The sequence below is a fragment of the Megascapheus bottae genome, chromosome 25 (assembly GCF_031878675.1).
Source record: "Megascapheus bottae isolate mThoBot1 chromosome 25, mThoBot2.hap1, whole genome shotgun sequence".
Classification (NCBI taxonomy): domain Eukaryota; kingdom Metazoa; phylum Chordata; class Mammalia; order Rodentia; family Geomyidae; genus Megascapheus; species Megascapheus bottae.
Window position 1 is genome coordinate 9215302 of NC_143533.1, and position 67285 is coordinate 9282586.

At 49.1% G+C, this 67285-nt stretch overlaps 2 protein-coding genes across 4 annotated transcripts; one reads left to right on the top strand and one right to left on the bottom strand.

Annotated features, from left to right (window-relative positions):
• Window positions 1-552: 552 nt before the first annotated feature.
• Window positions 553-31629, bottom strand: Plekho2 (pleckstrin homology domain containing O2). Its single transcript, XM_090358194.1, has 6 exons — window positions 31526-31629; window positions 23865-24014; window positions 13864-13980; window positions 5982-6086; window positions 4981-5079; window positions 553-3641 (listed from the first exon to the last, which is right to left on the bottom strand). Exons 1-6 carry the CDS (start codon window positions 31535-31537, stop codon window positions 2625-2627), a joined length of 1500 nt encoding a protein of 499 aa, XP_090214320.1. The 5' UTR covers window positions 31538-31629; the 3' UTR covers window positions 553-2624.
• A 9661-nt stretch (window positions 31630-41290) lies between these two features.
• On the top strand, window positions 41291-51283 carry Pif1 (PIF1 5'-to-3' DNA helicase). 3 transcript variants are annotated; one of them, XM_090357742.1, is made up of 13 exons: window positions 41291-41848; window positions 44191-44323; window positions 44418-44543; window positions 44667-44820; window positions 44920-45034; window positions 45141-45247; window positions 47007-47146; window positions 47420-47526; window positions 48699-48786; window positions 48913-49058; window positions 50417-50611; window positions 50667-50675; window positions 51227-51283. In XM_090357742.1, exons 1-13 carry the CDS (start codon window positions 41291-41293, stop codon window positions 51281-51283), a joined length of 1935 nt encoding a protein of 644 aa, XP_090213868.1. The 3 variants fall into 3 exon arrangements, with proteins under 3 accessions (XP_090213868.1, XP_090213866.1, XP_090213869.1); XM_090357740.1 differs by lacking the exon at window positions 50667-50675; XM_090357743.1 differs by lacking the exon at window positions 50667-50675 and having other exon boundaries at window positions 41291-41830.
• Window positions 51284-67285: the final 16002 nt, after the last annotated feature.

Below are 67285 nucleotides of genomic sequence, written 5' to 3' on the forward strand. Positions count from 1 at the left end.
GACACCAAAAGCCAAAACAAAAAGGCATACAGTGGAAATGTTTCAAACTAAAGACGGAGAAAGAGATATCCAGCCAGATGCTGGTGGTTCATACCTGTAATCCTAGCTACTTAGGGGGCTGAGACCTGAGGATCACAGTTCAAAGCTGCCTGTACAGAAAAGTCTGCAAGACTCTTCTCTCTAATTAGTCACCAGAAAACCGTAAGTGGTGCTGTGGCTCAAAGTGGTAGGGTGCTGGCCTTGAGTAAAACACATCAGGGATAGAACCCAGTCCCTAAGTTTAAGTCCTACAACCAACCAAGGGGGAGAGAGAGAGAGGACAGAGACAGAGACAGAGAGAATCTAATAAGATCTAATATTTGATCTAACCAGGGAGAAAATCCAAACCGTGATTCAGCATATTAACTGACCAAGTGACAGAACAGTTGCAATATTGTTAAGTGTACTGATTATATATATCCTTTCAGAAAATACATACTGCTCCCTGTCTCTCTGTTCCCTTAAGTCTTGGAGCTGGCTCCCATACCAACAAACAGGCTTGGGGCAGAGAAGTTGTGTAAAAAGAGATTTATTGCCGAACTTCAAGAAAGATGCTTTTATAAGCAGAAGACACTGAAGGCAAAAGGCTTCCCTGTGGGCCCCTCACCTCTTCCTCTCCACCCCGAAAGCTGGCTACCTCCCTGAGGACTCAGGCAGCCAAAGCAAGGGAACCAGTGACTTGGCCACTGAGGTGGCTCAGAGGTACGCGCCTAGCCAGCTGCTTGATGGAGGAGGAAACTGGGGCTTTGATTCCTGGAGGCAGGTGACTTGGCTAATGCTGAGAGCTCTGGCTTGCTGGAAGAAGAAAGCTGTTCCCTGGGGAAGGTGGTGATGGGGAAGGGATCATGTGACTGGATGCCTGAGAACACAGGAAAGGCAGACTGTGGCATGGGGGGGAGGGGCTTAAGGAGTGTGGTTTGTGGTAGAATGATGGGGTCTCATGAGCCATGGCTATGTGGCTCCCCCCCCACACTGCTTGGTATGAGCCATGGTGTGTATCTGCCCTATGGATCCCTTTTGGTACAGGTTTCTAACTGCACTAGAAGGCCTCAGGGGGCACAGCTGGTGGCTGGTGGAGGCTAAGTGGACAGAAAGGCCAGGGCCTGCTGCACCAATCCTCCCTTCTCAACCCAGGCCCCACCCTCAATCCAGCTGCTGGGGCAGGGTGGGGGACAAGGTTGAGGGAGTTCCCAGAGCTAGGGGCCAGTGGGGAGGACCTTGGGAGGGAACCAGGAATGAGAAAAGAGAGAAGAAAATATTTTCTCTCCTTGGGAGTTAAGGAGAGGCAGGCCACCAGAGGCCTAGGGGAATGGGAACAGTCGTAGATTCCAGCAAGCACAGAAATGGCAGGAATTGGGGCCCAGAGTTGGGCCTAGTGGTAGAGTGCTTGCCTAGCATGCACAAAGACCCGGGTTCAATTCCTCGGTACCACATACATAGAAAAAGCTGGATGTGGTGCTGTGGCTCAAGTGGCAGAGTGCTAGCCTTGAGAAAAGCCCAAGGACAGTGCTCAGGCTCTGAGTTCAAGCCCCACGACTAGCAAAAAAAAAAAGAAAAAAGAAAAAAGAAATGGCAGGAACTCTGGATTTGTTTGGGTTGAACCACAAAGACCCAGATAAATCTCATTTGAGAGGTACAAAAGTCTGGGGACAGGTGGGCTCTGAAGGTTGATTTCTGATCACTATGGATAGGGTTTTTCGGATTTTTTTTTTCCTTCTTAATGCTGGTACTGGGGTTTTTAAATTCAGGCCCTAAGTGCAGTCCTTAAGCTTGGTTGCTCCTTTTTTGTCCCTTAGCTTTTTTTTTTTTTTTTTTTTGCTCAGGGTTGGTACTCCACCACTTGAACCACAGCTCTGCCAGTTTTTCATTTGCTAACTTCAGGCCTCTGCAGGAATCTGCAAGGTTAGACACAGGCTGGTCCAGCAGCAGAGACCAGGAGACCTTTAGAGTTCCTCTTCCCTAGAATGCTCCAGATCTGAGCTTCCAATCACAGCTCACCAAAGCTGAGGGGACAGCAGAAAAGGAAACAGGCCCAGAGTAGGCCACACAGCCAAGGGCTTAAGACTCCAGCTGGACCTTCGGTTTCACCCAGCTGGACAGATGACCCTACAGCCTAGAGCAAAGGCCAATGAAGGGGGAGGTGGGGCTGGCTGCTGCCTGAGAACATCTGGAGATGGGGAAGGTGGGGCAGGGCGGGGGGGGGGGGGGCGCTGCTCAGCTCTGCTCTATTCAGAAGTCAGGAATGTAAACTACTAGGGGTGGGGACCAGAGAAACCCCAGAAACCCCAAGCACTGCGCCAAAGCCCTGGGCTGTCTGGAACAAGCACACAGCACACAAAGCCTGAGTGTGTCTAAGCCAGAGGTCTGCAAGCCTCCAGCCAGACCAGGGAGCCACAGTGGCACTGGGTGGCACACCTGGCACCACTGGTCAAGACAGGGTCAGAAGGATGCCAGGACTCTCTTCAAGTCCTATTAAATCCGGTTGTGCCCAGGGGTCCTTTTACAGCCTGGACTTGGAGCAGGGCTCCTCAGCAGGGCTGAGCTGTGACAGATACGATGGCCACGGCATGCTCTGTGTGACAGGCCTAGGGTGCGCTTCTCCTATACAGGGTCACCAGCTCCTTCCGCTTCTCCTGTAGCCCAGGGGCTTCCTGGTTCAGCTCTCCCAAATCCTTCATTTCCTGCAGGACCTGGGTGGCCTGTCTCAGCTGCTCCACGGCCTGGCTGAGCAGTGTCTCGGCACTCACAGGGGGTGGCTCGCTGCTGAGCATTTTGTTCAACAGTTTCTCTGTGTGTTCGGAGGCCACCTTCACCTCCAGCTGGGCCCGATACAGCTGTTCCCTGGGTTGCCTTGAACGCTGGGGGCCTTCTCCGAGCAAGTTTCCGAGGGAGGAGGAGCGAGGATGAAATGGAGGCGTCAAGTCCCAGGGGGGCAGGGCTGAGGACGGTAAGGCATTCTCTGGGGAGGTCCCTTGGGTGCCTTTAGCCTGGGATGGCCTGGTTGGCTCTGCACTGTCATCCATGCCATTCACGGAGACCTGCTCGGGCCCTGAGGCAGAGTTCTCAGGGCCGCCAGGACTGAGGGCTGAACCAGAAACCCCCGCCCCACTCAAGCACACCTTCATTTTCTCTGATAAGATTTTGGGTGGGGGGGCGGGGGGCTTCGTACCTTCCCGGGGGGTAGCCTCTAAAGTGTCAGAAGAGGGCACCCGAGACAGTTCTGAGCGCTTAGGAGCAGGGGACTCCTCAAGGCTGGAGTTGTCCCAGCTCACCATTAGTTTGTCCGGCAAGATGGTGCTGCTGGGCAACTTAAACCCACTGTCCTCCCCTGCTGCCGCCTCTGAATCCTCTTGGCTCTCAGAGTGGGCCTCGGAGCTGGCTGAGATGGGGGTCGGGGTTCTCTCCTTCACAGGAGTCTCTGCCCCATCACTAAGGTTGGTCCTCTCCAGTGCTGGGGAAGGCTTGGTAGGCGGCATGGGAGGCCGAGGGGTCTCTCGGGGTGGGGCTGGGCTGACATCATGGCCTGGGGAAGACACGGGTGGCCCACTGTCCGGAACATCCAGGTCCAGGCGCAAAATCCCATCAGAAGCTGCTTTGGCCACCTGGTGGGGGGAGTGGAAGGGCGGGGCGATGGTATCCAGGTGTCAACCTCTCACTCCCTTTTACAAGCATCCCATGATCTGGCCCACACCAGCTCTGCATCCCTGGAGACTAACAGGAAGTGCACGTTCCAGAGGCATCCTCCAGTACATGTGTGCATGCATGCGTGCATGCATATTTTTGTGCACACATGTGTGTGTGCACGTGCAAATGCATGCACCTGTACACTGTTTCATCTCTGAGTTCTTGCAGGGTCCCCTCTCTAAGCCTTGTCCTCTCGCCACCCCTCCAAACAGTCCTGTGCTCTCTGGGAACTCATTGCTTCTCTGCAGCTCCTCTCCTTGAAGCTGCCTCACCTAAGATCTTGGAGCCTTTCTATCCATGGGTCTTCCTTCCCGGGGTACCCACAGCTATGTCTCCCCATTGTAAATGTCACCTCCTACCTTGTCCTTGTTACTTGTGGCTGTCAGGACCCACATCCTGGGGAAGCCCTGGCCCCTCCTGCACCTTCCTTCTTGGCTGCCCAACTCCAGCCATGAATAGCACATTTGCCTTTGAAACCCTCCCCCATCAGCTCCACTGCTCTGAAAGAGGCTCCTCCTTCCCCCTCCTCATTATGTGAGCCCAAGGCATTCCTCCAGTCCTATGACACCTGACACCTCTGGCCACCACCCTGACCTGTCCATTCCTGCCGTTCAAGCACAAGCCAGGGTGGGTCCTGCTTCTGCGTTCTCTTCCATGAGTGGGTCCCTCTTCACCTCATTCTGCAGCCAACAGGGCCTCCTCTCCAACTCCTTCCCAGAGTCCCCTTTTCCTTCTCTTCCCTCCACCCAACCTAACCTACCCAGAGCTTCCAAATAACCCCTGAGGGGGGGGGGAATGCCTCTAGTTCTCCTCAATTTCCTTTCCCAGTCTGAGCTCCAAGCCAATGGATCCCCACTCAGTACGCCCTGAAGCACCCCTGCGCCTTGCCTGCCAGCCCTCACTCCAGTCTGTCCTCACTCTGTCCTTCAAGGGTCAGCTAAAATGCTGGTGACTCCTCCTCCAGCCCTGTTGCGCTACAAAACTAGACACTAGCCTGAGCAGTCGGTGGACTGCTTCTTGCTGAGCTCTAAGGTCAAGGACTAGCCTCTTGAGCCTCAGTTTCCCTCAAGCTACCTCTGGCTGAGGGACACATTATACTCCCGCACAGGTGGGTCCACTGTCCTTCCCCTCCATAAGCCCAACTCCAGGTGACCTCAGGAAACAGGTTGCCATAAGCCTGCTTGCTGCTTTAAGGAGCTGGATGAAGCCCTAGGCTCACATGACTTCCCAGCAGCCAAGCTAAGGGCAAGACCTTACCTCCTTCAAGTGAATTCTCGTTGGTGGCCTGCGTTTCTGACCCCCTCGAACCCGATCCCTTGTCACATGCTCCAGGGCACAGCTCTTGTCCACCTTTACCTGGGAGAGAGAAGGAAATAGGTAAGCCCCACCCAGCCAGGCCTTGGAGAGAGTGGAGAGTAGCTATTTTCCCAACTCACTGGCAAGGGCTAGTATCCTGGTACCTCACCCTTGCTTGACAGGGCCAATACTGGAGCCTTCTGTGAGGCCATTCCTCTGCTTCTGGACTCCTGATACCTCGCCATGGCTATGTTGCCTCTGGCGCTCCTATGTCTGAATCTGTCTTACTCTCTGCAGCTGCCCTGTTCATTTCAGTTTTGCTGCCTGATGTGGGCTCTCGGAACTTTCCCCCCAAACATCTAAGCAGCGGCTGAGAACCTGGCCTTGTGTTGGTAGAGTGCTTGCCTAGCATGCACAAAGCCCTGAGTTTGATTCTTCAGTACCACACACACAGAAAAAGCTGGAAGTGGTGCTGTGGCTCAAGTGGTAGAGTGCTAGCCTTGAGAAAGCTCAAGGACAGTGCCCAGGCACTGATCTAAACTGCTTTGGGAAGTAGGTCCAGGAGCAATTAGAAATCCCCGAGTAAGATTCGCATAGGAAGCCAGGCACTAGTGGATCCTGCTTGTAATTCTAGCTACTCAGGAGGCTAAGGGCTGAGGATTGTGGTTCGAAGCCGGTTCAAGCAGGAAAGTATTATTCCCAATTAATTACCCCCAAAAGTGGGAAGTGGAGCTTTGGCTCAAGTGGTAGGGCTCTAGATTCCTAACTAACTAGGATTACAGGCGCGGGCCACCAGCATCCAGATCCACCACCCACTTTGAGGGGCTATGAGTGAGGATTAACTGAAGTATGGCCCAGGGTATAAAGCCGAGACATAATTAAAGAGTGGTCTGGGCAGACCCTCTCCCATACCGTGCATGATGGGCCAGTGACTCGGAAACCATCACAGGACACTGTCCTACCTCATCAAAGGCTTTGTTCTTGCCCCGATTAATTCCTTCATTGAGGGCTTTGATCCAGGATTCCTTCTCTTCCCCACTGGGTGCCTGGAATTTGATGTCACTGACCTGTGAGATAGACAGGTAGGGTAGATGGCAGGTATTTTATAGGGTTCACATTTGAGATCTTTTGTTTTAGCTGGCTTTGAACCCCAATCTTTAGATCTCAGCCTCCTGAGTCGTTAGGATTACATGCACGCCCAGCTTGTTAGAAGCTCCTTATCTCCAGTTTCCAAAGTTGAACCAAAATGACCTCACAAAAAAAAGATTTGGTACCAAGTCTTGGGGGCAATGTGGAGAGACTCACAGAGGGGATCTCTCCCAGACTACTGCTTCCCGAGTCTTGGACAGTAGACTGTGGAAAGAGTTCCAACCTGGTCCTGGCTTGCCAGGAATAACCCAGACCAGCTGCCTGAACTCTGGCTTCAGTTTCCTCTGTGAGTAGGAACAGTTCTAGTCCACACTATCAGAGGTGATAGGTGTTCTAGAACAAGGACCAGCCTTAGCACAACACTGGGCCCCGAACCCAGTCCTGGCCTCAAGTGGAAATTATACCCCAACTCCTGCAACTCTGGATTCTTCTTTCTGGCCTTGAATCACAGGCAGAAAAGAAAAGGGCATCAAGAAATCAGTTCCAATCCCTCATCACATAGATGAAGAGACAGGCCAATTGATGCATTTACACATGGCCTCAAGTAGATCTCTTTTGACTTCCTAATTCCTGAATCCCAGAAGCTGAGAAAGCCAAGAGCATGGGGTCCTGAGTTCAAGCCCAGGACCGGCAAAAAAAAAAAAAGAGGAAGTGAATGGAATTTCTTATGATTCTGACTCCTGAATTCCACACTCAGGCAGAAATTCTGAGCGCCTATGTCAGGATCGGAAGGCAGCATGGAGCCCTGCTTCTGTGAGGCACAATGGCAGGAGAGATGAACAGGACTGATACATCTTGGGTAGCTACAGGTCCTCTGAGGTGGACAGGTCACCAGGAACAGCTAATCTTGGGCCTCAGTTTCTTCATCCATAAGAGAATGGGCCTACAGTTGTCTCAGGGAGCAGTAAAAAAAAAAAATGATGTAAGGCTGGACACTGGTGGCTCACTACTGTCAGCTACTTAGGAGGCTGAGATCTGAGGATCATGGTTCAAAGCCAGCCCAGGCAGGGAAACCTGTGAGACTCATTTCCAATTAACCACCAGAAAACTGGAAGTAGAGCTCAAAGTAATATAATACTAGCCTTGAGCAAAAAACCAGCTCAGGAACAGCACCTACATCCTGAGTTCAAACCCTATAACCGACAAAAACAAAAGGTCTCATGTAAGGCTCTGGAGTCAAAAAAGTAATTGAATAAGAAGACCTATCTAGCTAGCTAGATAGGTGGCTCTTGCCTGTAATCCTAGCTATTCAAGAAGCTGAGATCTGAGGATCATGGTTCAAAGCCAGCCCAGGCACTAAAGTCCATGAGATTCTTATCTCCAATTAACCACTAGAAAACCAGAAGTGGGGCTGAGGCTCGTGGGGTAGGGCAGTAGCCTTGAGCTGAAGAGCTCAGGGACAGTGCCCAGGCCTAGGGGTAGGGTGGTAGCCTTGAGATGAAGAGCTCAGGGACAGCGCCCAAGCCCCATGACCCCCCCAAAAAAAAGAATGCAAGGTCCTGAGTTCAAGCTCCAGTACTAGCAATCATACACACACACACATATGGGCACGCGCAAAACAATACATGCATGTGCACATAAGATATATTTAACACATATACCTATGTATACCACAGGACTATTCACAGAAACTACAATGTATAGACAGCTGATGAATCTCATGGATAAGCAAAATGTAGTACATACTTTTGGAATTGCTGTCAAATAAATGAACACTAGCTACTAGAACTTGGAAATCTCCTATTTAGGAGGCTGAGATTTGAAGGTTACAGTTCAAAGCCAGCCTGGGCACAAAATGACCTGAGACTTTTACCTCCAATTAATCTCCAGAAAATGGGAAGTGGGATCTGGCTCAAGGGTAGGGCGATAGCCTTGAGCTGAAGAGCTCAGGGACAGTGCCCAGGCCCAGTTCAAGCTCCATGACCCACCCACTAAAAAAAAAAAAAAAAAAAAAAAAAAAAGGAAGGCCAGGAGTTTGGTCGACGGGTAGAAGAGAAGTGCTTACCTAGCATGCACGAAGACCGGGTTTCAATTCCTCTGTACAACATACATAGAAAAGCTGGAAGTGGTGCTGTGGCTCAAGTGGTAGAGCACTAGCCTTGAGGAAAGCCCCAGGGCTGGCCAAAAAAAAAAGGAAAGACAAAAAGAAAATAGAAGGGTAAGGCAGACCTAAGTATCTAGGTTTATACTTGCAACACAGAAGGGTGGCTGCCAGAGGCTGGGAGAAGAGGGAATGCAGAAGTATTTAATGAATACAGCTTGGGAGGGGAGGTGATTTTTTTTTTTTTTACACTGGTCCAGGAGCTTGAACTCAGATCTTGGTGCTGTCCCAGAACTTTTTTGCTCAAGGCTAGAACTCTACCACTTGAGTCTGAGGGGAGTGAATGCTGATAACAGCAATTAATGCTGTTGTCTTCCTTCTGGACAAACAGTTCCAGTTTCCTTATCTGTAAAATGGGATAGAGATGCTGCAGAGGCAGACATGGTTAAAGCCAGGATTTGACACATAGTAGGCCCAGGTTAATTAGTTACTGAATGAATGAACCAATAAATGAATGAACCGGCCCAGTGTTCTTTCCTTGGCCCTTTTCTGGGCAGCTGCCTACTCCTTGACCTCAAGGCGCCCTAGTTCTTTGTTGGCGGTGCCCATCCCCCACCCTGGTGTTAGATAGCGCCGCCTCCCCTCCCCCCAACTCTCCTAGTTATGTAATACCGCAGTGTGCCTGGCCTGGCCGCTCGGCATCCCCATTATATAACTTCCTCCTGGCAGCATAGCGACCTCCTCCTTGTACAGGGCTCCCTGGGTCCCCCCTGCACACCAGGCTGAGCCAAATAAATGCTCATTTACATGAGCGGGGTAAATTCGATCCTGGCAGTAGATTTGCAGTGAAGTCAGAAACCCCAGGACACCTTGGCAACTGCCTCTCCACTCAGCCATCAGGGCTGCTGAGACTCAGGGAGGGACCACACTGCATCCCAAGGGGGGGCCTCCCCCCTCCCCGCCCCGGGAAGCTGTAAAGGCCATTCAGCTTCATAATGAGAAAGCTAGCCCCAATGACTCCAATCGCTGCTCCTTTCCAGGAGCTCTGAGCAAGGGATGAGGCTGGAAGGGGCATGACCCTGCAGCATCCCAGAGAACAGAAGGGCCTATGTGCAAGTCAGAAGTCTAGAGCAAAAGAGGGTCAGGGAAGAGTTATATGCATTGGTACTGCTCGGGGTATTGGTGGCTCAAACTTTATTCTTTTTATTTTTTTGCCAGGCCTGGGCTTAAGCTCAGGGCCTGAGCACCGTCCTTGGATTTTTCTCAAGGCTAGAGCTCTACCACTTGAGCCTCAGCACCACTTCTGGCTTTTTCTAAGTATGTGGTACCAAGGAATCGAACCCGGGTCTTCGTGCATGCTACCTCTAGGCCAAGCTCCCAGCCCTCAAGCTTTATTCTTAACTGCTCAAGAGGCTGACATCTGAGGATCCTGGTGTGAAGCCAAGCCAAGGGTTAGGATGTCTTCAATTAGCCACCAAAAGTCCAGAAGTGTTGCAGGGTGCCAAGGACTCACACCTCTAATCCTCACCGAGATCTGGGGATTGCAGTTCAAAGCCAGCTGGGGCAAGAAAGCTATGGAAACTTTTATCTCTAATTAACTGGCCAAAAAAGAAAAAAAAAAATCAAAAAGCTGAAGGTAGAGCTCTGGCTCAGGTGGTAGAGTGCTATAGTGCCTGGAGCAATAAAACTCAGGGCAGGTCCAACTCCTGCTCTGGCCTTGGCCCACTGGTGAAGCCTACCACCTACAGCTGCTGCGTGGTCTCGGGAAAGTACTGGCTACTAGAGAAGGAAATATCCTCAGGGCAGATCTACCATGAGGCCAAAGGGCTCCCAAAGTGAGAGAACACTAGTTACAGCTGTACCCTGAAGCGTTCTGTAATCCTGACTGAATGAGCCAGGCATTCCACAAGCATGACTGGAATAGGGACAATTGAAATAAACACCCAAAAGAGGCTATGTCTTGAAGGACTAAGGCTACACAGGTCCCTGCCACATGCCTGTCCAAGAAGCTCCAAGAACGGAGGCTTGTCTAGAAACTTACGTGCTAATAAGACTGGCCACAGAATAGGCCCTCAGGCCTGGGAAAGGGGGAAGGGCAGAAGGGCAGAGAGGAAAAGGGGGGAGGGGGAAGAGAGGAGGCAGGAAAGAGGAAAGGGCCTTGCTGGCCAACACCAGCAGGACAGCAAGGCCAGGAGTGGCCACCCTGCTTCCTGGCAGCGGCCTGCCTGTGACCTCATGGGCAGGGGCGTGGGGATGGAGAGGCAGAGGGAGAGGGACATGCAAGACACTGGAGTCTTTGTTTATTTGATTAGAGAGGAAAAAGGCGGCCTCAGGACCAGACAGCCAGGGTCACATGACCTCCCGGCCTGTTGGAGGCTGCACTGAAAGATGGGGAACACCCAGGGTGATGAGAAAGGCAGCCAAGAGGACACAGAGGATATGATGCTCTCGGGGGCCAGTCTACCATCTGGCCGCTGGGAAAGCCCTCAAACTGTGAGCTGGGGTGGTGAAGATCATGAGTCCTTTCCCTTTGAGCTATCATCGCTGCCTTCATAGCTCTATCTCTGTTCCCAGAGTCACCAGAGCCAATCTGAACTCTGGCAGGGCAAGGAGATGGAAGAAAGGGTGTGGCTGAAGAAGCTGAGAACTCAGCTATATAAACAGGCCTCTCTGAAGGTAATACCCTACCCAGAGCTGAGCCTGACCCAGGCAGCTGACAGCAACATTCAGGGGTTGGGAAAGTGGATGGGCCACAGACCAGCAGTGGTAGAGGACACAAGCAAGTCCCCCCCGCCCCCTACCCCAGCAGAACCACGCTTAAGAGACAGTCATGGGCCCACGCAGGATGCATGCACTTTGCCTCTCTCACACATACTCAACATCCACTCAGAGATCACTGGGTCTCCAGGATAGAGACCACAGGCCTGAAAGACCAAACTGTGACTTGCCCATAAACTCTCAGAACAGTATAAACCTTTGCAAGGTGGCCAGTGGTTCATACCTGTAATTCTAGCTGCTCGGGAGGCTGAGATCTGAGATTCTCAGTTTGAATCCAGACCCAACAGGAAGACTGGTTGAGACTTTTATCTCCAATTAACTAGCAAAAAGCTGAAAGTTGGAGTTGTGACTCAAGTGGTAGAGCACCAACCTTGAGTGAAAAAGTTAAGTGATAGCATCCAGGCCTTGAGTATAAGCCATAGTACCAGCATACAAACAACAAAGACCATGCCCTTCCATTGGGCATGGGTATACCCACCTAATACTCAGTATTAGAAATCCACAGCCTTCTTAACTGGGCGTAGTAGCTCACACTTGTAATCCCAGCTATTCAGGATGTGAGGATCAAGGTTCAAAGCCAGCCCGGGCACTAAAGATCCAGAGACTCTTATCTCCAATTAACCTCTAGAAAATGGGAAGTGGGGCTATGTTTCCAGGGGTAGGGGGGTAGCCTTTAGCTGAAGAGCTCAGGGACAGCGCCCAGGCCAAGGGGTAGGGCAGTAGCCTTGAGCTGAGGAGCTCAGGGACAGTGCCCAGGCCCAGAGTTCAAGCCCCCCATGACCTACCAAAAGAAATTTTTTTTTGTAAAGAAATCCATAGCCTTGGGGCCGGGAATTTGGCCTAGTGGTAGAGTGCTTGCCTAGCACGCACGAAGACTTGGGTATGATTCCTCAGTACCACATACATAGAAAAAGCTAGAAAAGGTGCTGTGGCTCTACCCTTGAGAAAGCCCAAGGTCAGTGTTCAGGCCCTGAGTTCAAACACTGGGACTGGAAAAAGAAAAAAAAGAAATCCACAGCCTTGGGGCTGGCAGCACAGCTTAGTGGTAGAGTGCTTGCCTAGCATGCAAGAAGCCCTGGGTTCAGTTCCTCATACGCAGAAGAAGGCTGTGACTCAGGTGACAGAGCACTAGCCTTGAGCAGAAAAGGTCTGAGGACAGTGCCCTGGCCCTGAGTTCAAGCCCCAGGACTGGCAGAAAAAAAAAATAAAAAAAGAAATCCATAGCCTCCTTTCCTTGCTCTGACCTCTACAGAGCAGGACAGATTGCTAAAGCATATATGCTCCTTCAGGGTCCAGGACCACAGAGCCCACAAAAGCTTGAGTCTTTCTCTTTAAAACTAGGAGAGAGAGCCGGGTGTGGTGGCGCATTCCTGTAATCCTAGCTACTCAGGAGGCTGAGATCTGAGAACTGCAGTTCAAAGCCAGCCTGGGCACTACAAAGCCATGAGACTTTTATCTCCAATTAATCACTAGAAAATGGGAAGTGGGGGGCCGGGAGTTTGGCCTAGTGGTAGAGTGCTTGCCTAGCATGCATGAAGACCAGAGTTCGATTCCTCAGTACCACATACATAGAAAAAAGCCGGAAGTGGTGCTGAGGCTCAAGTGGTAGAGCTCTGGCCTTGAGAAAGTCCAAGGACAGTGCTCAGACCCTGAGCTCAAGCCCAGGACTGGCCCCCCAACAAAAAAAAAAAGAAAAGAAAAGAAAAAAGAAAATGGGAAGCAGGGCAGTGGCTCAATGGTAGGGTTGTAGCCTTGAGCTGAAGAGCTCAGGGACAGTGCCCAGGCCCAGAGTTCAAGCCCCATGACCCCATCCCCCACCTCTCACCCCCCCACGCTCCAAAAAAACCAAACAAAAACTAGGAGTGAGAGGCTGGGAATGCAGCTTAGTGGTAGACTGCCTGCCTCGCATGCAAGAAGTTCTGGGTTCCATTCCTCAGTACCACATACGTGGAAAAAGCCTAAGTGGCACTGTGGCTCAAGTGGTAGGGTGCTAGCCTTGAGCAAAAGAAGCTCAGGGACAGTGCCCAGGCCCTGAGTTCTAGCAATAAATAAGTAAATAAATAAAACTAGGGAAGAAATAAAATGGCTCTAGCAGGCCCAGCCCAGACATGCTCCCCACCTCCTTATTCTTTGTGACTCAACCCTACTCTACAAGGCTCCCGCTGATGGGCAGAGTTTGGGGTGAGGTGTGAAGGGAACTGGCAGGAGGTGCTGGATAGCTCGGCTAGCCTCAGATCTGATCCCCTCCTCCTGACATCTGTGAAATTACACCCTGTGGCAACATCTGCCGGACTCCTGCCAGGGAAAAGTTGTTCAAATAGCAAACTTTATCTGTGCTCTGGAAGATCCCAGGGAAAGAATCTCCCGGGTTAGTGATCTTCCCCAGCTATAGCCAAGAAAGGAAAAGGAAAGGAGCAGAAAGCTGAGCTGCATCCTCCTAGCCCTGGAATCTAGAGGACTCTAGAGGAGGGAGATAAAGAAGAGGCCACACCCTTGCCTCAGCCCAGACACAGTTCTGCAGGCCTAGCAGGACAGAGGCTTCATGGAAAGCTCTCTTAGCTCAGCCAAGGACTTCATGTGTTCAGGATACAAAAGAGGGCCAAGGATCCACCTCCAACAGCTACTGGCAACTACAGCCTGAGTCCTGAGGGAAGGAAAGAAGAGATCTCGGCAGACCCCGAGGGTATCATCCATCAGCTAGCCACTAGATGAACAGAGAGCTCCAATCTGCAGCAGATCCTGAGTTTGAGTCTCAGTCCACTCGCCAGAAAATCTGCAGACTGCTTTGAGGGGTCCAGTCTTGCCTTCATCCCCAGTGGGATCTCAGACAGATCTTGGCCTCGAGGGAGGCAGTCAGCAGCAAGCATTTTTCTTACCTTGTTCCCTGGGGATCGCAGGAGGATAAAGCGATGCTTCCGCTTCAGGAGGGCACGGAGGTCCTGGCATTTCTCATAGCTGCCCAGTTCCACAGTCTCCACACACTTCTGCTCATCCTGGGGAGAGAAACAAAGGATATGAGCTGGAAAGAGCTAGAACCACCCAGATACTCAACCACACATGCCACACTCCAGACCCAGATCCACCTCAGAGAAGACATCACGTCACCAAATTATGGTATTCAGACCCTGGCGTGCACGTACTGTTTAAGGGGTGTCCACAAAGCTCACCATCCCCAAAAGAAATGGGACACACAGCCTGGGTGTAGGCATGTGCCTAGGGGTGCATCCACTGTGCCTGCAGCCAGAGGTACAAACAGAGAGACTTTAGAAGAAAAGGTAGCCTGGAAGAGGGATGTAGGATATCACAAAATGAGAAGGGAAGAGACTGAAAGAACATAGGGATTCTCAGCAGTGGTGGCTCACACCTCTAATCCCAGCTACTTGGGAGACTGAGCTCTGGGGATTAATGTTCCAAGCGGGGCAGAAAAATCCACACTTTATCTTCAATTAATCATCAAAAGGCCAGAAGTGGGGAGCTGTGGCTCAAGTGCTAACTTTGAGCAAAAACGCTCAGGGATAATGCTCAGGCCCCGAGTTCAAGACCTAGGACAGGAAAGAAAAGAGGGCTGGTAGTGGTAGAATGCTTGCCTAGCACACATGAAGCCTTGGGTTCAATTCCTCTATATATCACATATACAGAAAAAGCTGAAAGTGGCACTGTGGCTCAAGTGGTAGAGTGCTAGCCTTGAGCAAAAGAAACTCAGGGACAGTGCCCAAGCTCTGAGTTCAAGCCCCAGAACTGGCACAAAAGGGGGAAGAGAGAGAAAGAAGGAAAGAAAGGAAGAAAGGGGAAAAGAGAAAGAGAAAAGGACTCTGATACCTAGTGAGCATTTGAGCATTCTAGGTTCTTCTGAACCCTGCAGGAACTCAAAGCCCAGAGTCTTATATCTGCCTCATTAGACAGAGAGAATGAGGCTAGAGGAGAGGTGTCTTTCCCTAGGGGCAAGATGCAAGCCACAGTCCTGAGCCAGGCCAGGATCTCTACTGCATACCACACTCCATCCAACCCAAGCTGTATGTTGCTCTATGCCTGCACGTCTCCCAGTGTGGCACCAGGGCCACACTGAGAACCACCTGAGTATCAGCACCACCTGAGAATTTGCTAGAAACGGAAACTCTTGGACTGAAGCCCTGTTGACTCTTAGACCTACAGGCCTAGGTCTGGCAATGTGTTTTGTGGGTGATTTGTCTGTGTGATGGTCTTGGGGCTTGAACTCAGGGCCTAAGGAGCTTTCCATGAGCTATTTGCTCAAGGCTAGTGTTTTACCACTTGAGCCACACCTCCACTTCTAACTCGTTGGTGGTTAACTGGAGAAAACTCTCATGGACTGTCCTGCCTGGGCTGGCTTTGAACTACAATTTAGATCTCAGCCTATTGGGTAGCTAGGATTGTAGGCATAAGCCACCTGGGCCCAGTCTCAATGTGAGTGTTAACTAAGCGGTCCAGTGACCCTGCAGTGCATGAAAGGTTGCGGATCTTCACCCAGACCAGTGAATGATGCCAATATCTCTGTCTTTTGGTAATACTGGGATTTGGACTTAAGACCTCATGCTTGCTAGGCAGGTGCTTTTACCACCTGAGCCATGCCCCCAACCCTATTTGTTTCAGTTGTGTCCCTGATAGTGTTTTGTGGTCTGGGCCACAGCCAGCCTTTGATTGTAATCCTTCCACCTATGGCCTCTTGTAATTGGGACTGCAGGCATGAACCACTGTACCCAGTCTCAATTTCTTTAATTTACTTATGTTTACCGGTCATGGGGCTTGAACTCAGGGCCTGGGCGCTGCCTTTGAACTTTTTCTGCTCAAGACTAGGGCTCTACCACTTTGAGCCACAACACTGCTTCCGGTTTTCTAGGGGTTAATTAGAGGTAAGAGTGTTGTGGACTTTTCTGTCACAGCTGGCATGGACCCACAATCCTCAGCTCTCAGCCTCCAGAGTAGCTAGGATTACAGCCATACACCACCAAAGCTCAGCTCAATTTCGTTTTTGTTTTTGAGACAGGATCTCACTATGTAGCTAGGCTGACCTGGAACTTCAGACCATCCTGCTTCAGCTTCCCCAAGTGCTGGGGTTACAGGTTCGGACCTCCTGTTCGAAACTCCTAGTTTCCTTGGTCTTGGTCACTGCTATCCTCCTCTTTATCTGCCTCTTCTTTCCCTATCTCCTGTCCACAAAGGATTTTATTAACCTTTGTTTGAAACTTTATTCTCTGGGCTGGGGATGTAGCCTAGTGGTAGAGTGCTTGCTTAGTATGCAGGAAGCCCTGGGTTCGATTCCTCAGTACCACACACACAGAAAAAGCCAGAAGTGGCGCTGTGGATCAAGTAGCAGAGTGCTAGCCTTGAGCAAAGTGTCCAGGACAGTGCCTAGGCCCTGAGTTCAAGCCCCAGGACTGGCAAAAAAGAAAAAGAAAGAAACTTTATTCTCTGGCTTCTTCAGCTTAATTAGCTACACAGAATGAATCCCGCTTAAAGAAAAAAATTGAAAAAAAGCTGCAATATCCAAGGAGCGGGGGTGCGAAATTTTAGAGTTAGATTTTACGAAATCCAGGTGCCAGTGGTTCATGCCTGTAATCCTAGCTATTCAGGAGGCTGGGATCTGAGAATCCAGGTTTGAAGCCAGCTGCAGGATTTAGAAGTCTGAGACTCTTATCTCCAATTAAATCACAGGAAACGCAGGAGATGGCACTGTGGCTCAGCTAGTAGCATGTTAGCCTTGAGAAAAACAAACAAACAAAAAACCAAAAAAACCCTTCCAGGACAGGGCTGGGAGTTCGGCCTAGTGGTGGAGTGCTTGCTTAGCATTCAGGAAGACATCAGTTAGATTCTTCGGTACCACATACATAGAAAAAAGCCAGAAGTGGTTCTGTGGCTCAGGTGATAGAGCTCTATCCTTGAGAAAGTCCAGGACAGTACTTAGGCCGTGAATTCAAGCCAGGACTGGGGGGGAAAAAACAAACAAACAAACAAAAAAACCCTCCAGGACAGTGCCTAGGCCAAATTCAAACCTCAGGATAGGCAAAAAATAAAAATTAAACAACCAAGTTTTCTTTTCTTTTTTTTTTTTTGCCAGTCCTGGGCTTGAGCTCAGGGCCTGAGCACTGTCCTTGGACTTTCCTCAAGGCTAGAGATCTACCACTTGAGCCTCAGCACCACTTCCGGCTTTTTTCTATGTATGTGGTACTGAGGAATTGAACCCAGGTCTTCATGCATGCTAGGCAAGCACTTTAACCACTAGGCCAAACTCCCAGCCCCACAACCAAGTTTTCAATAGCAGGCTCCATATCACACACTGTTACTGTAACTTCTTCAAGGTTTATTGTCTTCAGGAGCTGATTCAGTTCAGTTTGCTTCACTCTTAGAAGCCTCCAGAGTCCCCACCACTGTCCCCTCCAGCTCCGTGTTTTGTGTTTCCATGCAGATTGTGTGGTCAGGCTTAGGCCAGGCTCCTGCAGCTCCACAGACTGCATGCACTGAGCTGGTTTTCAATGCGTACAAGTGTTTGGCCAGCTGCATTCTGTCAGCATGGATTGTAATAGTCTAAGTGTTGCCAGAGCGCTTATCTTTACTGTTCTTAAGGTGGACCACACTGTTTCTTGGTTTGTAAACACGTTTATTTTTTTCCAAACCACAGATACTGTTTACATTCTTCATCTCTTTTTTGGGGGGGGTAGAAGGGGTACCAGTACTGGGGTTCGATTTCAGGGCCTCCAGCTCTTGGCTTATTAGCTTTTTCACTCAAGGCTAATGTTCTACCACTTGAGTCTCCTGAATTCTCTATCTGGGCTGACCTTACCTGTGATCTTCAGATCTCAGCCTCCTGAGCAGCTAGGATTACAGCTGTGAGCCACCAGTACTGGGCAGCTGTTATTGCTTTTCTTTCTTTCTTTTTTTTTAACCATCTGCTATGGCTGTTGTATGAACCACTTTCAGTCTGCAAACAGTTCCTGTCTCCATCGGTGCACACTCGTTGCCTGCAGTTTCTGAGGTTTTCCTGGCTCTTTCATCTGAGGCTCCATCCTCAAGGGGAGGGAAGGGACTATGTCCTGTGGCCCCCAGGGCCACCACTCCTGGCTGGACCTCACTCCCTGTGGCAGTCCTTCTCACCATGTTCTGATCCTCATCCTTCCCTGGGTTGCTCCTTTTTTGGGGGGTGGGGTGGGGTACCATGATGCTCTTTTTTTTTTTTTTTGCCAGTCCTGGGGCTTGAACTTAGAGCCTGGGCACTGTCCACGGGCTTTTCCTCAAGCTAGTGCTCTACCACTTAAGCCACAGCACCACCTCCAGCTTTTTCTGTGTATGTGGTGCCAAGGAATCAAACCTGGGGCCTCACGCATGCTAGGTAAGCACTCTACCACATTCCCAACTCAGTACTTTTTAAAGCACACGATTCTGCAATAAAAGTGGCAATTCTCTCTATCCTATTCTTTGTGTGTCTGTCTCTTGTACAAAACAGTCATTAGAGGGACACATAGCCCAGGTGTAGGAGCGCATGCCTATAAGCGCTGCTATGAAGGACACAGAGATCAGAAGGCCAGCCAGTTTGAGGAAAGGGTTATAGTGAGGGCCTCATTTCAAAAAATAGACAATGTGATGGTATATGTCTCAAATAGGATTATGATCCAAGGCTGAGTGTGGGGGGGGAAACAAGATCTAAAATTGGTCTGGAGGCATGGTTCAAGTGGTAGAGTGCCAGTCTCACAAACTCAAGACCATCCATACCAGAGAGAGAAGACAAGACAGGCAAGACCAGTTTGCTGGACTGTGTATCTAGTCCACCAGAGGCAGACCCCAGGAAGCCTCTTCCTCAAGGGTATCCCACAGAGCAACATGCCAGTGAGATATGCTCACCTGCCCCACATTCACAGGGGACCCAGCAGGACGACCACTGGTTCCAGTGGGGACAGAGTCAGTCCAGCTTCCCACCAATGCCACCCTGCATCTGCTTTCCCCACCCGAAACGCTGAATCATCTCAGCCCTTCTGCAGCTCAGAAAAACGGATAAAGCAGCAGGCAGGCAGGCAGGCAGGCACTGGGCGGGGCAGCATCTTCTGACATCAACCTCTCTGACAGCAAAGGAACAGCCAAGAGCCATCAACACTTGCCTACTTCCTTACATCAGAAAGAGGAATTGAGCTTATAAGCATTTCTCAATTCCTCCTCCAGGGCCAAACTCCCTCACTCTGGAAACTACATTTCAGTTCATTTTAAATACGTGTGTGTGTGTGTGTGTGTGTGTGTGTGTGTGTGTGTGTGTGTGTGTGTGTGTGTGTGTGCGCACATGCCAAGGCCTGGGCACTGTCCCTGAGCTTTTGTGTTCAAAGCTAGCACTCTATCAGTTAAGACACAGCTCTACTTCTGACTTGGTGGTAGTTAACTGGAGGTGAGTCTCTTGGGGTTGGGTGCTGGTGGCTCACACCTATAAACTTAGCTACTCAGGAGGCTGAGATCTGAGGATTGAGGTTCAAAGTCAGCCTGGGGAAGTTCATAAAACTCCTGCCTCCAATTAACCTCCACAAAACCAGAAATGGAGCCGTGGCTCAAAGTGGTAATACTACCCTCGAGCAAAAACACTCAGAGACAGCACCCAGGCCAAGTTCAAGCCTCACAATGCCCCCCCACCCCCCAAAAAATATATATATATCCATCCTTGGGTTTATTAGCCTGAGCTAGCTTTGAACATGATTCTTAGATCTCAGCCACCCAAGTCACTAGAATTACAGGCAGGAGCCACTGGTGCACAACTACACTGATTTTTTTTTTTTTTTTTTGCCAGTTCCAGAGCTTGAACTAAGAACCTGGGCACTGTCCTTGGGCTTTCTCAAGACTAATGCTCTACCACTTGAGCCATAACACCACTTCCAGCTTTTTCTGTGTATGTCATACTGGTGAATCAAACCTAGGACTTGGTACTCTATCACTAGACTAAAGTCCCAGCCCTAATTTTTTCCCCCGCCAGTCCTGGGCCTTGAATTCAGGGCCTGAGCACTATCCTTGGGCTTTCTCAAGGCTAGAGCTCTACCACTTGAGCCACAGACCACGTGCAACTTTTTCCTATGTACACAGTACCAAGAAATCGAACCTAGGTCTTCATGCATGCTAGGCAAGCACTCTACCACTAGGCCAAACTCCTAGCCCCCTGATTCTTTTTTTTTTTTTTTTTAATGCATCATTGGGCTTTTTGTGTTTAGCCATGTGAAATCCTACTTCCCAGCTGTGACCAGATGTGGAGTCATAGTCCAGGACAATTCTGGCAGTGCCTGTGGGCAGACAGCTGAGAACCTGTCACTCAACTCTCATAGCAGCTGGCACTGGAAGAAGCTGTGACAACCCCCTTTATTTATAAAAATATCCCTCTGCTGCCACATTCCCAGCCATGACACCTCCTAATTTGGTGAGAGCCCCAGTACAGAACATCTGGGGGGCTGTCTGCATGTCCTCCTCTCACTGCTTCTCTGACACCAGGAACTGGGGATGTAGTCAGGGCATGCAAGCTGCTTCTCAAAGCCAGCTCTCTGAAACACTTAGATCAAGGTCACTCAGTTTTTCTTGGCCTAGGACACTTAGGAATTTGCCAAGCTACCCTGAAGGAGGCTGAGAGAGGGTAGTAACAGAGAGAGGCTGGCCCCTCTGCCCACCCTCACATAGTTCAGCTGCCAGAGCCTGAGACATACTGAAAAAGCTGCCTCAGAAGGTGGTATTCTGTGTGTGTGTGTGTGTGTGTGTGTGTGTGTGTGTGTGTGTGTGTGTGTGCGTGTGTGTGTACAAGCAAGCATCCCCCCCATACTGCAGAGCCTCACACTTTTGCTTGACATTTTTCTCTTGAATCTGATGTTTTACCACTTGATTCACAGCTTCATTTTCTGACTTTTGCCAGTTAAAAGGAAAAAGTCTCAAAGACTTTTCTACCTGGGCTGGCTTTGAACTGAGGTCCTCCTCAGATCTGAGCCTCCTTAGTAGCTAGGATTACAGGCGTGAGACAATAGTACCAATTGAAGGTGGCTTTATAATAAGCCATTACTAACAGGGAACAACACCGTAACCCCTTAACTTCTCCAGTCTTCAACTAGAACTTTACTGACTTGCATTTATCATACAGACTTTTCTTTCTTTCTTTCTCAATCCTGGGTCTTCAACTCTGGGCCTGGGCACTGCCCCTGAGATTCTTTTGCTCAAGGTTAGCAACTCTACCACTTGAGTCGCAATGCTACTTCTGGCATTTTCTGTTTATTTGGAACTGAGGAATTGAATCTGGGACTTCATACATGTTAGGCAAGCACTCTACCACTAGGCCACATTCCCAGTCCTCTGAGTTTCTTTTTGCTCATGTCTAGTGCTCTACCATTTTGAGCCACAGCATCACTTCTGGTTTTCTGGTGGTTAATTGGAGGTAAGAGTCTCATGAACTTTCCTTCTTGGGCTGGCTATGAACTGAGATCCTCAGATCTCAGCCTCCTGAGTAGCTAGAATTACAGGTAGGAGACACTGGTATTTCAGCCTTATTTTTTCTTTTCTTTTTTTTTTGGGGGGGGGGCAGTCCAGGGGCTTGAACTCAGGGCCTGGGCATTGTCCTTGCACACTTTTTGCTCAAGGCAGCACTCTGCCACTTGAGCCACAACACCACTTCCGGCTTTTTCTGTGTATTTGGTAGCAAAGAAACTCTAGGTGAGCACTCTACCACTAGGCCACACTCCTAGCCCCTATTTCAGCGTTCTTGGTCATCCAGATTTTACACCTCCTCAATCTAGGAGGGACATCAGGTTCTGACCCTGTTCTAGAGGCATAAGAATAACAAAAGTTGGGGCTGGGAATGTGGCTTAGTGGTCGAGTGCTTGCCTAGCATGTATAAAGTCCTGGGTTTGATTCCCCAGCACCACATAAACAGATAAAAAGCCCAAAATGGCATTGTGGCTCACGTGGCAGAATGCTAGCCTGGAGTGAAAGAAGCTCAGGGGCAGTGCCCAGGCCCTGAGTTCAAGCGCCAGGACTGGCAAAAAAGAGTGGGGGTGAAGAATAGTACAAGTCACTGGTAGTCTGGTGTTACAGGTGAGAAGAGAGGAATGGGCATGGTCGTGCACACTTATAATCCCGCCAACTAGAAGCCTAAGAGCAGGAAGACTACAAGTTTCCAGGCCAAGCTAGCTGGGTTACAATGCAAGGCACTACCTATCTCAAACAACAACATAAAAGAGCTCCAAGTGCATATGAGGGTTAATTCTTATTTTTACTACCATTATTGCATGGAGCAGACTTCAGTTCTCTGGAACATTCCTTATACAGAATCTTGCCCAGGGACAGGAAGTTCTAGTATCCAGGTGTACGGCTGGGAAGACATGTGCCAGACACACACAGAGTTCAAAGGGACCGGCAGATGCAGAGGTATCATCCCAAACCACAAGCACAGATCTAAAGGAGATCAAGCACTTGCCCAAAAAGGCACATCAAAAGCAGAACAGCAGTTTGGCCTAGTGGCAGAGTACTTGCCTAGCATGCATGAAGACCAGAATTGATTCCTGGGTACCACATTCACGGAAAAAGAAACGGTGCTGTGGCTCAAGTGGTAGAGCTCTAGCCTTGAGAAAGCCAAGACCCTGAGTTCAAACCTTGGGGCTGGTTAAAAAAAAAAAAAGGGGGGGGGGACAGAACAGAAGTTGGGTGTGGTGGCTCATGCCTGTAATCCTAGCTACTCAAGAGGCTGAGTTCAAAGCCAGCTAGGCACTAAAGACCAAGAGACTCATCTCCAATTAACCACTAGAAAACCAGAAATGGCCCGGTGGCTCCAGGTAGCTTTGAGCTGAAGTGCTCAAGGACAGCGCCCAGGCCCAGAGTTCAAGTTCCACGACCGACAAAAAAGGAAAAAAAAAAAAAAAAAGCAGAACAGAGGCCTGAGAATGTGGCTTAGTGGTAGAGTGCTTGCCTAGCATGCATAAAGCCCTGGGTTCGATTCCTCAGTACCACAGAAATAGAATAAACCAGAGTGGCACTGTGGCTCAAGAGGTAGCCTTGAACAAAAAGAAGCTCAGGGACAGTACCCTGAATTCAAGTCCCAAGTCTCAGAACAAAAACAAAAACAAAAGAATAAGCATGACAGACCTGGGTATCTGGAACTCATGCCAAGAAATCCCAGCTACTTAAGAGGTTTAAATCTAGAGATCATAGCTCAAAGCCAGCCTGGGCAGGAAGTCTTGAGACTTTTATCACCAAATAATCACCATAAAGCCAAATATGGAAGTGTGGTTCAAGTAGTAGAACACCAGGCTTGAGTAAACAAAACAAAACAAAAAAACCTAAGGGATGGCGCCCAGGCCTTGAGTTCAAGCCCTAGTACCCATATAAAAAAAAAATTAAAAATTAAAAAAAAAGGCTGGATGCTGGTGGATCATGCCTATAATCGTAACTACTCAGGACACGGAGATCATGGGTCAAAACCAGGCTAGGCAGGAAAAGTACATGAGACTCTTAATCCAATTAACTCTCCTAACACGAGAAATAGAGCTGTGACTGAAAGTGGTAGAGCACTAGCCTTGAGCAAAAGAACTCTGGGACATGGGCCGGGAGTTTGGCCTAGTGGTTAAAGTGCTTGCCCAGCATGCATGAAGACCCGGGTTCGATTCCTCGGTACCACATACATAGAAAAAAGCCAGAAGTGGTGCTGAGGCTCAAGTGGTAGAGCTCTAGCCTTGAGAAAGTCCAAGGACAGTGCTCAGGCCCTGAGCTCAAGCCCAGGACTGGCAAAAAAAAAAAAAGAACTCTGGGACAGTGACCAGACTCTGAATTCTAGTCCACCACCAACCAAAAATAAGAGCAAAAGAGAGCAGCTGCCATCACTTTTTCCCAATCCCAGAACTCTCACGGTCAGCTCGAAGCAGGTCCCCACCTCATTCTCGTAGACCAGCAGCTGGGCCTGGCACAGGAGCAGGTAACGATCTTTCCAGAGACCCAGAAGGCCCCCACTGCTCTTCTTGATCCAACCAGCCTTGTCCGCAGTCCGTGCTCCATGAAGCTTCTCACCCCTGTCCTTCACACCCTGTAAGACAGCATCAGGACAATGCCATGAGCCACGTGGGCCACAGACCACACAAAGGGTGTGAACCCATGCTGGGACCTACGTGATGTCCCCACTCCTCACAAGACAGATATTCCTAATCCAGTGTCACAAACACAGTAATAATAGCAGCAGCCACTGTACACAGTCTCACTCAACTCTTACAATTGCCCTCTAAGGTGGAAGTTCAAGATGACTTTCCAGAATCACATGGCTAGAAGGAAGCACAGAGACAAAATTCAAAGCAGGTCTCTGTGACTCATTTCTTCTCATGTTCTTTAAGCCAGTCAACAAACATATTCAGTACTTATAACATCACCAGAGAATGAAAGTAACAGTTTTGGCCAAGTACCAGTAACTCATGCCTATAATCCTAGTTATTTAAGGGGCTGAGAATTGAGGATCACAATCAGAAGCCAGTTTGACAGACAAGTTCGAGAGACTCTTAATCTCTAACCAGCAAAAATTCAGATCTAGAGGAATAGCTCAGATGGTAAAGCCCCAGTTATGGGCAAAAAAGCACAGAGTGATAGTAAGATTCTTTGGATTCAAGCCCCAGTACAAGCAAAACAAAAGAAAAAGAAAAGAAAGAAAAGAAAAAAAACTGTCATAGGGGCTGGGAATGTGGCTTAGTGGTAGAGTGCTTGCCTAGCACTCATGAAGCCCTGCGTTCAATTCCTAGGTACCACATACACAGAAAAGGCTAGAAGTAGCACAGTGGCTCAAGTAGTAGTGTGCTAGACTTGAGCAAAAGAAACTCAGGGACAGTGCCCAGGCCCAGACTGGCAAAAAGGAAAAAAAAAAAAGTCAGAGCTCACAGTAGGAGGAAGAAGGAATTGAATAAATACCACTCAGATACACATTAATCAATGTAAAATTCTACAAAGGACAAACAGGGGCCAATAAGAAGATAAAGTAGCCAGGTCTAGATTGGGGTAGTATAAAAAGGCTTCCGACTGGGAGTTTGGCCTAGTGGTAGAGTGCTTGCCTAGCAGGCATGAAGACCTGGGTTCGATTCCTCAGTGTCACATATATAGAAAAAAGCCAGAAGTGGTGCTGCAGCTCAAGTGCTAGAGTTCTAGCCTTGAGAAAAAAAAACCCAAGGACAGTGCTCAGGCCCCAAGCCCAAGCCTAGGACTGGCAAAAAAAAAAAAAGCTTCCATGGCCGGGAGTTTGGCCTAGTGGTTAAAGTGCTTGCCTCGAACGCATGAAGACCCGGGTTTGATTCCTGGGTACCACATACATAGAAAAAAGCCGGAAGTGGTGCTGAGGCTCAAGTGGTAGAGCTCTAGCCTTGAGAAAGTCCAAGGACAGTGCTCAGGCCCTGAGCTCAAGCCCAGGACTGGCAAAAAAAAAAAAAAAAAAGCTTCCAGGAAGAGAGAAGATGATCAGGTGTCAATAGTTTATGTCTGTAATATTAGCTACTGAGGAAACTGAGGACTGTGGTTCAAAACCAGAGCTAGCCAAGCCCTGGAGGCTCACTTGTAATCCTAGATACTCTGGAAGTTGAGATCTGAGGATATAGGTTCAATGCCAGCTCAGGCAGGAAAGTCTGTGAGCCAGAAGTAAAGTTGGAACTCAAGCCCAGTACTGGTGTGAGTGCATGCGCACGCGCGCGCACACACACACACACACACACACACACACACACACACACACGCACACACACACGCACACACGCACGCACGCGCACACACACACAGAGCCACCTGGAGCAGAAAAGATGTCAGGACTCCATTTCCAAAACTAGTAAAAAACTGAGCTGGAGGCATGAATCAAGTGGGGTAGAATACCAACTGAGCAAGCAAAGCTCTGAGCTCAAACTCCAGCACACACACAAAAAAAGGATTGCAAGGATGGGAAGGAGTAAGACAATTGACCCTCTGCCTCTCCACTCCTGCACTTCTAATGAACTCACTCTGCAGCTCAGGCATCTTGCCCCAAAGCAGAAGGCTCCTCTGTCTGCATCCCTACCCCAGGCCAGGACCCCAGGCAGCCTTCTGATCTGAAAGTGCAGGCTGGATGCTGATGGTTCATGCCTGTAATCCTGGCTACTCAGGAGGCTGAGACCTGAGGACAGTGGTTCAAAGACAGCCCAGGCAGGAAATTCTGTGAGACTTTTATCTCCAAATGATCATCAGAAAACTGGAAAGGGCACTGTGGCTTAATGTGGTAGAGTGCTAACCTTGAGCAAAAAAAAAAGCTCAAGGACAGCATCCAGGCCCTGAGTTCAAGCCCATAACCACCACCACCACCAACAACAACAACAAAAAAAAAAACTAATCTGAGAGAGCTACAGAAGTCTTCCTTCAATCACTGTGGGTACAGTAGTTAAAAGTCAAGCCTGGATAGACAAGGGAGCCACAATGCCTCCTCAGGGCATCTTGTGTCCTGTCTGCTTGGATGGCTGGGTGCAGAATACATGCCTACCACATGGGGTCAGATTCACCTCTGGGCTCCCAAGCACTCGAGTCCTTTCTTGGGGACCTAAGAAATATCTGTGAAATGGAAATAAAAACCCACCCAGTTTGGCACACCATTTTTGCTTCACTGGCTGAATCACACAGCAGTGAGTGTGAAGGAAGAGTGGCAGGGAAAGGAAAGTGGGAGGTCAAGAGCAGAAATGGAGAAAACTCTAGAAGGGAACCAGCACTCACTAATTTTGACTATGCTATAATTTACATAAAACTCAAAAAGGGGGCCCCAGTGAGAAGAGGCACGCCTCTCCCCAGGGATGTCTTGTGGCCACAGCTGTCTTTTGGAAGGGCAAGCCCAGACACAAGTAAGTGTGGTGAGCTGTCAGGAGGCGGGCAAGGCCTAGCTTTACCTGCTGTCATGACCCAAGGTGGGGGGAGGGAGTCTGGGGAGCCCCAGACAGCTTCTCCCTGGCCCCTCGCTACTTCCTGACCTGTGGGTTCTGGGGGTGTGCAGAACTGTGGGCAAACCTCTTGGTCTCAATTTGTTTAGCCTCATCCATCTTTGACATGGAGATGTTAACAGAAAAAGTAGAAAACTTTATATCCATGGGGGCAGGGATTTTCAGTTTGTTTACTACTATCCCCAGGGACCCAAGGTGCCTGGTACCCAGTAAATACTCAGAAAAGGTTTGTGGCTGAATGGAGATAAGAAATATAAAATAGTTCCAAGGATGTCATAAGCCTAGTAGGTTGGCAGCTGTCATTTCTGTTACTGCCAGCTCTCTGGCTCTCAGGGACTCTTTTGTGTGTCTGGGTCCCGATTGGGAACAATGATTTTCTAATCTACAGTGCTAGCCCCAAATCTCTACCAATTCCAGGAATACAGGGAGCCTCTTTGGGGAAATGGGATGGTCTTGATACTCTTCCCGGAAGCAAAAATGAGGAAGTAGAGGGTTGGCCAGTTATGAGCCATCCTGCCTAGGGGAACAGGGAACTTAAGGGCCCCTTGACAGAGAGGTGGGGGGAAGACTCTCTGAGAACCCCTCCCGTGTCACTGTTAGTACCAGGTACTTAGCTCCCATGAGCTAAAGGACCCTGGAAGGCTGTCATAGGACCCAGGGTGAGAAGGGAAAACAGGGAAACAGGAACTCCCTACACCTACATGTCTCACACTCAGCACTCCTACCAGCTTACCCCACTACCTGACACAGGAAATTTCCTCCTAGCTGGAATCTCTGGGGGACAAGGTTGGAATCTGGTGTCACGATCACTGTTAGCTCTGACCAGAGCTCAGTGAACAGTATGACTGCATTAGAGAAATAAACTCCAGGCCTAGAAGGCTGGGTGAGAGCTGGGCATGGTGGCTCAAGAGGCTGAGATCTGAGGATCAAGGTTCAAAGCCAGCCGGGACACAAAAGGACCTGAGACTCTTGTCTCCAATAAACCAGTAGAAAACGGAAGTGGGGATTGGCTCAAGGGAAGGGACGTAGCCTTGAGCTGAAGAGCTCAGGGACAGGGCCCAGGCCGAGTTCAAGCCCCATGACCCACAAAAAAAAAAAAAAAAAAAAAAAAAGGTTGGTGGGACTGAGGCAAATTAGTGGGCTACAGATGAGTGTGAATCAACACCCAGCCATCCTATGGGAGGCCTGGCTGGATACCAGGGTCCTACTTGCCTCAGCCCTCCATTAGGCCATCTCCTTGCCCCTCAGACCTCTTCCCAGCAGGGGGCCTGGCTCTGCCTCAGTGAGTTTTAACAAGGCACCCCTCCCCTTGGCAAGGCTCACAGGGAATGTTTTGTCCTGCTCAGCCAAGTTTCTAGGCCTCTTCTCCTCTTATTGAGCAGCTGACCACTGTTTCTGTTTTGCCCTCCCCCACCCATCCATCCTCACCAGGCTCTCTCCTGACCACTGTGAGCAGCCACTGAGACAACCGTGGCCATAAGCCTGGCTTCCTATGCCTGACACAGGAGGCTCTGTGGGAAAAAACAAACAAACAAAAAACAGGAGCTGGTGGCTTATGCCTATAATCTTAGTTTCTCAGGAGGTAAGATCTGAGGATCAGGGTTCAAAGCCAGACAGGGCAGAAAAGTCTATGAGATTCTTTTCTTCAATGAGCCAACAAAAGTCAGAAGTAAAGGCATGGCTCAAAGGATAGAGCGCCAGCTCTGAACAAAAAAGCTAAGCAATTGTGTGGGGCTCTGAGTTCGAGCTCCAGTACTGGTAGCAAAATGTTCTTTTTTTTAAACTTACTTCATTTATCTTTATTTTACTTACTTATTTCTTGGTTTGTTTGTTTTGTGGGTCATAGCGCTTGAACTCTGGGCCTAGGTGCTGTCCCTGAGCTCTTCAGCTCAAGTCTACGGCCCTACCCCTTGAGCCATAGCACCACTTCCAGTTTTCTGATGGTTAAATGGAGGTAAGAGTCTCTCGGACTTTTGTGCCCAGGCTGGCTTTGAACCTTGATCCTCAGATCTCAGTCTCCTGAGTAGTTAGGATTACAGACATGAGCCACCAGCGCCAGGCCCAAGTTGCTCTTATCTTTGTACTCTGAAGATAGATGGAGGGGCCCCGAGTTTGGCCTAGTGGTAGAGTGCTTGCCTAGCATGCAGGAAGATCCGGGATTCCTTGGTACCACATACATAGAAAAAAAAAAATAGAAGTATGCTGTGGCTCAAGTGGCAGAGCTCTAGAAAACCCAAGGACAGTGCTCAGACCCTGAGCCCAAACCCAGAACTAGCAGCAGCAGCAGCAGCAGCAGCAGCAGCAGCAGCAGCAGCAGCAGCAGCAGAAGAAGAAGAAGAAGAAGAAGAAGAAGAAGAAGAAGAAGAAGAAGAAGGGGAGGAAGAGGAGGAGGAGGAGGAGGAAGAGGAGGAGGAGGAGGAGGAGGAAGAAGGAAGGAAGGAGACGACAATGACAGATGGAAAGCCATAACAAACCCAGAACAGAGAAGCAAAGACCAGTAGAAGAAACTACTGGCATGTTATAATAGAGACCTCAGGCGGCTCCAGCCAAACTTTGCCCTTAGATTAGTAAAGTAGCCCAAACTCCAGAGAGAAGCCACCATGTCAGAGCCCTGGGATCAGAGACTGTGGTGGAGCAGGCAAAGAGAAGAAGCACAGGCCCACCCTCAGGGAAGCCACTAACATGGGGAGTGGGTGGACGTCTCCGGCTTGTAGTGTAGGGAAGTCATTTGAGAAGGTTGAGGGTGGGCAGAGCTCCAAAGAAAGTAAGAGAAGGAATTATTCCACTCTTAATCCCTTCACCACAGAGAGGATGACCTGTGAGGACACTAGATTAATTAACTCAATGTCACAAAATCAGTATTGGGACAGGGCAGGGGGGGAAAAGTAAAGAGGGCAGGACTTCAGATGGCCCAGGAATTCACAGAGTTCTCGACATCTGGGAATCAGAAAGTCTCGCTATTAGAGATTAAGGACTAGAGCCAGCACAGGGCTGAGCCCAGGAGGCCGCAGGGAAACTCCCTTTAATTGGGGGTCAAAGCAGATCAGGAGATGGAGTATTTCTCATCCACATCCTCAGGGAATAGGGAAGGGGCCTGAGCCAGAGAACCAAGTCCTGGAAGCAAGCACCCAAGCAGCCCCACCCGTGACAGCAAGAAGGAAACCACAGCAAATCTTAGTGGCTATCTCGCCTCCTATCTAGACCCACTGAGAAGGGACCACATCATGCCGTCAGGCCTGGGGGAGGTGGCTAGGCCCTGTATTTTATAGAAGAGGAAACGCTGGCTAAGAGGGGAAGTGACTTATCTATCATCCCACAGAACTGCAGGGCTGGGTCTAGAGGGAGCCAGCCGCCTACCTGCTCCTGACCAGTGGCCCCAGGAAGTAGGGAGATGGATACTGACAGGGACTCAGGCAGCCTGGACCACTCAGGGGTCTCCAGAAGGCCAGGGTTTCCTTGTCACCTATCCAGGCAAAAAAAAAAGACTGTTCCTTTCTTTGGGGTTAGAAGGGCAATAGATGGGAAAACTTCAAGGGATAAGAAACAGCATCACCAGTACGTTATACCTGTAACCTAGCTACTCAGGAAGCTGAAATCTGAAGATTACAGTTCGAAGCTAGCCAGGACAGGAAAGTCCCTGAGTTTTCTATCTTTACCAAAAAAAAAAAAAAAAAGCCCGAAGTACAGCTGTGGCTCAAGTGGTACAGCGCCTGCAAGCCTTGAGTGAAAAAAAAACAAAACAAAACAACTAAGAGACAGGACCCAAGCGAGTTCAAGCCCAGTTCTGGTGCACACAAAAAAGAGAAAGAAAAAATAAAAGAAAAATCATATTCACATTCATGCGAAGGACAGTCATTAAATGCTTGCTAGGAAAGATAGGGCTGCTGGGAGAACAGTTTGCATGCAAAGGGCAGAGATCACAGGGTACCTGATAGCACCCCAGACCAAGTGTGTCCGGAGAAGGTAAGAGTGAGGCTCAAGAGGCATCTCTCCACCAGTCCTATAAGTTCCTCAGACACTTAGGTATTCCCAGGGATGTTGGAGGTGCGGGGGGGAATGCAGAGACCTGACTATTCAGCTAGGATTGGGGCCAGGGAAGATGTTAAGAGGGGAAAAAGAGGACGGGAGTTAAAAGTAATTTCCTCAGTCTCCCTGCCACCAGGCTCTGTGAGTGTCAAGATTCCTTGAGCTAACGATCCTGGAAGCTACAAGGACCTCTTTCCCCTAAGCACATCCATACACAGACCTGGCCAGAGCAGGGATGGAACCCAAGGAGCGACCCAGGCCCCTCCCAGCAAGTCGGAGCCTCAGTCTCCCCATCAATCCAATGGGAACAATAACAGCCACGATTTCCACACAGAGAGGAAAAGTCAGAAACATGATGAAAGAGGATGCGGTCTGCCAAGTGCCGGACGCGGTTCTCTTCCCCCGCCTCTACCCTAGGCTTTCTCAGAGGAGGAGGGGGGGCGGCTAGGGGGCAGGAGGACGGGGTTCCAGGCCGGTGGACGAAGGCCTGCGTCCGAGACCCCCAACCCCGTGAGAGACTCGGTGACCCCTGCCTGGCCGACCCCACCTCTCCTCACTCCGGTTTGGCCCGGCTGACTCCGACCCTCACCTCCTCCTCCATGGCGAGTCGGTGAGGTCCGGCTCGAGGTTCCGCCGCTCACTCCCGGAGCCGCGAGGGACCCGCCAGCTCCATCAGCGCGCGCGGCCGGGCGGCGGCTCTCTACATTCTGTCCCGCCCGCCGCCCCGGGCTCAAGAAACTTCGGGGGGCGGGACCGGGGGCGGGGAGAGGCTTCCGGGGCCGGGAGGCGGGGCTAAAAGGCCTGAGAGAGGGATGGCGAGGGGGCGTGGTCTAGGGTGGGGCTGGAACGCCCTAACTAGGGGAGGAGTGGGCGTGGTCCGTGGTAGGGGGCGTGGTCTATCGGGGCGGGGCGGGGAGCCCAGGCGCTGAACTGAGGGGCCCTGGCGGCGACGGAACGAGAGAGGAACTGGGCGGGGCGCGCGGTGGAGAGAGGTTTCCCGGGACCCGCGCTCGGGAGAGTGACTAAGGAGTGGGTAGCGACCTCAAGCGGGGGTTGAGGCCGGGGAAGGGAAAGGGGGCTTCCGGCCCAGAGACCAAGGCGAGGGCAGCAGGGAAAGGCCGGAGGGCGGGGCTGGGAGGGGCGGGGGGCGGGCCCTGCCAGAGCTGGAGGCGAGGGCGGCTGCTTCCTTTGAGGTCTGGGGGGGGGGGGGGGGACACACTGTGGCTGGGCTTTGCTGGAATGGCCTCAGCTCCCCGGGGCGGCCGGGGACCAATGCACAAAGACGCTCCTCCTCTTTCCTCCTCCCCGATGCCTCCTGGGGTTAGGAGTCTGTATGTTCCTGGACCCTCCAGGAGGAGCTGGGCCTGGATCTCTCCCCTATGGATCGTATAACAGAAAGACTTGGGGCTGGGGGTCTGGACTCCAGGGTCCTGGGTAGGAGGATCCATCTTTCCCTGACTTTCAGCGATCGCCACCCTCCTCCCCCCCCACACACCAACAATCCTTTCCTGACTCCGTTAGCATGGCTGCGCCCCTCTCTGACTCCCTAACGCTTACTCCATCCAGTGGTGATTTTGCAGCCCTGAAATTACCAGAGAGTGGAGTATTAAAGACTAGAGAGACAAGGAGGTATCATCGAAGCCTCCGTCAGCAGCCATCTCCCCCAGCGTTACTGGGCAGCCTGGCCCCATGCAGAATTAAGCCCATACAAGATCAATGGTGACCTCCTTTGGCTGTAGCTGCTATAGCAGCAGCTATGTTAGTGGACATAGCTCCTCTTTCACTACCTTCTACTAGTCCTTGGGCTTGCAGCATATTTCCAGCCAAGGGGCAAGATGTTGGGCACACTTGGTCTCATGCCTGGGTCTGGTTCCTTTACCTAAAGGGGGAGAGAGGGAGGGAGGGAGGAAGGGAGGGAGGGGGGGGAGAGAGAGAGAGAGCGCGCCTGAGAAAGAGGGGATATATGGTAACCTCTTATAACAGCCACATGTGTTTATTCTCTCAATCCTTAGAGCTGTCTAATGTTTCACGCCTTGCCTGAAGACTTGGATCTTGAATCTGAAAATTGAGGCCCTACCTGCAGGAAACCAGAGACCCTGGGGAAATTTATTGTTACACAGAACCAGCCCTGTTGGGGGAGGGGAGTGAGCAGTGAGGTCAGATGTGCATGTGTGTGTGTGTGTGTGTGTGTGCACGCCTGAGTGTATGTGCTGGTACAAGGGTTTGAACTCAGAGCCCGGGTATTGTCCTCTAGCTTTTTCACTAAAGGCTACAACTTGAGCTTTTTGGTGATTAATTGGAAATAAGAATCTCATGGACAACCAGGCATAGTGGCTTATGCATGTAATCCTAGCTAGTCAGAAAGCTAAGATCTGAGGATCTCAGTTCAAAGCCAGCACGAGCACTAAAGATGGTGAGACTTCTCTCCAATTAACCTCTAGAAAACCAGAAGTGGCACTGTGGCTCGAGGGGTAGAGAGGTAGCCTTGAGTTGAAGAGTTAAGGGACAGCGCCCAGGCCGAGTTCAAGACCATCTAGAGAGAGAAATGCTGAGAATAGTGTAGATGAAGGAGTACACACAGTGAGTTGTTGAAACTTTTCCCTTGAAGAAGGACCTACTTGTATTCTAGCAGTGTTAGCTAGATAGGTGCTGGATCAGAGGAAATTCAGAAGGACTCAAAAAAAGGAGAACTTATGGGATTTCCTGCCTTCTTATGGAACTATAGGCAGGTTTTGCCTGGTCATATGATGGTGGGTGAGGGGAAAGTTTTTAAGATGCCACCAGGGAAGTGCAAGGCAGAGGAACACTAAGAATCTCATGTAAGGAATTTGAGAAGCTTGAAGCAGGGTATGCCAAGTTTCATTTGCATTTTACAAGATCATTTGCATAGCTGCTGTGTGCTGAGTGACTGGAATAGCCTGGGTAAGAGAGACAGAGAAGTCCTTTGGGTAAGATACAGGTGGAAGTGATGGATCCTGAAACAAGTAGAGCTTTGAGGATGGTAGGGACACATTTCAAGAGACAGGAAACAGAGGGACCAAGTCTTGGAGGGAGTGGTTTCATTATGCATAGATTCATCTAATTAGAGAGGCTACTGTGTGTCAGAGATAAAGGCATAATATGACAAGCATTCTAGTCTTCCTGATGCAGAGAGGGATGATAGGGCAAATAAACAAATGAACATGATAATGACTGTTCCAAGTTCTATAAAGGAAATAAATTAGGTAAGAACAGTTATAGAGGAATCCATTACAGGTATATGGGGGGATTTCTTTCCTTTCTTTCTACCTTCCTTCCCTTTTGTTGATGGGGTTTCATTATGTAGTTCAGGCTAGCATCAAACCTGATATACAGCCCAGGCTTACCAAAAACTGTATTAGTCTCCTGAGTCCTGAGCTGACAGGTATATAGCACAAAGCCTGAATATGAAGCCTTTTCTGAGGAGTGAGTATTTTGACTAAGAACTGAAAGATGAGCAAAAAGCAGCCATGCAAAGAGGATGAGTGGAAGGAAGAGGGTATTTCATGCAAAGGAAAAAAGCAAGTTAGTGACTTGGGAGAGGGCGTTAGCATTGTTTATCTTTGCATGTGTATGTGTACATGTCAGCGAGTACTGGGGCTTGAATTCAGGGCCTCTTGCTTGTTTCTTTTGTTTGTTTTGGCTTGAAGGCTGGTGCTGTACCACTTGAGCTACATTTCCATCTTCTTTTTGTTAGTTGGAAAGAAAGAATCTCTCAATTTTGTCTGTCCACATTGGCTTCCAGTTGCGATGATCAGATCTCAACATCCTGAGTAGCTAGGGTTATAGGTATGAGGTACTGGCAATCAGCTGCTTCACTTTTAATGTTTATTATTATTTCTTTTGCCAGTTCTGGGATTTGAACTCAGGGCCTGTGCACTGTCCTTGGGTTTTCCTCAAAGCTAGCACTCTACTACTTGAGCCACAGTACCACTTCTGAATTTTTCTATGTAGGTGGTACTGAGGAATTGAACCCGGGTCTTCTTCATGCATGCTAGCTAGGCAAACACTCTACCACTAGGTCAAACTCCCGGCCTTCGGCTGCCTAACTTTTTACAAGCACGGATCCAGAGGGAACTTTTCCACTCCTATCTAAGAGTGGAAGAGGCAGAGGACAAGGAGGAGGGAGGATAAGGACAGAAGAGTAAGACCTACCAAGGAAAGAGGCCAGGTGAGGTAACAGGGCCTGTGATATGTTCTGGAGGCCATAGGAGTGGGAATCATTCGTTTTCCATTTCCCTTCCTCCACAAGACTTCTTGAAGCCACAAAAGCTGGGAAGCAAAAGCTTGCAGGGAAAACACCCTAGGTGGAGGGGCGGGGCCCCAGGCTCCTGGGCGTGTGTCACGTGACACGGACCTGCATGGCTGTCCTTTGTGGTGGTTACAACTGAGCCAAGGATTGTTACCCTGGAGCTGGCAGGTGAGACCTGGAGGGGGGGAGGAGGAGGAGGAGGAGGAGGAGGAAATTTTGATAATGAAGAAATCCATTTCCCCTGAAAGCTGACTTCCAAATCAGGCTCTGGGTTAGACGAGGAAATGAACCGGGGAGCAGTGTTGTGCCGTCCTAAGAATTGACCCAGCAGCGGCAGCAGAGAGCAAAGAACTGACCCGAGGTGCACAACAGCGGAAAAACCGAAGAGGAAGTACTGCGCTAGATGGAGAAGACCCTGGCCACGCCTCCCTCCCCGCGAGCCAATCAGAACTCAAAGAACAGGAGGGCGGGAGAGGGGGCGGGGCCCCAGCCTGCTGAATCGGCGGGGCGGTGTCTCCCTCAGCGCAGGGCTTCAGCGGGCTCTCTCCCCAGCTAGGAGTCCTGGTAGTTTGCTGCTGCCCCCACAAAAGCCTGGGTGAGCAACCGCTATGGCAAAAGGTCCTAGCAGGTTCTGTAATGCTGAATATTACACTTAGGCTATGATCCAGAATTTCGAATCCATGGATTTATTCACAAGAAATGAGCCAGGCATTAGAATCCTAACTCACTGAACAGAAGAGATGAAATCTGAGGATCAGGGTTTGATGCCAGCCCCGGCAGGAAAGTCAGATTCTTCAATTCACCACCAAAAAAAAAAAAAAAGCTGGAAATGGAGCAGTAGCTCACGTGGTAGAGCATTGAAAAAACAAAACAAAACAAAACAAATCTCAAGGAAAGCACTTAGGCCCAGAGTTCAAGCCACAGGATCTGTACAAAAACGAAAGAAGTGTACACCTCAATGCACAGCAAATCCACTCAGCAGCAGGCAAACGATTAACAACAGTATTCAATAGAAAAGAACCAATTCTCCAATTGTTGTTACAAGCAGAAACATATAAATCTCAAAATCGTTATGCTGAATGAATAATGTATATCTGTAATTAGAAGTACGAAAACAAGCTAATCTATGGGAATGCAAAAACAAAACTGGGCTGGGTGCTGGGGGTTCATGCCTGTACTCCTAGCTATTCAGGCTGAGTAGCTGAGATCTGGGGATCACAGTTACAAACCAGCTTTGGCAGGAAAAACTATAAGACTTATCTTCAGGAGTGTGGCCTAGTGGTAGAGTGCTTGCCTAGCATGCACGAAGCCCTGGGTTTGACTCTTTGGTACCACACACACACAAAAATCTGAAAATGGTGCTGTGTCTCAAAGGTAGAGTGCTAGCCTAAAGAAAGCTCAAAGATGGCTGGGAGTTTGGCCTAGTGGTGGAGTGCTTGCCTAGCATTTACAAAAACCCAGGTTCAATTCCTTGGTACCACATACATAGAAAAAGCCCGAAGTGGTGCTGGGGCTCAAGTGGCAAAGCTCTAACCTTGAGAAAACCCAAGGACAGTGCTCAGGCCCTGAGCTCAAACCCAGGACTGGCAAGAAAGCAAGCAATCAAGCTCAAGGACAGTGCCCAGGCCTTGAGTTGAAGCCCTAGGACTGAGCCAAAAAAAAAAGGGGGGGGAACTCTTTTTTTCTCTCCTCAAATCGTTTTTAATGCGTTTTTCCACAGCCATATAAATTTAAAATATGTAACAACAATAATACAACTATAGAATCTAGGTTCTCTTTTAAAGCAGCAGCATATAAAACATAGAAAAGCTAAAACCTCAGCACAAGCTTCTAAAAAACAAGGACTGAGAGGTTTTTGATGAAGACATGAAATGTACAAAATACAGTACACAAAATACTAGGGGGGGGAGGTGAGACTCTCATCTTCAATTAACCACCTAAAAGCCAGAAGTGGCACTGTGGCTCAAGTGACAGAGCACTAGCCTTGAGCAAAAAAAAAAGTGTCCAAGTACAGGACCCAGGCCCTGAGTTCTAGCCCCAGGACTGAAAAAAAAAATCAACGATAATGCCCAGGCCTCCCCAAAAAGCTAGAAATAAAAATGTGTGGCTTGGCCGGGAGTTTGGCCTAGTGGTTAAAGTGCTTGCCTAGCATGCATGAAGACCCGGGTTCGATTCCTCGGTACCACATACATAGAAAAAAGCCGGAAGTGGTGCTGAGGCTCAAGTGGTAGAGCTCTAGCCTTGAGAAAGTCCAAGGACAGTGCTCAGGCCCTGAGCTCAAGCCCAGGACTGGCAAAAAAAAAAAAAAAATGTGTGGCTCAAGTGGTAGAGTAGCAGCTAAACTTGAGCAAAAAAAGCTAAGGGAGAGCCGGGAGTTTGATCTAGTGGTAGAGTGCTTGTCTAGCATGCACGAAGGCCTGGGTTCCATTCCTCAGTACCACATACATAGAAATAAGAAAGGCTAGAAGTGATGCTGGGCTCAAGTGGTAGACCTCTAGCCTTGAGAAAAGTCCAAGGACAGTGATCAGGCGCTGAGTTCAAGCCCCATGACTGGCAAAAAAAAAAAAAAAAAAAAAAAAAGCTAAGGGACAGAACCCAGTCCTTGAGTTAAAGTTCCAATGCTAGCACACACACAAATACAATAAATAAATAAACAAACAAACAAACAAATAAATATGAAGTTCAATTTCAGTGCTCAGTGTAGGTATATATGCTAGCAGCTATTACTTTGGCTAGCACAGGCACTATTCAATTGCAGAAAGCTATGAAAAATTACCAACAACCGGGGCCAGGAGTTTGGCCTAGTGGTTAAAGTGCTTGCCTAGCATGCATGAAGACCCGGGTTCGATTCCTCGGCACCACATACATAGAAAAAAGCCAGAAGTGGTGCTGAGGCTCAAGTGGTAGAGCTCTAGCCTTGAGAAAGTCCAAGGACAGTGCTCAGGCCCTGAGCTCAAGCCCAGGACTGGCAAAAAAAAAGAAAAAAAGAAAAATTACCAACAACCTAGAAAACGTCATCCCTGTCCTAGTAAACTCACCCTAAATCCTCAGAGAACCTCTCTTCTGGTTTGTTTGTTTGTTTTTCGGTCATAGGCACTGTCCTTGGGCTTTCTCAAGGCTAGCACTCTACCACTTGAGCCACAGCATCACTTCTGGCTTTTCTGTGCATGTGGTACTGAGGAATCAAACCCAGGATTTCATGCATGCTAGGCAAGCATTCTGCTACTAGGCTACCCTCCTGGCACCCCCCATAAGACTTTTATCTCTAGTAAAAGTGGCACCGTGGCTCAAGTGGTAGGGCACTAGCTTTGAGCACGAAGAAGCTCAGGGACAACACCTGGACCCTGGGTTCAAACCCCAAGACTGACAAGAAGATGAAGAGGAGCAAGAGGATGAAGAAGGAGGAGGAAGAGGAGGAGGAGGAGGAGGAGGAGGAGGAGGAGGAGGAGGAGGAGGAGGAGGCAGCAGCAGTGGCAGCAGTGGCTAAGGCAGACAGGTTGCTTGAGGTTAGGAGGTTGAGCTTAACCTGGGCAACATAGACTCTAACCAAAATAATAATAATAATAATAATAATAATAATAATAATAAAGCCAGGGGCCAGTGATCATATCTAAAATCCTACTACTCAGGAAACTGAGATCTGAGAATCATGGCTCTAAGTCAGCCTAGACAGAAAAATCTGTGAGGCTCTTATCTCCAATTTACTATAAGAAAAAGTCAGAAGTGGACCTTTGACTCAAGTGATAGATCACTAGCACACACACACACACACACACACACACACACACCTTAAACAGTAGTGACTCACATCTGTAATCCTAACTACTCAGGAGGCTGAGATCTGATGATTATGGTTTGAAGTCAGCCTGTGGTTCAAACCTAGCCTGGGTAGGAAAGTCCATGAGATTCTAATCTCCAATTGACCACCAAAAAGCCAGAAGTTAGAGCTGTCCCTCAAGTGTTAGGGCACCAAAATCTTAAATTGAAAAAGCTAAGGAGGGCCGGGAGTTTGGCCTAGTGGTTAAAGTGCTTGCCTAGCATGCACGAAGACCCGGGTTTGATTCCTTGGTACCACAAATATAGAAAAAAGCTGGAAGTGGTGCTGAGGCTCAAGTGGTAGAGCTCTAGCCTTGAGAAAGTCCAAGGACAGTGCTCAGGCCCTGAGCCCAAGCCCAGGACTGGCAAAAAAAAAAAAAAAGAAAAAGCTAAGGAACAGTGCCAGGCCCTGAGATCAAGCCTCCTACAGGCACACAGGCACTCAGGCACTCAGGCACTCAGGCACACACACACACACACACACACACACACACACACACACACACAATGAAAACAGAAATCTTTATTGAGATATAATTCACATGTGAATTACTGTATTCAACATATAAAGATTCAGTGGAAGCTTGGAATGTGGCTTAGTGGGACAGTGCTTGCCTAACATTTAGGAAGCCCTGGGTTTGACTCCTCAGTACCACATGGACAGAAAGCTGAAAATGGCACTGTGGCTCAAGTGGTACAGTCCTAGCTGGCCTTGAACAAAAGAAGCTCAGGGACAGTGTCAAGGTCCATTGTTCAAGCCCCAGGACTGGCCCCCAAAAATGTTTTAAATTAAAAACAAAGAATAATAAATGAAATCTGAGAGACTAGTTGCAAACGAGAGTGATCAGAAGCTCACAGGTGGGAAAGACAAAAATTATAAAATGATCTTTGGAAGGTCAGCGAATGATGGAAAGAGTCCAGGCCCGGGAGGACAGATAGCAGACTGGACAGGTTCTTAGGGTGTCCTACCTACTAGGTTAACAATGACACAATGAGGAGAAACAGCAGGAGAGACCAGAGGCAGACCTATCCCTTAGACTCAGCAGGTTCCAGAAAGAGCGTGTTCTCTCTCTTTCAGTGCTGCGATGGGTGACTTTACACCTGGCGCTGCCCACCCGCAGCCCGTTTACTTGTCTACGGGAAATCGCAGGCTGAACCCTCTCAATAAAATCCCCCCCTCTCCGGGGCGGTGCCTAGAGGACCAGCCAGGCTGCAGGAGTATGGCAACAAACGCTAGACCCGCCCCTTGGCCACGCCCCCAGCCTCTGATTGGCTGGAGGATTTAAAGAGCCGGCCGGTGATAGGGTCATTTGCTTCTCCCAGAATTTGAAAGTTTCTCGGTTTGCAGCTTCAGCGTGTGCCAGCTCCGGTGAATTCACTAGGTCAGAAAGCCAGCCATAGTGAGTTTTATGCCCATCCTGTAGGTGGGAAGCAGAGAATCTGATTCTTCTGAGGGGTCCCCGCCAGGAGAGCAGGATAGAGGAGTGAATCGGACCAAGGTAACACGGCGGATTCCAGGGCCCTGGGATTTCCCAGTGAATTCCCTTCTCCCCCACTTCGGAGGTGGGACGACGCATCGGGGGGTCGGGGACTTGGGAGTCACAGTGACCTTGATACCCTTACTGGTCCTGTGGCTTATGAAAGTCATAATGAGTTTGCCTATCTCAGCCTGTTGTTTCCACTGCTGGAACAGCGAGACCTGACTGGCTCTACAAACCTGTGAATGTCCCTGGACGACAGAACACACATCACCCCTAGGACTCCCCGTTTGCTTCCTGGTGAGTGGACCCCGACGATTCCCATGCGGGCCTTGCAATCTCTTCAAACACGTTTCTCTGCGGGGCAAACCTCCTCCTCAGCCCTTTTTATCCGTCCAAGGTAACCCCAGTCATGACAGCGTTTGACCACGCCCATCTACCCCGCTCCAGGGCTTGAACTCGTGGCCTACGCTCTGTCTCTTTGCCTTTTCTCTCCAGGCTGGCACTCCGCCACTTGAACCACAGCTCCACTTCCGGCTTTTTTGTTTTGTTAGCTAATTGGAGCTAAGAGTCTCAGGGACTTTTGATGGTGGCAGGGAACCACAAACTGGATGGCCAGATAGATCGCAGCCCCCTGAGTTTTCTGTTAGTTCAAAAAGGGGCGGGGGGAGGGAATTTTCACTGTCACCGTGGCCTCTTGGTGACAGCCTGAGTCGTGACCGTCATCCCATCCTTGATTACGCTCCCCTGCCCCCCACATCCCCCTAGTTTCTCTGCAGAGGCGGCCGCGATGGGGTCTAGCACGGAGACGGCTGACTGTGAGGACGCGGAGCTGCAGTGTCGGGTGGCGGTGGAGGAGTTGAGCCCGGGAGGGCAGCCGCGGAAGCGCCAGGCCCTTCGCACCGCGGAGCTGAGCCTGGGTCGGAACGAGCGCCGGGAGCTGATGCTGAGGCTGCGGGCGCCGGGGCCGGCGGGCCGGCCGCGCTGCTTCCCCCTGCGCTCCGCGCGCCTCTTTACGCGCTTCGCCGCGGCCGGGCGCAGCACGCTCCGGATCCCCGCCGACGGCGCCCCGCGGGCGGGCACCGTGCAACTGCTGCTCTCCGACTGTCCCCCGGATCGCCTGCGCCGCTTCCTGCGCACCCTGAGCCTCAAATTGGCCGTCGCCCCCGGTCCCAGCCCCACCTCTGCCCGCGCGCAGCTGCTTGGTCCGCGTCCCCGAGACTTTATCACCATCAGCCCGGTGCAGCCAGAGGAGCTGCGTCGGGCAGCGGCTTCCCGGGCTCCGTCTACCGGGTCGATGAAGCAGAAACAGCCTTCGGAATCTGGGACGGTGGACAAGCCCAGTCAGGTGAGGACAAGAAACGAGGGGGGGGGGGCTTCCTGAAATGGAGGAGACCCAAGGTTAGGGAAGCTGGTTTGGTAATATGAAGGCACTGCTGGTGATTGTGCGTGCTTGTGAACCAGTCCTGGGGCTGGAACACAGGGCCCAGGCGCTGTCCCTGTGCTCTTTTACTCTACCATTTGAGCCACAGCTCAAGGAAAGTCTCAGGGACTTTCCTTCTCCAGGGCTGACTTCAAACTGAGATCCTCAGATCTCCAGTGTCCTGAGTTGCTGGGATTTCCAGGCTTGGACTTGCTGGTTATTCATTAACTATCAAGTGCTCTGGGGACATCTGAGTATGTAGAAGCCATCTGTGAGTGCTAATACAAACCCTGGAACTGGGAAAAGTGAGAGTTCAGGCCAAATGAAAAGACAAAAACAGAGGCTAGGAAAAGAGACTTTAGAACAAAAAGTAGGAATGTAAGAAGGCTCAGAGAGAGGAGTTTTTTTTGGAGAGAATGGAGTGGTCAGCAGTGTCACTGGAAAAATATTTGTTGAGTTAGACAGTGGACTGGACAGGTAGATTATCAACCAAAACTTGCTACTAGCCAGGTGCGGTGGCTCACGCTTGTAATCCTAGCTACTCAAGCTGAAATCTGAGAATCACGGTTCAAAGCCAGCTTGGGTACTAAAGCCCATGAGACTCTTATCTCCAATTAACCACCAGAAAACTGGAAGTGGTGCTGTGGCTCAAGGTGTAGGGCAGTAGCCTTGAGCTGAAGAGCTCAGGGACAGCACCCAGGCCCAGAGTTCAAGTCTCACGACTGAAAAAAAAAGAAAAAACTTGCTACTGAGTTAGTGAGAAGCTAGAGATAGCTAGACATAGAGCAAGAAAAGCCAGGGCTTTTTCTTTTCTTTTCTGCCAGTCCTAGGGCTTGAACTCAGGGCTTGGGCTACCTTGGGGTTTCTCAAGCCCTTTAGCACTTGAGCCACAGCACCACTTCTGGCTTTTTTTGTGTATGTGATACCAGGGAATCAAACCCAGGGCTTCACGCATGCTAGGCGAGCACTCTACCACTAGGCCACACTCTCAGCCCCCAGGGCTTTTTCTTTCTTTCTTCCTACCTTCCTTCCTTCCTCTTTCTCCTTTCCTTCCTCCCTCCTCCCTCCCTCCCTTCCTTTCTTGCGTGTGTACTAGTACTGGGTCTTAAACTCAGGTCCTGGGTGCTATCCCTTGACATCTTCAGTCAAGGCTGCTGCTCTACCACTTGAGCCACACCTCCAGTAGTGGCTTTTTAGAGATAAGAATGTCATAAACTTTCCTATCCAGCCTATCTCTGAACTGCAGTCTTCAGATCTCAGGCTCCTGAGTAGTTAGGATTATAGGCATGAGCCACGGAAGCCCAACTCTGGCAGGGTTTTCCTTGGGTATTTTGAGATGAGAAGCAAGTTTGTGCTAGGAAGATAATATAAGAAGGTAAGTTGGATGTCAGGATCAGAATGACCAAGGAACTCAGGAGAAGAAGCTGAGGGGTGATCTAGACTAGGTGTCTTCGGGGCACAAGACAAGACATGGACCTCAATAATTTCTATAAGATTTCTAGGTGAACCAGAGCTTCTCAAGAGTTCTAAGGAATGCAACTGACAAGATAGCCTGCTACTGGTGACTCACAGTTGTAATCCTAGCTACTCAGAAGGCTAAGATCTGAAGATCATGGTTCAAAGCCAGCCTAGGAAGAAAAAGTGCCCATGAGACTCTTTTTTTTTTTTTTTTTTTTTTGCCAGTCCTGGGCTTGAGCTCAGGGCCTGAGCACTGTCCTTGGATTTTCTCAAGGCTAGAGCTCTACCACTTGAGCCTCAGCACCACTTCTGGCTTTTTTCTATGTATGTGGTACCGAGGAATTGAACCCGGGTCTTCATGCATGCTAGGCAAGCACTCTACCACTAGGCCAAACTCCCGGCCCCCATGAGACTCTTAACTCCAATCAACCACGTAAGAACTGAAGTGGCACTGTGGCTCAAGTGTAGAGCACTAGCCCTGAGCCGAAGAGCTCAGAGACAGCGCCTAAGCTCAAAGTTCAAACCCCATGACTGACCAAAAAAAAAAAGCTGAAATCTGGGGATCCATGCCAATTAACTACCAAAAGGCCAGAAGTGAAGCTGTGGCTCAATTGTAGAGCACCAGCCTTGAGTAGAAAAGGCTGAGTGTGAGGCCCTCAGTTTGAGCCTTAGTACTGGCATTAAATAATAAATGAACAATGAAATAAATTTTCAAAAGGGACAAAAAAAAAAAAAAGGACTATCAGGTTTGCATTGCACATGGGGCCAAAGGATGGTGGGAGGTTCTAAGATACTCGTTTCCTTCCTAGGAAACCCCAAAGTGGCCTCTGCCTGTGAAGAGGCTGAACTTGCCCCACAGCAAGCCACAGCTATCTGAGGAACAGGCTGCTGTGCTGAGGACTGTTTTGAAAGGCCACAGCGTTTTCTTCACTGGGAGCGCAGGTAGTAGGGAAGGAGTGGGGGCTGCTGGGGGTGGGGTGGGCGAGGAAGGGCAGTGGGAAGACAGGATGGAAGAGCTGACTTCACCCGCCTACAGGGACAGGGAAATCCTATCTGCTGAAGCGTATCCTGGGTTCGCTGCCCCCCACAGGCACGGTAGCCACTGCCAGCACTGGAGTGGCAGCCTGTCACATAGGAGGAACCACTCTCCACGCCTTCGCAGGTAAGTGAGGGAAACCCCTGGGCTTGAACTAAGGACAAAGGAGAATTGAGAGAGGGGACAGCTCAGGAATTGTCAAGGACTTGGGAGTGTCTTTCGATCCAGGCTGAATAGTGTCATTTGTAGGTATTGGCTCTGGCCAAGCACCCCTGACTCAGTGTGTGGCACTGGCCCAGCGGCCAGGTGTGCGACAAGGCTGGCTGGCCTGCCAGCGTTTGGTCATTGATGAGATTTCCATGGTGGAGGCTGATCTGTTTGATAAGTTGGAAGCTGTGGCCAGGTCAGTACCCGTGGCAAGGGAAATCCTAGAGGAAGAATCGAGTGACATCTGCGCATCAGAGTACTTCTAACGCACCCCCTGCCCCCCACCTCCTTCCAGAGCCGTTCGGCAGCAAAACAAACCCTTTGGTGGGATCCAACTCATCATATGTGGGGACTTCCTGCAGCTGCCACCAGTGACCAAAGGCTCCCAGAGCCCCCAGTTCTGCTTCCAGGTACAGACTCACCCCTAGACCTGTCCCCTGTGTGTGGTGATGGTGGTGGTGGGAGGGGGGGGTTCTACTGTGTTCCCTGACCTTCCTTCACCCCTGCTCTCACCAGGCCAAAAGCTGGAGGAGATGTGTGCCAGTGACCCTGGAGCTGACTGAAGTGTGGAGGCAGGCAGACCAGACTTTCGTCTCTTTGCTGCAGGCTGTGAGGCTGGGCAGGTGGGCCATGGAGGGTAGTAGAGGATAGGCCATGGGATGAAGAGGGGAGCATGGGCTGGAGTGGAGCAGAAGGAGAGATGCTTGTTGTCAGAAGTAGGGTGATAAGAAAGAGGTGCCTTAGGCAGAGCATGGGCAATTGAGGATACACTACAGTACACTGTAGTATACTGTACTCTACTACTACAGTAGTCCAGAGTGAGATAGTATGGGTACCAGTGGCTCACGCCTGTAATCCCAGCTACTCAGGAGGCTGAGATCTGAGGATTCGTGGTTCAAAGCCAGCCTGGGCACTAAAGTCTGTGAGACTCTTACCTCCAATTAACCACCAGAAAACCCGAAGTGGCACTGTGGCTCAAGGGGTAGGGTGGTAGCCTTCAGTTGAAGAGCTCAGGGACAGTCCCCAAACCCAGAGTTCAAGTCCCAGGACCAACAACAAAAAAAAAGCAAACAAACAAAAAACACCTCAGGGACAAGGCGCAGGCCCTAAGTTCAAGCTCCAGGATTGGTACAAAATAAAAGTGTTAGGGTGCCAGGTAGGGGGAACACGCCTGTAATCCCAGATCTCAGGAGGCTGTGGCAGGAGGATTATGAATTTCAGGCCATGCCAGGCATGGCATAACTCCAGCCAGGTACTGCTGGCTCATGTGTTAATCCTCGCTACTAAGGAGGCTGAGATCTGAGGATTGGGGTTTGAGGCCCCCAATTGGGACAAGAAGATCTTTGAGACCCTTATCTCCAATAAACTACTTGGAAAAAGCTGGAAGTAGCACTGTGGCTCAAGTGGTAAAGCGTTAACTTTGAGCACAAAGAAACTCAGGGATAGCAACCAGGTACAAGCACCTGAATCAAAAAAGAAAAAAGAAGAATTTGAGGCGAATCTAGTTTATATAATGAGACATGGTATCCAAGCAACAACACACAGAGAAAATATAGAAATAAGGCTGGGAACGTGGCTTAGCAGTAGAGTGTTTGCTTAGCATGCAACAAAACCCTAGGCTTGATTCCTCAGTACCACATAAATAGAAAAAGCCAGAAGTGGTGCTGTGGCTCAAGTGGTAGAGAACTAGTCTTGAGCAAAAGAAGCTCAGGAGCAGGACCCAGACCATGAGGTCAAACCCCAGGACTGAAAATAAATAAATAAATAAAAACAACAATGACAAAAAACAAACAAACAAACACATAGAAATAGAGGCTAGAAGCTGGATGCCAGTGACTCATGCCTGTAATCCTAGCTACTCAGGAGGCCTGAGATCTGAGAATCAAGGTTCAAAGCCCAGTTCCAGAATTCAAGTTCCATGACCCATTTAAAAAAAAAAAAAAGGAGGAAGAGGAGGAGAAAAGACTAGATCTATCTTCTCCAGGCAGCAGGCAAGAGGCTAGATTGTCCCCTGGAGGGTAGCCTGCATTACAAAGTATCAATATCAGCCCTTTGTCCCAGGCTTGCAAACCTCTGGCCTAAACACACTCATCCTACTTAGCAATCCTCAAAGATACTGATGGAAGGGCAGCCAGCTTCTTCCAGAGGCAGACCCAGGAAAGGGGGTCCCCCTGTGATCACAGCCCAGCACCCCTACCTCATGCTCCTTTATAATATCTGTGGTCCAAGTAAGGAAGGGATAAGTCAGCTGGCCTTAAGGGTACCATCTTTCCATGGTACCCTTTTCTGGTCTCATGGCTTGCTGCTCAAGCCATACTGTCCCCATTCCTCACCTTCTCTGGTATTCAGGGGAGCCCTGCCCTGACAGTCCAGCCTCCACAGGTGCTCGGATGAAGTTACCCGCCAGCTCAGAGCCACAGCTGCCCACAAGGTGGGGCGAGACGGAATTGTGGCCACGAGACTCTGTACCCACCAAGATGATGTAGCGCTCACTAATAAGAGGCGGTTGCAGGAGCTGCCAGGTAAGTAGAAAGCTGGCCCTTCCGGGTGGGCGGGGCCAATGTGGGCTCCACCTCCCAGGAATGGGCTCATTTGCATGCCCAGATTCCCAGCTTCTGGCCACAAAGACCCTTGACATTTTCCAAATATAACTGTCCCCAGGAGGTGTGGTGAAGTGATTGCAAAGCCTCTGCTAGGCCTGAGCAGCCCCCACTCCATCCTCCATGCCCTCGCCTAATATATACTTTTGGCAGCCACAGCCAGTGATTTGTGTTTTCCCAACTCTCCTGTTCTAGGTGAGGTACACAGCTTTGAGGCTGTGGACAGTGACCCTGAGCTAGCCCACATCTTGGATGCCCAGTGTCCTGTTAGCCGGCTCCTTCAGCTAAAGCAGGGGGCACAGGTAGGTGAGAAGCAAGCCCAGACTCTAGAGACCTGGGCTGTTCTTCCTAAGCCTCCCTAATCTGGTATTACCCCTTTGCCCAGGCTTCTCTGTAGCAAATGGGGCCAACTGTGACCACATTAAAAGCTCCTGACCACCCCCCCCCAACCTGCTTCATGCTAGTGGCTGATGCCTAGAGTTGCACTTATTCAGGAGGCTGAAATCTGAGGATTGCAGTTCAAATCCAGCCTGGGCAAGAAAATCTATGAAACTCTTTATCTCCAGTTAAGTAGCAAAAGGACAGCAGTGGAGCTGTAGATCAAACGACAGAGCACTAAGCTTTGGATAAAAAAGCTAGGGGAAAGGCCTGAGAATATTGGCTTAGTGATAGAGTGTTTGCCTAGCATTCATGAGACACTGGGTTAGATCCCTTGGTACCACCTAAAATATAAATAACTTTTTTTTTTTCTTTTAAAGTGAGGGGACAGCTTTTCCTCATAGACTTTCCTCCCTGGCTTGGCTTTGATCTGCAATCCTCAGATCTCAGCCTTCCAAGTAGCTACAATTACAGGTGTGAGCTACCAGTGCCTAACACCTTGAAGCCATATATTAAGTCTGGTAACCCCTATAATAGGTCTGACCCTTTTTTTTTTTTTGCCAATCCTAGGCTTGAGCTCAGGGCCTGAGCACTGTCCTTGGACTTTCTCAAGGCTAGAGCTCTACCACTTGAGCTTCAGCACCATTTCTGGCTTTTTTTCTATGTATGTGGTGTCGAGGAATCGAACCCAGGTCTTCGTGTATGCTAGGCAAGCACTTTAACCACTAGGCCAAACTCCCAGGCCCCCACTGTGCTTTTTTTCTTTTTTTGCTCAAGGCTAGCACTTAGAGCCACAGCACCATTTCCGGTTTTCTGGTGGTTAGTTGGAGATAAGAGTCTTGTGCCTGGGCTGGATTTAGCTAGGATTACAGGCATGAGCCACTGGCGCCCAGCTGATCTGACCCTTTCGAATCCTTGTCACATACCTTTATCACCTTAAGACTGATTGATTGAGAAAATGCTATCCACTTCTGACAAAAGGGGAAACAGAGTCTCAAGAAGGTTTAGCCCCATGGGTCACAATCACTGTGTAACAGCGCTAATGGAGATAAGCTCAGTCCAGGACAGCCCCCATTTCTACTGCCTCCCCTTACAGGTGATGTTAGTGAAGAACCTGGCAGTATCTCGAGGCCTGGTGAATGGAGCGCGAGGGGTGGTGGTGGAGTTCGAGACAGAAGGAAGAGGTGAGTGAAGGGAGGTGCTTGAGTTTGCAGCAGAGCAAAACCTACAGGGTCAACGTGGGGAAGGAAGGGGTGGAGCCCTTATTCCTGCTCTCTCAGGCAGGTCTGACTTGGGCATGCTTTCCTCAGGCCTGCCCCGGGTACGGTTCCTGTGTGGAGTCACTGAGGTTATCCACGCAGAGCGCTGGACAGTGCAGACCACTGGTGGCCATTTCCTGAGCCGGCAGCAGCTGCCCCTCCAGCTAGCCTGGGCAATATCCATCCACAAAAGCCAGGTGACAAAATACACTGGGGACAACAGGTTGGCAAAAGGTTTAAAGGCCAATGGGAATAAATTTGCCCTGGATAGAAAGTTCTAGATTATATTAGCTGGTTCACAGTAGCTCATGCCTATAATTCTAGCTACTCAGGAAGCTGAGATTTGAGGATTGAGGTTCAAAGCTAGCCTTGGCAGATGAATCCCAGAGACTTTTATCTCCAATTGACCAGCAAAAAAAAAGCAGAAGTACAGCTATGGCTCCAGTGATTGAGTGGCTTTACCCTCCCCCCCTCCCACAAAGACTGGGTTCAAGGCCCTGAGTTCAAATGTTGGTACCAGCACAAAAAATACATAAGCTGGATGCTAGTGGCTCATACCTGTTATCTCAGCTACTCAGGAGGCTGAGATCTAAGGATCATGGTTCAAAACTGGCTGGGACAGAAAGTCTATGAGACTTAATCTCCAATTAGCCAGAATTAGAGCTGTAGCTCAAGTGGTAGAGTGCTAGCTTTTACTAAAACAAACGAACAAAGAAAACAAAGCCAGGTGAGGTGGCTCACGCTTATAATCCTAGCTACTCAGGAGGCTGAGATCTGAGGATTGAGGTTCAAAGCCAGCCCAAGCACTAAAAAGTCTTATCACCAGAAAACTGAAGTGATGCTGTGGCTCAAAGGATAGGGTGGTAGCCTTGAGCGAAGAGCTCTGGGACAATGCCCAGGCCAAGGGGTAGGGCAGTAGCCTTGAGCTGAAGAACTCAGGGACAACTCCCAGGCCGAGTTCAAGCCCCATGACCGACCTAAAACAAAAAAAAGTTCAAGGGCAAGGGCTAGGAATGAAGCCCTGGGTTCAATTCCTCAGTACTACATAAACAGAAAAAGCCAGAAGTGGCACTGTACATCAAGTGGTAGAGTGCTAGCCTTGAGCAAAAAGAAGCTTAGGGACAGTGCCCAGCCTTTACATTCAAACCCCAGGACTAGTAAATAATATAATAAAGTTCCATATACAGAGCAGAATTACTGCCCCCTTCAGGAAAAACCAGCTCACCTCCTTCTCTCCTTTTCTCAGGCCTTTACAACTACGTTAATTAAACCACTCCAAACTTTCCAGAAACAGTGAAGGAATTTATCCAAGGGGATGCAGGCTAGTGAATGGCAAAGCCAGGATGCAGCTGCACGTCTGTCAGGCCCAGAGACTAAAATCTTCCTGCTCTATCCCTTCTCCTTTTATCCTAGACCTGTATCTCCTGATCCCCATATTCAATTGAGTTGCCCTTAGGTTTTTGCTTTCCTGGAGACTTTCTAGACTAGGGGAGGGTTCTCAGGAGCAGCTCCTGGCCAGACTTCAGGCTAATCTGGATCTATCTCTGTCTGTCAGGGCATGACTCTGGATTGTGTGGAGATCTCGTTGGGCCGTGTGTTTGCCAGTGGTCAGGCTTATGTGGCCCTCTCCCGGGCACGCAGCCTACAGGGGTTACGTGTGCTGGACTTTGACCCGATGGTGGTTCGCTGTGACCCCCGCGTGCTGGATTTCTATGCCACCCTACGGCAGCAGCGCAGGGATCTCAGTCTGGTAAGAGGTCATCCAATAGCAGGCCCTGTGAACAGGAGAGGCTAGGAGCTAGAAGGAAAGCCCAGTAGAATACAGAGTAGCAAAGCCAGGCTCTGGTGGCTCAGCCATATAATCCTAGCTACTCAGGAGGCTGAGAGCTAGGGACTGTGGTTCAAAGCCAGCCTAGGCAGAAAAACTCATGAAACATGTTTGCTTTTTGTTTTTCTGATCCTGAACTCAGGGCTAGAGTGAGTGCTATCTCTGATACTTTTTGCTCACTTGAACCACAGGGTCATTTCCAGCTTTTTCTGAGTAGTTTACTGGAGATAAGACTCTTGTGGACTTTTCTGCCTGGGCTGGCTTTGAACTGTAATCCTCAGATCTCAGCCTCCTGAGTAGCTAGAATTATAGGCTTGAACCCCCAGTGCCCGACTTCCCATGAAACTCTTATCTCTAGCCAGAAGTGGCTCTCAGGGACAGTGGCCAAGCCCCGAGTTCAAGCCCCCATGCTGGAACACACACATATACAAACAAAATTCGGAGTAGTGCTATAGAGGCAGGAGGGGGGAGAGGCTGGCCTCTCAGATGTGGCTTTTGGACAACACAGTTCTGAGTGACTTCCTGCCTCTGATACAGGATTCCCTAGAGGATGAAGCAGCCTCACAGCAAGAGAACGTGGACCCAAATGTGTGAGCCTCAGGTAGAAAGAGAAGAGAAAGATGGATTCCAGAAGGTCTTGATCCCTGCAAGGGTCCCAGAGAGATCCTGCCTTCTGGCAGGGTTAAAGGGACATTGCTTCTCACCGACTTGGTTGGCTGTGCCTGTTTCTCCCCTGTATCTTGGGTGAACCATTTCCAGGGTGACATGTAACCCCCTCTATGTCGATTAGGATAATGGTGACAGAAGGCAGAGCTGTCTGTGGTGGTAGACACAGCAAGATTCCTGAATACCCTTCCTTCTGGGTAGCAGGAGGAGAAGGCAGGTAAGACAGGAGCAGTATCTGGCCTCTCTTAACAACAGACTGTGGTTATCCTATTTTATGTTACTGTGACAAAATATCCAAGAGCTGGGAACTTTATAAAGAAAAGAGGTTTATTAAGCTCACTTTTTTTTTTTTTTTTTGCCAGTCCTGGGCTTGAGCTCAGGGCCTGAGCACTGTCCTTGGACTTTCTCAAGGCTAGAGCTCTACCACTTGAGCCTCAGCACCACTTCTGGCTTTTTGCTATGTATGTGGGGTACCGAGGAATTGAACCCAGGTCTTCATGCATGCTAGGCAAGCACTTTAACCACTAGGCCAAACTCCCGGCCCCTTAAGCTCACTTTTCTATAGGTTCAAGGGTATGGCAGTGGGCTCTTCTTGGCTCTGATGGGGCTTCATGGTAGATGGCATCATATGACAGGGATACATGTGAAGATGAGGAGCAAGCTTCACTTTTTATAATAACTGAACTGGAGAGAAGTATTCTACTCTTTTTTTTTTTTTTTTTTTTGGTCCATGATGGGGCTTGAACTCAGGGCCTGGGCACTGTCCCTGAGCTCTTTTGCTCAAGACTACCACTTTGAGCCATAACTCTACTTCTAGTTTTTGGTGGTTAATTGGAACTAAGAGTCTCATAGCATTTCCTGCTAGGTTGGCTTCAAGCCTTAATCTTCATTTATCAATCTCCTGAGTAGCTAGGATTACAGGCATGAGCTTATAACCCAGCTAGTAATCCACTCTTTTAAAAAAGTTTTATTCACGGGCTTGGAGTTTAGCCTAGTGGTAGAGTGCTTGCCTAACATGCACGGGGACCCGGGTTTGATTCCTTGGTACCACATACATAGAAATTATTTTTATTTTTTTTGCCAGTCCTGGGCTTGAGCCCAGGGCCTGAGCACTGTCCTTGGCCTTTCTCAAGGCTAGAGCTCTACCACTTGAGCCTCAGCATCACTTCTGGCTTTTTTCTATGTATGTGGTACCAAGGAATCAAACCCAGGTCTTCATGCATGCTAGGCAAGCACTCTACCACTAGGCCAAACTCCCGGCCGAAAAGTTTTATTTTTTTGTGTATATGGTACTGAGGAACCAAACTCAGGGCCTCATGCATGCTAGGCAAGCTCTCAGCCACTAAGCCACATTCCTAGCTCTTAGTAAGCCACTTTTTTTTTTTTTTTTGGCCAGTCCTGGGGCTTAAACTCAGGGTGTAGCACTGTACCACTTGAGCCATAGTACCACTTTGGGCTTTTTCTGTATATGTGGTACTGAGGAATCCAACCCAGTGCATGCTAGGCAAGCACTCTACCACTAGGCCACAGTCCCAGCCCTATACCCTATTTTAAGCTGCTTTTTTAATGGAAGAAAGTATATTTGAGGGCATTGAAATATGTTTCATATTGTATTTATTTAAGACAAATAAATTTGTGAATTGTGCAAGAACTATGAGTTATCTGTTTATACTACCAGGGCTGAAACAACAGTACCTTAAGGTTAACTCGTGTGTGTGTGTGTGTGTGTGTGTGTGTGTGTGTGTGTGTGTATATGCGCACGTGTCCATGCTAGAGCTTGTACTTGGGGTCTAGGCAATGTCCCTGAGCTTTTATGCTCAAATTGGAGTTCTACCATTTGGGCTAGCACTCTACTTCTGGTGCTTTTCTGGTTAATTGGAGATAAGAGTCTCAGGGACTTTCTTGCCAGGGCTAGCTCTGAACCATACTTCTGGAATCTAAGCCTCCTGAGTAGCTAGGAAACAAATAGGAACCAAAGAGGCTAGTACCCCTAGCAGGAGTAGAGCCAGGCTAGAAGGACTTTTGTGGCTACTACTGGACACTGAGAACAGCCTAGGAGTGGGAATTCTGCTCTCTGCCACCTTCCTAAATTTACTCTGCCTAGACCTAAGAGCAGGCATATGGCTGAGTGGCCTCAGTCCACTGCACAGGTACTGCAGCCACTGACCAAAGACAATTTTTGCCAACATGGTTCAAGAAGGACTAGCAACTGGGCACAGGTGGCTTACACCTATAATCCTAGCTACTCAGGAGGCTGAGAACGGAGGATCGAGGTTTGAAGCCAGCCTGGACAGAAAAGTCCCCTTGAGACTCTTATCTCCAATTAACCACTCAAAAACTGGAAGTGGCACTGTGGTGCAAGTGGTAGAGTGATAGCCTTGAACACAAAGAGGCTCAGGGACAGTGCCCAGGCCTTGAGTTCAAGCCTCATACCAAAGCAAAAACAAAAAAATGGAATCCAGGCATCAGTGATGGCTCAGACCTCTAATCCTAGCTATTCAGGAGGCTGAGACCTAGAGGATTGTGGTTGGAGGCCAGTCCAGTCTCCATCTCTATATAACCAGCAAACTAAAAGCAGAGCTAGAGATGTAGTTCAAGTGGTAGAACACTAGCCTGGCAAGCACTGAGCACAAATACAGTCCTGGGGGGAAAAATGGATATTTATAAAATGTTGAATAGATGAAAGAGAGGAAGGGAACATGCCTGGAGTCCTACTGTGCACAGAAGACCCCAGAACTAGAACCTGTGGCCCCCTCTTAGAGTGGTCCAAAGGGACAAAATGCAGGGAGAGGCCCTTGAGAAGCTGCGATGTTGGGGTGTGTAAAGTGTACCCCTTCACTCTATCTTCATGTGAAGACCAGCTAGCCATGAATGAAGGCCTTGGTATATTTTTCCCACTCCTACTTGGGTCAACAATCATGGACAAACGCTCCTATGCTTCTTAAGCACCATACACGACTGACCACCAGATGGCGCCAAGAGGTCATTTGGCCCTTCCTGGGGACCTGGAGACTGCAGTTGGAATGGGACGCGGCATACCTGTGGTACAGTTCATTAGCCCTTCTGCTTTTCACAATAAAACTGAGAAGGGGGGGTCAGTGTCAGCTCCCGAGTCTGCACTGTGTCGCTGGCCGGTCAGTTCATCATCTATTTCCCCTGGCTGGTCAGTTTACCATCTACTTCCCCAATAAATTCACCTTTTTATATGAAAAAACAAAACAACAACAACAACAAAAAAACCCAGAAGGGGTAGGGCAATGGTCTCCACTCAACCTTTTGTTTTTGTGTGTGCTGATCCTGGCCCTTGAACTCTGGACCTAGGCGCTATCCCTGAGCTTTTAATGCTTAAAACATTCTACGGCTAGAGCCACAGCTCCATTTCTGGCCTCTTGGTTGTTAATTGGAGATAAGAGTCCAGAAGCTGGAAGCCTCTGGCTCAAGACTGTAATCCTACCAACTGAGGAGGCTGAGATCTGAGGACTATGGTTCGAAGCCAGTCTATGCAGAAAATTCTCCCTGAGAGATAATCTCCAATTAACCACCCCAAAACTGGAAGTGGGGGCCCTGGAGTTTGGCCTAGTGGCAGAATGCTGGTCTAGCATGCACAAAGACCCAGGCTCAATTCCTCAGTATCACATATATAGAAAAGCCAGAAATGGAGCTATGGCTCAAGTAGTAGAAATGCTAGCCTTGAGGAAAAGCCCAAAGACAGTGCTCAGGCCCTGAGTTAAAACCCCAAGATTGGCTAAACACACACACACACACACACACACACACACACACACACTCACAAATGGAAGTGGTGCTATGGTTCAAGTGGTAGAGCACTAGCCTTGAGTACAAAGTAGCTCAGGGATAGTGCCCAGGCCCTAAGTTCAAGGCCCACAAATGACCAAAACAACAACAACAAAAATGTCTTATGGACTTTTCTGACCATGCTGACTTTGAGCCGTGATCCTCAGACCTGTTTCCTAAGTAGCTAGACTTGTAAATGTGAAACACTGATGCCTGGCTTTGGAGAAAGAATCTTAATCCAGGAAGCTGGGTCTAAAGTTCAAGTTTCAGATAATAGGGTTCTGGGGATCTTGAAGTCACTGTGTGTGTGTGTGTGTCCTGGGGTTTGACTATCCCTAAACTTTTTTTTTTGCTCAAGGTTACCGCTTATCACATGTGTCACAGTAGCTTTTTCTGAGTAGTTGATTGATGATCAGAGTCTCTCTGACTTAGCCAGCTTGGTTGCTCACGCCTATAACTCTAGCTACTCAAAGGGTGAGATCTGAGGATCTCAGTTCAAAGCCAGCCCGGCCACTAAAGAACATGAGACTTTTTTTTTTTTTTTTTTTGGTCATGGAGCTTGAATTCTGAGCCTGGGTGTTATCCCTGAGCTTTTTTTCTTTTCAGGTCAAGGCTCCCACCCTACCCCTTGAGCCACAGCCCCACTTCCAGTTTTCTAGTGGTTAATTGGAGATAAGAGTCTCCTGGACCTTAGTGCCTGGGCTGGCTTTGAGCCACGATCCTCAGATTTGTCTCCTGAGTAGCTAGGATTACAGGTGTGAGCCAGGGCTGACTTTGAACCTTGATCCTCAGATCTCAGCCTCCTGAGTAGCTAGGATTACAGGCGTCATTGCACTCCACAAGAAGGCTGATTTCAAAAGATCGCTGTTCAAAGCCAGTCAGGGCAGGAATGTTAGGGAGACTCTTATCTCCAATTAATCACTTAAGAAAAAAAAATGCTCCAAGTGGAATTGTGGCTCAGTGGTAGAGCATCCATGAGCCTGGAGTTTTTTTACTCCAGAGGGGCTCAGAGGTGGCCAGGAGTTTGACCTAGTGGTTCAGTGCTTGTCTAGCATGCACAAAGACCTGGGTTCGATTCCTTGGTACCACATACGTAGAAAAAAAAAAAAAGCTGAAGTGGTGCTGTGGCTCAAGTGGTGGGGCACTATCCTTGAGGAAAAAGCCCAAGGACAGTGATCAGGTCCTGAGTTCAAGCCCCAGGACTGGGAAAAAACAAAAACAAAAAAGCTCAGGGACAGTGCTCTGGTCTTGAGTTGAAGCCCCAGGATAGGGGAGGGCAGATTATTCCTTATTGGTCTAGTGACAATGACAAAAAGAAGCATTAAGGGCAGCTTCTGGGAAGGAATGTCCAATTTCACAAAGCTTCCCCACCCATCCGGAGCCTGGGTGACTCTCCCCAGCCCCCACTGCAGTTATAGGCATTGCCCTTTCCAGGGAATATGGCTTAGTGGTTGAGTGCTTGCCTATCATCCAGAAAGCCCTGGGTTCCATTCCTCAGCATCATATAAACAGAAAAAGCTGGAAGTGATGCTAGCCTTGAACAAAAGCTCAGGGACAAGTGCCCAGGCTCTAAATTCAAGCCCCAAGACTGAAGAAGAGAGGGAGAGAAAGAGAAGACAGGGAGGAGGGGAGAGGGGGGGAGGGGAAGAAGGAGAGACGCACCAGCTTCAAGAACTTTTCTGCCCAAGCTGGCTTTGAACAGCCACCCTCAGATCTCTGCCTCCTGAGTAGCCAGGATTGCAGACAGGTGTGAGCCACCAGTGAGTGTCACATGGTTTTCTTCTTTTTCAGACAAGGTTTTACTGGGTAGGGCCAAGGCTGGGGTGGGATTACAGAACAGCATGGCCAAACCCAGCAGCATTCCATTTCTTTGTGATTCTGAATATCACCCACTGAGATGGGAAATGGAGGCCGGAAAAGCTCTGTTGGGAGGAGCAGAGCTGGGAAGGCAGCCCTGAAGAGAGAACTTGGTGTCACCACTCTTGCCTCTTCCCTTCTGTTCAAGGGCTGGGCCCTCACCTTTCTCCCCCACTTTTGTTGGATTCAGTAAAACGGAGCCCCAGCTCTGATGGAGGAAGGTGTGGGTAGGGGCAGTTCCTGGCCTCTTTGGATCCTCTTTCTGCCCCTGAAGCCTATGGCTTAAAGACCACAGGAGGCTATTTTGTTCTTCTTCAACTCAACTCTTTCCTTAGTCCCAGAGCAGCCTTTTCACCCTGGCCCTGGCACCCAACTCCATGCCTATTTAAGGCAAATCTCTTGATCATTTAAGTAACATTTGCTCTTGGTGAAGACAAATTGGCCTGGGCTTAGGAAAAGGAAAGAACAAAAAGAATGCTATGGTGTTGCAGCCTTAGGCAGGGTTGAGAGGAAGTATGGCAGTCCCTGAAGGATGACTGCTTGGCATCCAGGGTGGTGGCAAGGGAAGTGGAGGGGTCTGAATTAACATCTGATCTTACTGACAGTCCACTGGGAACATGAAACATGACTGCTACTTTGTTCTAGAACTTGAAGCTTGGAGAGGTAAAAAGATCTGAAATCTACACTGGCAGGCTTTACATTTATTGTGTTCTTCCTTTCCCTGGCAGATTTCTTTTGCCCAGGGCAGTATGTGTGACTCTGGTCAGGGGCTAAGCCAGGCAAACATTAAAAGCACGTACCCTCAGCTAAACACTAGTGACTCACATCTGGAATCCCAACTGAGATCAGATGGTGGCGTTCAAAGCCAGATTGAGCAAGGATGTCGATGGGACTCTCATCTCCAATTAACAACCCCCTAAAAAAAAGTGGGACATAGAACCGTGGCTCAAGTGGTAGAGCATTAGCTTTGACCACAAAAACGCCCGGCCCCTGAGTTCAAACTCTAGTACTGGAACTATTAAGAAAAAAAAGAAAGGGAGATGGGATTTTTTTTTTTTTCTAAACCACTTTGTCCTTCAAGCTTGTGAGCCTCAGCAGGCTTGGCTGGGTTGGGGCTGGAGAGAGGGGGAGCGAAAGAGAAGAAGAAGCAGCCTAAGCCTTTCTCTGGAATACCCATGTGAATAGGAAAATGGCTCACAGAGCGGATGAATGAACTGTGGCTGAGGGAATGGGGAAAGTACTGGGGTCCTACAGGTAGAAGTATGCGACTGAAATTCCTGATAGGAATAGGGCCTTGATCTCTGTTACTACTTAAGGAGGAGATTCTGTGGTGGGGGGGCAACATAGGGGATACATAAGGATGAATTATGTTGAATGGGGTGTTCTTGAGATTACCTAGCCCTACCATTTCCTGAACTAGGGGCCTAGGCATTGTCCCTGAGGGTCTTTTTTTTTTGTACAGGCTAGCACTCTACCTACCACTTTGAGCCACAGCTCCACTTCCAGTTTTCAGGTAGTTAACTGCATATAAGACTATCTTGGACTTTCGTGCCCAGGCTGACTTTGAACTACCCAATTTTCAGATCTCAGCCTCCTGAGTATCTAGGATTACAGATGTGAGCCACTGTGATTACTTGGAGATCAGAGTCTCACAGATTTGGCTGCTTCTATCTTCAGATCTCAGCCTCCTGAGTAACTAAAATTACAGGTGTGAGCCACCTGTGCCTGGCTGGATTTGTAACTCTGAGATCCCTTCCAGTTCAGACCTGTATCTTCTACCAGCCCAGCCCCATTCTCAAAAAGTGCTCTATGACATGTCTCTATAGTCTCTGATAGTCATTATCTCTTCCTTGAGATACTTACTTGAGGTACTTGGGGAATGTTAGTGGGGCTTAGGCAGTGCTCCCAAAGTCAAGCCACCCACCTAACCCCACTTTCCTTTACCCGCCTGGCCTGGTTCAAGCTCCACACCTTCCTGGAGAGCCTGGGAAACACCCTCCGATAGGGCAGGACTTGAACATCATCCCATCATCCTAAGCGAACAAGAACTAGAGACTCATAGAGATCCCACTAGCAAGAAACTTGCTGAATGAATGGTAGGGTTGGTGTGTGCCCCCCTTGGCCTCTTCCTTTCCCTAGGCCTGTGGTTTCCATATGGGATTATCTTTGACCTTCAGAAACATCCTCATTGCCAACTATAACTCTTCCTGGTTATACAACAGACTTTAGAAAAGGTTGATCTGGTCTTGCCCTGTTTCAGGAACTGACCAACCAATGACCAAAAGATACCAAGTCAGGGGCCGGGAGTTTGGCTTAGTGGTAGAGTGCTTGCCTAGCATGCACGAAGACCTGGGTTCGATTCCTCAGTACCACATACATAGAAAAAAGCCGGAAGTGGTGCTGAGGCTCAAGTGGTAGAGCCCTAGCCTTGAGAAAAATCCAAGGACAGTGCTCAGGCCCTGAGTTCAAGCCCAGGACTGGCAAAAAAAAAAAAAAAAAGATACCAAGTCACTGAAACCACAAAAGCCCATGAAGGAGTAGATGGTAGGCCATATAAGTGTTTAGAAGCAAGTGATACAGTAATTTAAAGAAAGGGAAGGAGCTGACTTCTACTGAATCATGTCTATAACCCTAGCTACTCAGGGACTGAGATCTGAGAACCATGGTTCGAAGCCAGCCCAGGCAGGAAATGTCTGTGAGACTCTTATTTCCAATGATCTCTAATCAACCACCCAAAAATGGAGCTATGTCTCAAGGGATAGACCACTAGCCTTGAGTGAAAAAGCTAAGGGACAGTACCCAGGTCCTGAGTTCAATTCCAAGTAGTAGTATTTAAAAAAGCCTGTAATCTGGGACCGGGAGTTTGGCCTAGTGGTAGAGTGCTTGCCTAGCATGCACGAAGACCCGGGTTTGATTCCTCGGTACCACATACATAGAAAAAAGCCGGAAGTGGTGCTGAGGCTCAAGTGGTAGAGCTCTAGCCTTGAGAAAGTCCAAGGACAGTGCTCAGGCCCTGAGCTCAAGCCCAGGACTGGCAAAAAAAAAAAAAAAAAAAGCCTGTAATTCTACCTAATCAGGAGGCTGAGATCTGAGGATTGAGGCTCAGAGTCAGCCTAGGTACAAAAAGTCCATGAGACTCTTATCACCAATTGACCACCAGAGAACTGGAAATGGTGTTTTGGATCAAAGTAGTAGAGCATTAGCCTTAAGCAAAAGAACTCAAGGACAGTGCTCAGGCCTCTAGTTCAAGCTCCACAACTGACAAAAAATTAATAAAAACGATCAGTTTGTATAGTGCTTTTCACTTTCTGGAATTGATCTCTATTCTGTGAATGTTTGAGGAATTTGTTTTGTGCTACTAGAGACTCAATCCAGGGCATTATATATCCAGGGCATCGTGCATGCTAGGCGAGCACTCTACCAGGAGGCTACACTCCTAATCTAGAATTAGGGATGAGGCTTGGTCTATCCCAGTGGTAGCCAGTGGTGGTTTTGACTTCTGCCCATCCGGTTCTGTCCCTCTGTGCTACACTCATGTGTCCTGGGTCTGGAAGTCATCAGCTTCACCTGTCAGCCTTCCCCTGGCCTGCAGCATGCAGGGATCTTGGGTTATCACCAAAGACAGTGCTAATGAGAGAGAGCCCAATGTGGTCTCAAGGCAGAGCTGTGCTCTCAGTGGCCGAGTATTCCCGAGTCTTGACTGAGCTGTTAATATGACAGGCATTGAGAAGTATGCAAAAACTTCATTCTTTCTCCAATCAACTTATTTATTCCATAAATATTTATTTAACATGTATACCATGCCTGGTCCTGAGCTGGCTCCTGGAATAAGACGAAAATGACTGCTTGTATGACAGCAGAAAGAAACTGCAAAAGAGCCGAGTGTGTGGTACATACTTGTAAGTCCAGAACAGGTTTCAAATAGAAGGAGGAGCAGGAGAAAAGAAAAGCAGAGGGCTGGGAGTTTGGCCTAGTGGTAGAGTGCTTGCCTAGCATGCACAAGGGCCCGGGTTCGATTCCTCGGTACCACATACATACAAAAAAGCCGGAGTAGCGCTGAGGCTCAAGTGGTAGAGCTCTAGCCTTGAGAAAGTCCAAGGACAGTGCTCAGGCCCTGAGCTCAAGCCCAGGACTGGGCAAAAAAACAAAAAAAGAAAAGAAAAGAAGAGCAGAAATGTGGTAGAAATTAAATGGGAGGGAGGGCTGGGAATGTGAGATAGTGGTAGAGTGCTTTCTTACCATGCATGAAGCCCTGGGTTCGATTCCTCAGTACCACATACATGGAAAAAGCCAGGAGTTTGCCCTGGGTTCGATTCCTCAGTACCACATACACGGAAAAAGCCGGGAGTTGTGTTATGGCTCAAATGGTAGAGTGCTAGCCTTGAGCAAAAGAAGCTCAGGGGCAGTGCCCAGGCATTGAGTTCAAGCCCCAGGACTGGCAAAGAAGAAAAAAGAAAAGAAAAACCAAATGGGAGAGTGATTCACTTCATACAGAACTGTCCAAGAAGTCCACGTTGACTGAGAGAATAGGTGGCTAGAAAGAGTAGTCTAGAAAGAGGAAAGAACTTGACAGGCAATGTAGATTCATGCTTGTAATCCTAGCTACTCAGGAGGCTGAAATCTGAGGATTGAGGGTTCAAAGCCAGCCCCACCAGAAAGGCCAAGTCTCCTATCTCCCATTAACCACCAGAAAACCACAAGCCGTGGCTCTAAGAGGTAGGATGACAGTCTTGAGCAAAAAAATCCCTGGCACAGTGTCCAGGTCCTCCTGAGCTTAACTCCCCTGACTGACCAAAAAAAAAAAAAAAAAAAAAAAAAAGAAGAAGAAGAAAGACTGTGGAAAATTCCTTACATAGGAAAATTCTGGAATATTTGCAGAAGTGGACATATAATAGCTTTTTCCTAATACGAGCTGGACAAATTAAAAAAAAAATCAGGGGTTGGGGATTTAGCTAAGTGTGAATGCACAAGACAGGCAAGTGCAAGGTCTTGAGATCAGTCCTCAGTTTTGCAAAAAAGAAAGAAATGAAAGTTGAGCACGATAGTGCCTAAACTGCAATCTCAGCACTCAGGAGACTGAGGCAAGAGGAAATAAGCAAGATCAAGGCTAGCTTGGATTACAGAGTAAGACCTGGTCTCAAAAAGACTAAAATCGGGGGGTGGGGGTGGGGGTGGGGAGCTTGGCCTAGTGATAAGAGTGCTTGCCTAGCATGCATGAAGACCTGGGTTCTATTCTCTTTGCCTGGAACTCCCTGATTCCAGCTTACTGGCTTTCCTTGGCACCTACTCCCCTTTCTATATGTTCTCACCACCTATCTCTGTACTTTTGAGCCTGGGAATTTTTTTGAGGGGTGGGTGGGAGCAGGCTCTAGGGCTTGAACTCAGGGCTGGGTGTTGCCGTTTGCTCTTTTGTTCAAGGCTAGCATGCTACCACTTTGAGCCACAGTACCACATTCTGTTTTCTGGTGATTAATTGAAGATGAGTCTCACGGGGACTTTTTTTGCCCAGGCTGGCTTTAAAATGCCATCCTCATGGGCCGGGAGTTTGGCCTAGTGGTAGAGTGCTTGCCTAGCATGCACGAAGACCTGGGTTCGATTCCTTGGTACCACATGCATAGAAAAAGCCGGAAGTGGTGCTGTGCCTCAAGTGACAGAGCTCTAACCTTGAGAAAACCCAAGGACAATGCTCAGGCCCTGAGTTTAAGCCCCAGGACTGGCAAAAACAAAAGGAAGAAAAACAAGCCCACAAAAAGAAAGATCATATGCATTTCTGCTTTAAGCCAAGATGAATTACATTCCCACCCAAACCAAACCTATTCCACCTCTCCCTCACAGAAAAATCAAACCGCTTCATGCTTTTAATCCTACTTACTAAAGAGACTGCTGAGATCTGAGGACCCTGGTTCAAAGCCAGCCTGAGTAGGAAAGGAAAGTCCATGAAACATTTTTTTGGTTGGTCCTGGGCCGGGGAGCTCTCCCTGAGCTTTTTCGTAGGCAACTGCTCTAGCATTTGAGCCATTTCCATTATTTTTGAGTTGTTTATTAGAGGTAAGAGTTGCATGGAGTTTCCTGCCCAAGCTGGCTTCAAACCATGATCCTCAGATCTCAGCCTCCTGAATAGCTAAGATTACCACTAGGCCAAACTCCTGGCCCCTTTTCTTTTTCTTCTTTTTTTTGATAAGGTGGCAGCATGTAGTCCAGGCTCGCCTCAACTAGATCTTCCTGCTTCTGCTTCCTGAGTGCTAGATTACAGCAGTGTAACATCCACATCCAGCTATGAGGAGTCCTGTGTCTGTGCCAGCACTTAGTCACTTTGAAAGCAGCTAGGATCTGGTTCCTCTGTGTCCCTCTGCCCCCCATAACCTCTGCCAATGAGAGAAACCCCAAACCCATAGGGATTTGGACTGGAGAGGGCCCACTCCTCCCCACTCCTCTTTTCCACAAAGGGTTAGAGAATCTTTGGGACTGGTACAGGTGAGACTGGAGAGAGATCAGTGGGTACAACTCAGGCAGCCTGTTGTGGGCAGGAATTTTTATCTCGGTCTCCCCCAGCTGTGGCCTAGTAGCTCAGCCTTCTGCAATCTCCTTGGAGCTTCTGACTTTCCCCCTGCTAAAAACCAAGTCACCTCTGAAGCTCTCATGTTTCTATTCTCTTTGCCTGGAACTCCCTGATTCCAGCTTACTGGCTTTCCTTGGCACCTACTCCCCTTTCTATATGTTCTCACCACCCATCTCTGTACTCTTGAGCCTGGGAATTTTTTTGAGGGGTGGGCGGGAGCAGGCTCTAGGGCTTGAACTCAGGGCTGGGTGTTGCCGTTTGCTCTTTTGTTCAAGGCTAGCATGCTACCACTTTGAGCCACAGTACCACATTCTGTTTTCTGGTATTAATTGAAGATGAGTCTCACGGGGACTTTTTTTTTTTGCCAGTCCTGGGATTGAGCTCAGGGCCTGAGCACTGTCCTTGGACTTTCTCAAGGCTAGAGCTCTACCACTTGAGCCTCAGCACCTACTTCCGGCTTTTATCTATGTATGTGGTACCAAGGAATCGAACCCGGGTCTTCATGCATGCTAGGCAAGCACTTTAACCACTAGGCCAAACTCCCGGCCTCACGGGGACTTTTTTTGCCCAGGCTGGCTTTAAAATGCCATCCTCATGGGCCGGGAGTTCGGCCTAGTGATAGAGTGCTTGCCTAGCATGCACAAAGACCCGGGTTCGATTCCTTGGTACCACATACATAGAAAAAAAGCTGGAAGTGGTGCTGTGGCTCAAGTGGTAGAGCTCTAGCCTTGAGAAATGTCCAAGGACAGTGCTCAGGCCCTGAGTTCAAGCCCCACAACTGGCCCCCCCCAAAAATAATAAAATAAAATGCCATCCTCAGATGGCTCCAGAGTAGCATGGATTACAGGCATGAGCCACCAGGGCCCAGTTGGGGATACCTTTTCTTGGAGTCTTGCTACCCCCACCCTCCCAATTACGATGGCTTGGACTTCAAGACTAGACACTAACCTTGAGCTTTTTCACACACTCACTATTTGAGTCACAGCTTCCCTTTCAGCTTTTTAGTGGTTAACTAGAGACAAGCCTTTCTTGCCCCAGCTGGCTTCAAACTTGGATCCTCAGATCTCAGCCTTCTGTGTAGCTAGCATTTACAGGATTGTTCGTGGTCCTTTATTTCTGCTTCCTTTTTTTTTCTGGTCCTGGGCTTGAACTCAGGGCCTGCGCACTGTCCTTGGACATTTCTCAAGGCTAGAGCTCTACCATTTGAGCCTCAGCACCACTTCCAGCTTTTTTTTCTGTGTATGTGGTACCAAGGAATTGAACCCGGGTCTTCATGCATTCTAGGCAAGCACTCAACCACTAGTCCAAGCTCCCGGCCCTTCTCCTTCCTTTCTTTTTGTCTGTCTTTTTTTCCTGTAGGGGTAGAGGTGCCAGCCCTGGGTCTTGAACTCAGGGCCTGGGTGCTGGTGCTGTCCCTGAGTTCTTTTGCTCAAAGCTAACACTCTACTACTTGAGCCACTGCTTCACTTACAGCTTTTTTTTTTTTTCCCCTGGTTAATTGGAGGTAAGTCTCATGGACTTTCCTGTCTGGACTGCCTTCAAATCATGATCCTCAGATCTTAGCCTCCTGAGTAGCTAGGATTACAGGCACTACTAGTGTCTGGCTATGGAGTCTTAAAAAACAAACAGGGGCTGGAAGTCTAGCCTAGTGGTAGAGTGCTTGCCTAGCATGCACAATGACCCAGGTTTGATTCCTTGGTACCACATACATAGAAAAAAAGCCAGAAGTGCTGTAGTTCAAATGGTAGAGTTCTAGCCTTGAGAAAGCTCAAGGACAGTGCTCAGGCCCCCAGTCCCAGGGCTGGCAAAAAAACCCCAAACAAAAATAAAACCCTCTGCTGTCCTGTAGCCTCCAGCAAGGACTTGGTAAGTATGGCCCTTTCTACTAGCAGTGTCCAATACACATTGTTTCGATTTTTAAGGCTTTAGTATTTATCAAGTGCATATATAGCCCTTGGTCTTTGATTTGTTGTATATACACCATCCTTTAATTTTATTTAATTTTATTTATTTTTTTGCCAGTTGTAGGGCTTGAACTCAGGGCCTGAGCACTGTCCTTGGACTTTTCTCAAGGATAGAGCTCTACTACTTGAGCCACAACACCACTCTCAGCTTTTTTTTCTATCTATGTGGTACCAAGGAATGGAATTTATGTGGTACCAAGTGCTAGACAAGCACTCTACCACTAAGCCAAAGTCCCAGCCCCTAATATCATTCTTTTAAGAATCTTATTTTTTTTTTTTTTTTGCCAGTCCTGGGCTTGAGCTCAGGGTCTGAGTACTGTCCTTGGACTTTCTCAAGGCTAGAGCTCTACCACTTGAGCCTCAGCACCACTTCCGGCTTTTTTCTATGTATGTGGTACCGAGGAATCGAACCTGGGTCTTCATGCATGCTAGGCAAGCACTTTAACCACTAGGCCAAACTCCCGGCCCCAGAATCTTATTTTTTTTATTTTCTATTTTTATTTTTTGCCAGTTCTGGGCTTGAGCTCAGAACCTGAGCACTGTCCTTGGACTTTCTCAAGGCTAGGGCTCTACCACTTGAGTTTTTTTTCAATGTATGTGGTACCGAGGAATCGAACCCCGGCCTTCGTGCATGCTAGGCAAGCACTCTACCACTAGGCCAAACTCCCGGCCCTCTTTTAAGAATCTTACGGTCTTTTTTTTTCTTATGATGCTGGAATTTTAAGCTCAGGGGCTCATGCTTGGATAGATTACCAATCTACCACCTGAGCCATGTCCAGAGTCTTAACCTCCCCCCCATCTTTTAGTGGGGGTTCAAAAAGGGTCTTGCTTTTTACACAAGCCAGCCTGGACCATGAGCTTCTTGAGTAGCTGGTATTGCAATTCATCCTTACACCATACCCTCTCCTATGATGGTATTCCATCCTTAGGGGCAGAGAAGATGAATCGGGTGTCTATCGTCCTGCAACATGCTGCTTCCCTGGAATGGTGGATACTCTAGAGCCCTCTGACTCCAGCTTTCTTATCATCAGGAAAAGTGGCCAATAGAATGATAGATAGGGTCAGTAGTTGGTGGCTCACATCTTGTCATCCTAGATACTCAGGAGGCTGAGACCTTAGAGGACTGTGGATGGAGGCCAGCACAAGCTGAAAAATCCTTAAGCCGCTTATTTCCAGTTAGCTGCCAAAAAGCCAGAAGTGGAGCTATGGCTCAAATGCCTTCATTGCAAGAGTTACAGGAAAGCACAAGGTCTTGAGTTCAAGCCTCAGTAACCTGGGAAAAAACAAAAGCCCGAAAGCAGGGTAGATGAACTTGAGGCTCAGTGGATAGGTGGTTCTGAAGTGGATTTTCTTGATGCTTATAGGTTTAAGTTCCACCCTTTTGCTGGTGCCAGTGGCTCACACCTGTAATCCTAGCTACTCAGGTGGCTGAGATCTAAAGATGGAGATTCAAAGCTAGCCCAGGCAGGAAAAGTCTGAGAAATTCTTACTGCTCAAAGTGGTAGAGCTGAAGAGCTCAGGGACAATGCCCAGGCCCAGAAATCAAGCCCCATGGTCCACCAAAAAAAAAAAAAAAAAAAAAAAAGAAAAGGAAAAGTGAGGCTACAAATACTAGAGACATCCGGGTGGACTATATTGGGTGATAAGGAGCACTTGAGACAACCCTGTGATAGGATTTTGATTCTGGACCCTTGAGGAAGTTACAGGTCAAAGATGACTCAGTCATTTGTCAGTAAAAAGGAATACAGAGGGAGG

What these genes read in the sequence shown, in the direction of transcription:
- Pif1 (XM_090357742.1), top strand. Translation starts at nt 41,291, where the DNA reads ATGGGGTCTAGCACGGAGACGGCTGACTGTGAGGACGCGGAGCTGCAG. An exon ending in CGGTGGACAAGCCCAGTCAG is followed by an intron (nt 41,849 to 44,190) that starts GTGAGGACAAGA and finishes TTTCCTTCCTAG; the next exon opens with GAAACCCCAAAGTGGCCTCT. An exon ending in CACTCTCCACGCCTTCGCAG is followed by an intron (nt 44,544 to 44,666) that starts GTAAGTGAGGGA and finishes TGTCATTTGTAG; the next exon opens with GTATTGGCTCTGGCCAAGCA.
- Plekho2 (XM_090358194.1), bottom strand. An exon ending in TGCGATCCCCAGGGAACAAG is followed by an intron (nt 6,087 to 13,863) that starts GTAAGAAAAATG and finishes TCTATCTCACAG; the next exon opens with GTCAGTGACATCAAATTCCA. An exon ending in CGAGAATTCACTTGAAGGAG is followed by an intron (nt 3,642 to 4,980) that starts GTAAGGTCTTGC and finishes TCCCCCCACCAG; the next exon opens with GTGGCCAAAGCAGCTTCTGA.